The sequence below is a fragment of the Benincasa hispida genome, chromosome 2 (assembly GCF_027475165.1).
Source record: "Benincasa hispida cultivar pf3 chromosome 2, pf3_genome.v1.1, whole genome shotgun sequence".
In the NCBI taxonomy this organism is placed as follows: domain Eukaryota; kingdom Viridiplantae; phylum Streptophyta; class Magnoliopsida; order Cucurbitales; family Cucurbitaceae; genus Benincasa; species Benincasa hispida.
The window spans coordinates 27,873,092-27,945,180 of record NC_143479.1 but is presented as its reverse complement, the minus strand read 5'-3'; the positions used below and the strand labels follow the sequence as shown (position 1 = coordinate 27,945,180).

At 35.6% G+C, this 72,089-nt stretch overlaps 3 protein-coding genes and 1 long non-coding RNA gene across 4 annotated transcripts; all 4 read left to right on the top strand.

Annotated features, from left to right (window-relative positions):
• Positions 1-37,037: 37,037 nt before the first annotated feature.
• Positions 37,038-39,905, top strand: LOC120071334 (uncharacterized). The gene is made up of 2 exons (XM_039023544.2): positions 37,038-37,550; positions 39,439-39,905. The coding sequence occupies exons 1-2, from the start codon at positions 37,308-37,310 to the stop codon at positions 39,622-39,624; spliced, it is 429 nt and encodes a 142-aa protein (XP_038879472.1). The 5' UTR covers positions 37,038-37,307; the 3' UTR covers positions 39,625-39,905.
• A 538-nt stretch (positions 39,906-40,443) lies between these two features.
• On the top strand, positions 40,444-41,351 carry LOC150037782 (uncharacterized). The gene is made up of 3 exons (XR_016527764.1): positions 40,444-40,607; positions 40,765-40,794; positions 40,860-41,351. It is a non-coding gene; the product is annotated as an uncharacterized LOC150037782 (long non-coding RNA).
• Positions 41,352-48,650: 7,299 nt separating this feature from the next.
• LOC120071123 (Regulator of Vps4 activity in the MVB pathway protein) lies at positions 48,651-53,098 on the top strand. Its single transcript, XM_039023192.2, has 6 exons — positions 48,651-49,098; positions 49,211-49,343; positions 49,587-49,690; positions 50,392-50,536; positions 50,614-50,754; positions 50,971-53,098. The coding sequence occupies exons 1-6, from the start codon at positions 49,058-49,060 to the stop codon at positions 52,654-52,656; spliced, it is 2,250 nt and encodes a 749-aa protein (XP_038879120.1). The 5' UTR covers positions 48,651-49,057; the 3' UTR covers positions 52,657-53,098.
• A 141-nt stretch (positions 53,099-53,239) lies between these two features.
• LOC120071124 (uncharacterized) lies at positions 53,240-54,887 on the top strand. Its single transcript, XM_090311157.1, has one exon. The coding sequence runs from the start codon at positions 53,759-53,761 to the stop codon at positions 54,668-54,670; it is 912 nt and encodes a 303-aa protein (XP_090167283.1). The 5' UTR covers positions 53,240-53,758; the 3' UTR covers positions 54,671-54,887.
• The last annotated feature ends 17,202 nt before the right edge of the window (positions 54,888-72,089 follow it).

Below are 72,089 nucleotides of genomic sequence, written 5' to 3'. Positions count from 1 at the left end.
CAAATATTCGGTGCATCAAACAGAGAATTAATGTCATCCCATCAGTACAATCATAAAAGAGAATAAGCCTTTCACCCAAAAGCTCTATAAATACCGAAGGCAACCTTAAGTGAAGAAGGTCGGCTGTTCGTCTAGTTCGACAAATAGATAATTTTCTCCATAGTTAGAAGTAGCCTTGTTCTTAGTTTTTCTTTTATCTTAAAAGGCGGAAGCGAGAGAAGTGAGATTGTACCGAGAGATCGTTCCGGTGAACTTGGAAGAGTGTCGGAAGCGTTGGGATCAGAGAGAGTGCCAACTCCTGCGGAAGCAGGAATATCTTTTGAACAAAATAGAGTTAACAGTGTAAAAGCCTTGGGAAGCAAGGGATTGCTACCAGGCTCTCTATCCTTATCTTCCATTGTCATTTTGTACTTTGAACTTATCTATAGAAATGGAATTTACTTCTTTATATCTGTCCACTCTCTGTTTATTATGCATGAGTGGCTAAATCTGCCGAATGGGTTGAGAAGCACTTAGCTAGCATAACTGGGGATCTTCATTCTATACGATTATCTTGTATTATGTATGCGTCATTCGTCCTTTAGAGATACTCGGGAGGGTAGTCTAAGGATAGAATCTAGGCTTGGAAAAGTCAGGTTAGAATCTAGGCTCGGGAGTGTCGAATTAGAACGCATAATCAAGAGATAGAAACTTAGGAATAAGCACTGTTTGCTATTAACGCATCACATGCATCCTAGAGATAGGTTATGATTGTATGCGGTCACTTTATCTTTGTATGCATCTTGCATCATCGCATAGGCAAAAAGTAGAAACTTAAGAATAAGCTCTATGGATATTTCGCAATCATCGCATGCATCCTAGAATTAGGAGTTACTGCATTTACATTGGAAAATGATTTGCTGTCACATGAGAATAGCATGATCGCATAGTTGAACGCATTCTCAGGAAACGCTAGCTAAAGACCTTCTCAACCTGTTCCTCTACATACTTAGTGTATCTACCGCATAATCAATCTTTTTCTCAAATCCGTCACATACTTTTTATACCGCAATCAACAAACCAACCAATCATTGATTTACTGGTTACCGCAAAGTCTTCTTAAAAAAATTATTACCACATAGTGTTTTCCTTAGTCCCTGAGTTCGACCCTAGACTTACTAGGAAACTCAGTAGGATTTATACCTGGATTCTGCTGAGAAAACTTGTTGCACAACACATTTCTATCACCACAATTTCTTTCATTTTATCACCGCATAAAATAACGCATCAGTTATCACTCAAGACATGATCCGCTTGTATGTCACTACATACATACTTAAGTTACATACAGATAACTATAGATTTTATGTTTATTGGTTTGTGGTAAAGCAAATAAAACATACAACTGAGCAAAAATAAGATGTGAAGTAAAATATCATATATTGTACAACACAAGCGTTCATACAAACTGTTTACAAACTACAAGACAGGAGACTTTAGGGCATCAACCCCAAGAGTTCTATCTTTAAGTTAGAGGTTGGAAACATGGCATGTTTTTGGCATTCTTTGATTAACTTTGTAAAAAAGTGAGCCTTACTGAAAATTTTTGCTCCATAACGATCTATATAGAATCATATAAGTGTATGTCTGGAACCCTTGAGCATCAAAGCTCGGGTTAATAGATTGTTGACTAGTTAGATTGACTACATAGATTTTGTGACTCTGATTTGACATATCTTGATATATTTGAGGCTCTAATTTATTTTGATAGCATAATTTCGGTTCTTTGAAAACATGACCATTGAATTTTTTTTATGCTCCAAAAGACCATTTTACTATATGAATAAATGCATGAAAACACACAATAAAATAAACTCATTCACTTTGTTTTATGCATCATTTGATTTACACAATCATTTCATTCTTATCAATGAAATTTTGACGACGCACTCTTTCAAGTAAAGATACAAACAAAATTTTAGACATTTTAAAATTTTCAAACAAAATTTTAAAACCATTTTTCAAAAGAAAAATTATTTTTCTTTTAATTTCATAAAAAATTGAATACATAGCTTTTTAGATTTATTTAGAATCTTAAAACTTTTCGAAATTTCATATCTACTCAATTTTCTTTGTTACCCCGTTAGAACAACTTTTGGTTTAAGAACAACCATCTTGTTAGTTTGGCAAGTCTAGACAAAGAGGATAACATAGAGCCTTAAAAAAAAAAAACTAAGAAAGCTTGCAAAAATAACATAACTTTCACTAACTTGTGTGTGTATGGATAGAGGTTAAAGGAGCTACCTTCATCGTAATTCTATTAGGGCTTGCGAGAAAAGAGCGATAGGTTCCCAACAGTGTGAGTGTGAAAATTATCCCTATCGGTAAAAGAAATACCAATTAAGTTTAGTGTCTGTGAGTTTAAAAAGGCACACTTGCCTTAGAATTGCCTCTCTCCAATGCAATTTAGGTATATCTTAAGCCGAAAATTGAGCCAGTGTAGAGCGAAGAGGAATTGAGAGATAAATGTCACCTTTCCACTAGTTTTGGCCTTTAAATAAACTAAAACTTAGTAGTTTTTTCTTTTTATGACTTTCCAAGAAAAAGACCTTTTCTTTTAAAAAATGAGTTCAACTCTCTGTTAGCCAAAATTTAAACTTCTAATTAGATGTTTGTATCATTACCTCCTTCATTGTTGAGAAAAGAGATGAGATTCAAATGAATGTGTGAATCAATTGAATGAATAAACCATTTGAATGAGTGAATGAAAAGTCACAATAAACAAATCCATATTTTACTTGATTGAATGCATATTTCTACTTTTTAACTTTCTCGAGACGACCAAGAGCTAAGTTGGGGGTATTTTGTTAGGTCTTAAAAAGAATCATGATTTATATGTTAATTTCCTCTATTTTACTTCAATTCTTTGCTTAAAATGTATTGTTTATAGGTAAAATCCGATCCTGATATCAATGGAGTCAACATGAAGAATTTGGAGCTAAATCAAGCGAAAATAAACCAAAAGAATCACTTAAGAAGAAGATCAAAGCCAAATTACCATTATATCCCTCCACAAAGCAAATTAACACATTTCAGCAATACTCGGAGCGTTGCAACGCTTCCAAAACAACATAGGCCAACGTCGTCTCAACGCTACAAGACAGAAAGCACCATTTTGCTACAAAACAGGGTAGTATTGCAATAATATGTACAACGTTGCAATGCTCCAGGGAATGACGGAAAAATAAAAAGCGTGCGTGCGCCTGCACAAGGCAGCGTCAGCCTCCAATTTCATACTGCGACTCTCTTCAGTATAACTCGATTCATGAATTGAGTTAGAACACCACTACAAGTGTTACCTTGGTATTCTCGATGTGAGAATTCAGGAGTTGTGGACTCTGTATGATCTTGGCTTACAGAAGACAGGAAGTATACGATTGAGTAAGTGGGAGGTATGAACACTGTCTATCGTTTAGACGATGTACTCGATCGTTTAGAAAATGAAGCCTATCGCATAGACTTTGCTACTCGATCCTATAGCAACGATCAACGAGTAACTATTGTATAGTCAACTCTTAACGATCGTGTATGCTCTCAACAACTGTCGTTTAGTAAAAACTATTTTTACTTTTAGCCTTTTTCCTTGAGTTTTTCCAAATCAACCAACTAATAATTTTGGAAAACAATTTTCCTTTTATCTCACGGTTACCATAAAACTTCCAATAACCTCCCACTCAAATCGATTATTAGAGAAAAAGAATTAATTATCATATAATTAATATATTGTAAATAACTATGATAACCAACTTATCATATTATATTTATAACCTATAGTTTTAATATTTCATCATATGAAACACATAAACCATAGTTTTTTTTTTCTATTTTATGGTACATAATATAAATCATATTTATATTAATTCCTCCAATTAATGTATCTAATACATCATATCAATTATATCACATATAATTGAATTTCCTCTTGTTAATTTGAACACTTCAAACTAACCCAAAATTTAATTCTCAATTTGAACCCATTGAGCTACCAAGGGGACCTCATGGACCTGTAGCTTGAAGCTCCAATAGTAGGTGAGTAATTGACTAAACTCTTTAGTCACGAGATCCACCATCCGTTAACTATTGGTTACCCCACTAATGATCGACAGCTACACTCTTCTCACTACAGATATATTTCTGTATCTATATAACCAATCAACAATGTGATAACCCTATATAAATCGCTCGTAAGTATAGTTGAGCCCATTTACCATTTTGCCTCTGTAGTTACATCTAACTCCTTAAGTACCACTGATTCCTCTAGTAAACAACAAGTCATAGTCCTACTATAACTGAATCCTCTCTTCCAAAGAGAGAGTGTGGCCACTATGTTCAAGATCTAAAATAAGCCCTTAAGGGAGTAATTTATCTACTTACCCCTGCTTCGAGGAATGAGTGAATTCTGTCTTGTGTAGCTGAGTTCCCAGCTCCTCAATCAGACGAATCCCCAAAATGGTAGGTTTGTTGAGCTGGCAATCTGGCCACTCTCACCCATACTAATCAAAAGACCGCCCTCATAGGCAGGATTTTCCAACTCATTCAAGATTAAGGTCATGTCACCTATGGTCATTTTAGTGAAATGTAAGTCTTAATTATCAACAGCGTTATATAAATAGACTAATCGTCTCGTGGTCCGGTCTTTGTATAGGAAACTCCAGCTCGCATGTCTCCACATGAATGGTCAGGATCAGACCATTTGTAGCACTTTACAATACTTGTAAACATCTATAAAGCGGGCCATATCCGTAGTGTCACCAGGATAAGGTATCCATCTTTTATTCTTATACTACAAACTATTTAGGTTATTACTTAAGGCATGAGCATGATCCACTTGTATGTCTCACATACATGCTTAAGTTTACATGAAATAACCACGGATCTTAGTCTATTGAATATGAGTAAATGCAAATAAAATAATATTTATTTTATTATGCATAAAAAGTTTACAAACTATGAGACCACCGGGAGAATTAGGACACCAATCCCAACAATCTCCCACTTGTCCTAATGCCTCGGGAAATTAATGTACAATACATAAAAACAGTACAATATATAATAAACTAGGACATACTCTATACCCTAGTATCATCTCCCACTTGCCCTAGACAAGGTGCCACATGTCCCGTAGACCCAGACTCTCTAGATGATCCTTGAACACTTGAGCCATGAGAGCCTTTGTAAATGGATCAACAATGTTGTGCTCCGATGTGATCTTCTAAGCCAAACAACCTCTTTAGCAACTTCACAAGCGGCTACGTATTCGACTTCTAGAGTGGAGTCCGCGATGCATCCCTGCAATCGTTTAGTGCGCGGGGTGTGCGATCGTTTAGGCAATAAGGTACTATCGTATAGGCTTTAGACTAAGCGATCGTGATGTTTTCACACTTGAGCGATTTTTTCAAACTCTGTGTAAAATGAAACCAATTTTCATTTTATTCTTCAGTTACAATAACCAAAATTGATCTTCCCACTTACGCACAATTTTGGAGAAATTTTCGGTCAATTATTATATAACCGACTAATTAAATAATAATTAAATATAATCATATTATATTCTTAACCTATAGTTTGATATCATATATCTACTATAGTAATTTCTCCTCTACTTGATATAAATTATATTTATATCTAATTTCTTCCAAAATAATGTATCTCATACATTTAGTCAATTATATCATATATAATTAACCAGTTCAATTATATTATATATAATCGAACTCCCCCTTGTCAACTTGAACATTTCAAACTGATCCAAAAACTGATTCTCGACTTTATCCAAGCTACCTAGGAGACTTTATGGACCTGTGGCTCGAAGCTCCAACGGTACGTGAATAGCTAACCAAACTCTTTAGCCAGGAGATCCACTATCCATTAACTGTCAGGCATTCAACTAAAGATCAACTACTGAACTCTTCTTACCACAGATATATTTCTATGTCCATCGGATATAACCAATCATGAGTACAACGACTCTTTACAGATGCTCGTAAGTACAGTTGGGCCAATTTACCGTTTTTCCCCTGTAGTTACATCTCACTTCTTAAGTACCACTGATTTCTTTAATGAAAAATACAACATAGTCCAACTATGTGTGAACAGCTCTCGAGCTAAGAGAAGGTGTGTGGTGCCTCATCGTTCAAACCCTAGAATCAGCCCTTAAGGGAGCTATCTATCTACTTTCTCCTGCTTTGGGGAAGGAGTGAATTCTATCTTGTGTAGCTAAGTTTCCAGCTCCCAAATCAGATGAATCCCCAAAATGGTAGCTTTGAGTCGGCGACCTGGCCACTCGCACCCATACAAATCAAAGGACCCTCCTCAATGGCAAGAGTTCCCAACTCACTCAAGATTGAGGTCATGTTACTTATGATCATCCTAGTGAAGTGAAGTCTCTGTCATGAACGGTGTTATATAACAAGACGTTAACAGTTCGTGGTCAGGTCTTATACAAACTCTTTGTATAGGACACCCCCGCTCGCATGTCCCCTACACGAATGATCAGGATCAGACCATCTGTGATAAGTCACAACACTTGTGACCATTCCACAAAGTGGGCTGCATCCTTAGTGTTACCAGGATAAGGTTTCCCTCCTATATCCATATACTGCAGACCATTTTGGTTATCACTTAAGACATGATCCACTTGTATGTCACCACATACATACTTAAGTTACATACAGATAACCGGGGATTTTATGTTTATTGGTTTGTGGTAAAGTAAATAAAACAAACTGAGCAACATCAAGAAGTGAAGTAAAATATCATATATTATACAACAAAAGCGTTCGTACAAACTACAGGACACGAGACTTTAGGGCATCAACCCCAACAAAATGGACCTATTATGCTTGCAAACCTGTTGCTCTTGATCTAGAACAATGAATCCCTTTGGTTGAGCCATGTAGATGGTCTCCTCAAGATTACCATTCAAAAAGGCATTCTTGACGTCCATTTGCCATATCTCATAATTATAAAATGTGGCTATGAACAGGAGTATCCTGATAGACTTCAACATGACAACAGATGAAAAAGTTTCCTAATAGTCCACTCCCTCAACCTGGGTATAACCCTTTACCACGAGTCTAGCCTTAAAGGTTTGCACCTTTCCATCTACACTTCGTTTTCTCTTGTAGATCCATTTACACCCTATGGGTTTTATCCCATCAGGCTGATCCACAAGTTCCCAGATAGAATTGAAGTACATAGACTCCATTTCCTGATTCATGGCTTTAATCTACTCATCTTTGTCAATATTCCCCATTGCTTGCTTATAAGACAATGGATCCCCAACTCCATCATCAGACATGATGTTTAGCGTTTCGGTGGGTTCGTAACCCTCCTACTACGTCGAGGCATTATCAATTCTTGAGATGGTTGACTAGATGAACCGACATCAACAACGTTTGTTGATCTATTAGTCTGTTCAACAACTCTTGTTGAACTCTCAGTAGTCTCACTAGAAATCTCATGTAAAACAAGTTTGCTTCATGGTTTATAATCCATGATGTGGTCTTCTTCCAAGAACTTAGCATTTGTCGACACAAACACCTTATTCTCACTCGGATCATAGAAGTATCCACTCCTCGTTTCCTTGGGGTAGCCTACAAAGAGGCAAACTTTTGAACGTAGTTCCAACTTTTTAGGATTAGCCACAAGCACGTGGGTCGGACATCCTCAAATCTTGAAGTGGCATAAACTACCTTTATGGCCTCTCCACAGCTCAAAAAATATTTTAGAAATACTCTTTGAGAGAACGTTGTTCAAACTATAACATGCAGTCTCTACTGCAAATCCCCAAAACGAGTCTGGAAGATGAGTATAACTCATCATAGACCAAACCATGTCCAACAAGGTTCTGCTTCTCCTTTCTGATACACCATTCTGCTGAGGTGTACTTGGGATCGAGAGTTGGGATGTGATTCCATGTTCTATCATATAGTTTTGGAATTCGAGGTCCATATACTCTCCACCACGATCAGATCGTAGTGTTTTTATCTTCTTACCTAACAAGTATTCAACTTTAGCCTTATACTCTTTAAACTTTTCAAGAGCATCAAACTTATGTTGCATTAGGTATAGATACTTATACTCCTTGAACTTTTCAAGAGCGTCAGACTTATGTTGCATTAGGTATAGATACCCATATCTTGAATAATCATCTATGAAAGAGATGAAATATTCATACCTACCTCAAGCTCTAACACTCATCGAACCACAGAGGTCTGAATGTATAAGCTCCAAGGTTTCCTTGGCTTTATGACCTTTTCCAGTAAAAGGTCTTTTGGTCATCTTGCCTTCAAGGCATGATTCACATACCGACAATGAGTTTTCTTCTAAACCTTTTAGAAGTCCATATTTCATCAACTTCTCAATCCTATTGAGGTTGATGTGACCTAACCTTAGATGCCAAAGATGGGTGTTTTTCTTAGGAGAAACCTTTAGTCTTTTTGCAGTTGTCGTTATTCTGAACATTTCAATATTAAGCAAGACTTTTATGACTAACAACCTTAGTACATATAAGTTATTTTTTATTGAACCAAAACCAGTCTCCATACCATTCTTGAATAAACAGTTTATTCTTAGTAAAGAAGACTGTATAATCTTGTTCAATCAGACAAGAAACCGAGATTACAATTATCAATTGCAATTACCTTTATTTCTATGTTAAATGTCATTCTTTTTTTGTAAAATTTTGTTCTGTAAAATTTTGGAATTGGGATGATCCATAGCTTCCACTTATGGGCCCTTCATTGGGATCCTTCAAAGTCCATATCCTATTTATACTCGTTCTTCACATGCCCTTTGATAGTAGTAGAGGGAAAGTAAGGAGATGAGATAAACGTGCCTTGGTTTGGTTTTTACATAGTTGATAGCCATCCTAATCAAAGAAGGAAGAGTAAAAGGCTTGAAGGAGCATCAGTGGTTGAGTCTGTTATGGAGGTTAAGGACCGCAACTGAAATAGCTTTCAATTCTGTTCGAAAGTTGATCGTTTAAAGGATGGAAGAAATAGAAAGGGGAGGCACAGAAGTTTTGCATATTTGGAGTTGGGAAGGTGAGCTCTCGAGAGTGGGAGTTCAGGTGTACCATCTTGTAGTCTCTATCTTCGTGTGCCGATTATCATTTAGTTTTTCTAAGTGATTGAGTAGCAGAGCCCAGCGATCGTGTAGTAGTTGGTAAGCGGTGTTGTAATCTGTAAGTGATCGTGTAATAGTTTGTAAGCAATCGTATAGAAGTTTGTAAGCGATCGCGGAGTATTTTGTAAGTGACTCTAGTATTACTTAGCGATCGTGTAGAATTTGTAAACGATCATTTAGCCTTTGGTAAGCAATCGAGTAGCAAATGTAATCGATCGTCTAGTATTACTTAGCGATCGAGTAGAAACTATAAGTGATCGTTTAGTCTTGTTTGACTATTATCATTTAATGAAGAACTCATTCATCGTTTAACTATTGTGTTGACCGGTTATGTTAATCAAAGTCCTTTAAAGGATCAGTTTCCTAACAAATTAGTATTAGAGCAAATCACCTGGCTAGCATGGCTCAGAAATATTTTGAAGAGAAACTAGAGTTGCTTGATCAAGAGATCTCTAGGCTCAAGAGTCGAAATGCAGAAGTTGCTAACCATAAAGGAGAATTTGGTGTCGTTAGCGAAGAGCATCGAGCGATTGGGAATGCAGGCAGAGAAACATCAACATATGCTCATTTCCTATGTTATGGAAATGGCCAAGGGCAAGGTAAAGGTGGCGAAAGAGGCGGAAGGATCGAATACCAATAATGTTTGTGGAACAAATAGTTCAGTGAAAGCAGCCAAGGAAAAAGCGATGTACAACCGTAGTAAATTCAAGAAAGTTGAAATGTCGGTGTTTAGCAAAAGTGATCCAGACGCATGGTTATTCAGAGTAGACCGCTATTTTCAAATTCATAAGTTAACTGAATCTGAGAAGATGACGGTGGTGGTTGTGAGCTTCGACAGCACTGCATTAGACTGGTACCAGTCAAAGGAGGGCAGAGAGTCGTTCGAAGATTGGGAAGACTTGAAGAAAAGAATGTTAGTTTGATTCCGATCTTTAAGAGGGATCGATTTATGGAAGATTCTTGGCTATTAAACAAGAAATGATTGTGGAGGCATATCAAAATCTGTTCGATAAGTTGGTAGCGTCGTTGCCTCATCTACCAAATGAAGTTTTAGACGAGATATTCATGAATGAATTAGCACCATGGATAAAGGCGGATGTTGAATGCTGGGATCCCACCAGATTAGCACAAATGATGTCTTGGCACAGCGTGTTGAAGATAGAGAGAATGTGCGGGTTGAAGCGAGATGAACGCGAACATACGGAGGTAAGTTCCAAAATTCAAACTCTTCGAAATTCAATATTGAAAATGTGAGTAAGTCAGTAGACAGAAGTGGATCGAAATAGGAAGGGAAGACCGGAGAGTGATATTATATGAGTATCATCACCTTACGAGGAACATCGAATAACGATAACCGGAGAGAAAATCCGATAAGAAGATTACATATGCTGAGTTTCAGTAGAAGAGAGAAAAATGGCTCTGTTTCCGATGCGATGAAAATACACTATTAGGCATCGGTGCAAAGGGCGGGAGTTGAGAGAACTGAGATTACTTGTAGTGCAGGCGTCCGGTGAGGAATGAGAGTTGTGAGAAGACGACGAAGATAGAAAAGAGACGTTAGAACTGAATATGTTGACGCTGAGCGAAGAAATTTTGCCTATTGTTGAACTATCTGTGAACTCAGCAGTGGGATTGATGAATCCGCGAACAATGAAGATTAAAAGAGACATCAGAGGAGAATCGATAGTGGTGTTGATAGATTGTGGCGCTATATATAACTTCATAACAGAAGGTTTGGTGAATCGTCTGCTGTTGAATATCACAGACACGACAAATTATGGAGTAGTTTTGGGATCAGGAACTGTTGTGCGGGGAAATGGAGTCTGCAAAAATGTGAAAATGAGGCTGGTGTTGGGGTTGATGCCCTAAAGTCTCGTGTCCTGTAGTTTGTAAACAGTATATACGAACACCTGTGATTGTTAATATATGATATTTACTTAACATTTTGTTGTTTTGCTCGGTTATTTGTTTTATTTTTTTTTACCACAAACCAATAAACATAAAATCCCTGGTTATCTGTATATGACTCAAGCATGTATGTGGTGACATACAAGTGGATCATGTCTTGAGTGATAACCAAAATGGTCTGTTGTAAATGGATAAAGAAGGGAAACCTTATCCTAGTAACGCTATGGACGCGACCCGCTTTGTGGAATGGTCACAAATGTTGTGACTTGTCACAGATGGTCTGGTCCTGATCATTCGTGTTGGGGACATGCGAGCGGAGGCATCCTATACAAAGAGTTTGTATAAAACCTGACCACAAAGTGTTAATGTGTCGTTATATAACACCGTTCATGACAGAGGCTTCACTTCACTAGAATGACCATAGGTAACATGACCTCAATCTTGAGTGAGTTGGGAACTCCTGCCATTGAGGGCGGTCCTTTGATTTGTATGGGTGCGAGTGGCCAGGTCACCGATTCAAACCTACCATTTTGGGGATTCGTCTGATTTGAGAGTTGGGAACTCAACTACACAAGATGGAATTCACTCTTTCCCCGAGGCAAGGGTAAGTAGATAGATGGCTCCCTTAAGGGTTGATTTCGGGGTTTGAACGATGTGGCGCCACATACCTTCTCTTGGCTTGAGAGGTGTTCACACATAGTTGGACTACGTTGATTTGTTCATTAGAGGAATCAGTGGTACTTAAGGAGTGAGATGTAACTACAGGAGCAAAATGGTAAATTGACCAACCTGTACTTACGAGCATCTGTGAAGGGTCATCGTACTCATGATTGGTTATATCCGATGGACACAGAAATATATCTGTGGTAAGAAGAGTTCAGCTGTTGGTCTTTAGTGGAATCACTGACAGTTAACGGATAGCGTGGCTAAAAAGTTTAGTCAGCTATTTATATACCATTGGAGCTTCAAGCCACAGGTCCATTAGGTCACCTGGGTAGCTTGGATAAAGTCGAGAACCAGTGTTTGGGTTAATTTGAAATGTTCAAATTGATAAGAGGAAGTTCAATTATATATGATATAATTGGATTAGTTAATTATATATGATATAATTGGCTAAATGTATGAGATACATTATTTTGGAGGAAATTAGATATAAATATGATTTATATCAAGTAGAGGAAAAAAAATACTATACTAGATATATAATATCAAACTATAAGATATGAATATAATATGATTATAATTATGAATTAAATTAATCGATTAATTATTTGATAATTAACGGATTAATCCACGGTGGGACGTGGGAAGTGGGCTGTGATAATTATGGTAACCGGCGGATTAAAACAATGAAAATCGTTTTCATTGTGATCATTCGTGCATTCGTATTATCGCGCGCCCAAAAGAATCTGTGAAAGCGATCACGAGAGCCTATACGATAGAAGCTCACCCGTCTAAATGATCGTCTGCCTGACGTTTTCTTTAAACGATCATATACATTTTTCCTAAACGATCGTTCAGTCTTTCATACACGATCGTGTAGCTCTACTATACGATAAGCATTTCTGCTATGTGATAGCAGAGTTTCATTTCCCATTTGCTTATCGCCTATACAACGCGTTCTCCTCCGTCCTCTACCAAACTCACCAAAGCCCCCTCTTTGGGTTTTTGACTCCGAGGATACCAGGTTTCTCTTGTGGTGGTGTCGTCCCCACTACATTGTTTGTGCACGTCTTGATCGTGCTGTTGCAGTCGACATACTCGACAGGTGTTGGTAGATCTGTGGGAGGTTTTCCACTGCTTAGGGCTCAGACATTCGAAGAGAGTCTTCATCTGGTATGAACCCTTTCCTTGTTAATTATTGTATTCTGAGTATGCCGATAATGAGGTTTATATGCATAATTGTATGTGTTGAATGTATATCGTTTGTGTTTCGATCACTATGAAATCGGAGCGATCTAAACCTGCTCATGGAACTCTCGGTATGAGATCCTTCAATTGGTATCAGAGCCAGGTTTCTAATACTCTGATTTCTTCTATTGCAATGAAATAACGTATACATTCAAGGTAGGTGCATTTCTACGCTGTTTTGAATGTAAATTCTACTGTGGATGTGTCGGATTAATGGATGTTTTCGGGATGAATTGCCTCGGTTTGTTTAATTCCTTTTACATTTGTGATTTTTTGTAAAGGCCCCTGAGTTTTTTAGCATAAATAATCGTAATCGAGTCTGTGTTAAAAAATGTTTGAAGTCTTGAGTCGTTCGTCGAAGTTCTGGGCAAAGGTTGTCGTTCTTTGAGGAAGGAGATGATATAAGGTTGATCGCATCGGGCAGAAGAGGTTCTATGCGATCGCTGTCCATCGTGAAGATGAAAGAATATGCAATCGCGGTTGAACGCATCGATTAAACGATGGGGTATGCGATCAACAGTTGATCGTATCAGGTTGATGACTGGCACGCGATCGCTGAGCATAGGTTAATGTGCGCGCTAGACGATCGTTTAGGTTAGCAAGCTTCATCGCTTAGTAACTGACTAAACGATCGCTTAACATCACAAGGTAAATTATTTACCAAGTTGCGCACATCGGTTAGATGATGAGACGCTCGCATATCGTCTAAAGCGCGCTAGACGATCGTTTAGGTCAGCAAGCTTTATCGCTTAGTAACTGACTAAACGATCGCTTAACATCGCAAGGTAAATTGTTTACCAAGTTATACGCATCGATTAGATGATGAGATGCTCGCATATCATCTAAAGCGCGCTAGACGATCGTTTAGGTCAGCAAGCTTCATCGCTTAGTAACTGACTAAACGATCGCTTAATAACTCAAGGTAAATCGTTTACCTATCGTCACGCTACACGATCGCTTGGACGATCAGGTTTCACAGCCTTGTCGTCATCTACGCGATCATTTGCTAATGTTCCTATCATCTAGTGCGCGCTGAACGATCGTCTACCTACTAGAGTTTGCTACACAATGAAGACCTCCTGGCGGTTCAAGACCTGGTCCCCTGTGAACCGGTTTACTCGATGAAAAATGTAATAGATAGGGTTTTTCATTCCGATTTTTTGGTTTAAAGGTTCATCCCGATCCATTGATCTCTTTGTTTAATACATGCGATGCACGTTTTATATGTCATATGGCATGCATATATAGTAAATCCCACCTTAGGTTATACAATAATCAATCCCACCTTAGGTTATGCAATGATCATGCATCATCTCTTTATTGTAATTGTTATAATTTAGAGAAGCATGATTTTTAATTATGTAAGTGCATGCTCATGCATCATATAATATAAGAGTTATATTTATGTATGCATAAAAAGCATTGACATGCATCATCTTTATATTATAATTGTTATAGTATAAGGGTGAATGATAGCATGTTTGCTTGGTTATTACGCGTAATATAAAAGTTATATAGTAATGATCGGACACTTCATGAAGCATGACACATAAGTTACTTTACAAATGTTATAAATGCCACGTTATGCGTAATATTTTTTAGTTGTTTCTTTTTAAGAGTTAAAGATAAATTAGAACTAAAAGAAATAAGAAAGACATGCATGCTCACTCACTTAGGTTTAATTCATGGTTTTAAAATGTTTAAAACTTGGATCACATAGACCTAAGATCACGGTTCTAATATGATTAGCAACCCTAAGGCTTCAATCTTTTAATCAGTTTAATAGGATTAAATTGGCTAATAAAAGGTTAAAGTGTAGCAAATCTATCTATAAGAGACCTTTTGTCTAAGGCGAGTTCTGACTTGGCTGGGGTATTTAAGTTGACGGAAACGTAACACCCCTACCTGGGAACTTACCTGAAAAGGTGAATTAGATAGATTTGATGCATGCATGCAAGTTAAGGACAGTCCATTAAAGTGTTTAAATGTGACTACTTTAACTTGTTCATATTTTATAAACAAACGTTTTTTATGAGCAGAGTTTAAAAAGATCGCTTAGACTAAAATCAGTAGCCGGATTGTCTAGGTTAATGGATCCCTAGGTAGAACATTCAGTAGGAGATACTTGGGACATAAGATGCTTCACTTAAACCCTTCATTTTTCTCCTAAAGTCTACACCGTGAGATCTATCCTCGGCTTTGCGGCACCTTTGGCGCATCCACCCAATGGATGGTGTTTGGGTAGGTCAATATCAAGGTGGATGGAGAGAATGTTCATAGAAAGTGGGAGCAGGAAGTGCGACAACATATCCCTCAGTCTCCCTTGTTAGGTTGAATAAAGTTTCTGCACATCGCCTCGAGGCACCCTGGGAGTGTCCCCCCTAAAGGATGGCAGTTTTGCGCATTTCTTTACTTGATCTCCTGTAAGAGGATAAGGTAACTTAGTCTCTTATCCTAATCTGTCTTTTTTCTACGGTAAGCGCATTAGGGCGGGACTTTGGCACCGAAAACGAGGGTTTACACTTACACAGAATAGTTAAAGGTTAACGATTCTAGACAGAAAAATGGTGGCTGTTAGGTTCAGTTCCAAGAGTTGGTTAGGCCTAATGGTTGAGAATGTCTCATCCTAGTGAAGGGGCAACTGATCACCCCACCAGTGGCGTTTGACCTGACTCACTGGGGCATCATTGCAAAATAGAAGTCTATAACTTAGGGTACTTGAAACTGTTTGGCAAAACAAATTGGTTTAAAAGTGGTTTAGCAAAATCTAATAAAGATTTGTTCGTATTTTCAGCAACTTTTTCCAATGGCTACAACCACCTTATCGTTGTTAAGCGCTGAAAAATTAACTGGCGACAATTTTTTAACATGGAAACACATGATCATGGTGATCCTAATCATTGAGGATCTCATGTTCGCTCTCACGGAGGGTTGTCCTTCTATTCCAGCTCCTAATGTCACTCGAAATGTTCAGGAGGCATACGAGCGATGGACAAGGGCGAATGAGAAGGCCTGAGCCTATATCTTGGCAAGTCTTTCTGACGTCTTAGCCAAGAAGCATGAGCCTATGGTTTCAGCCCATGAGATCATGGAGTCCCTGCGAGGGATGTTTAAACAACCGTCTAAACAGCTTATGCATGAGGCTCTTAAATACATATTCAACTTCAAAATGCAAGAAGGCACCTCTGTTCGTGAACATATGCTAAACATGATGGTCCACTTAAATGTGGTGGAGTTGAATAGGTCTACCATCGATGAGGGCAACAAGATTCGCATAATCCTGCATTCTTTACCGAAGAGCTTCCTGCAATTTGTCAGCAATGTGATTCTTAACAAAGTGAAATATAACCTTACAACTCTCCCCAATGAGTTGCAGACATACCAATCTTTACTGAAAAGTAAGGAGAGGCAGAAGGGTGAGGCTAATGTTGTTTCATCCTCAAGGACGTTCCATAAAGGTTCAACCTCAGGAACGAAGTCTGCACCTTCTACTTCTGACTCTGCAAAGGGGAAGAAGAAGAAGGGTGGTAAGGGAAAAGGGAAGGCACCTGCTAATCCACCACCTGTCACAGAAGGCGTCCACCAGTTGCTAAGGGAAAGTGTTTCCATTGCAACCAAGATGGACATTGGAAGAGGAACTATCCTTGGTATCTGAAGGAGAAGAAAGAAGCCAAGGCTAAGGCCAAGGCGGATAAAGGTAAATGTGATTTACTTGTGCACGAAACTTGTTTAGTGGAGAATGATGATTCTTCCGGGATAATTGATTCAGGCGCCACTAACCATGTTTGTTCTTCTTTTTAGAGGATTAGATCTTGGCGACAGCTGGAGGCTAGTGAGATGACGATGCGAGTAGGCATCGGGCACATCGTCTCAACTGTGGCAGTGGGAGGACTCCAGTTAGCTTTAAAGAATAGGTTTCTAATTTAAAATGATGTATATATTGTTCCTGAACTAACAAGGAACTTTATTTCTGTAAAGTATTTATTGCAATGTAAATACATTGTTTCTTTCAATTTGAGTAAAGCATTTATTCATAAAGATGGTGCCTTTATTTGCACAGCAAATCTAGAATCGAATTTATATGTGCTAAGGTCGTTAGCCATTAATTCCCTCATAATATTGAAATGTTCAGAATTGTCGTAACTCAATCAAAACGTCGACGAATTTCTCCAAAAAAAAAAGCCCAACTTTGGCATCTACGTTTAGGGCACATCAATTTCACTAGGATTGAGAGATTGATGAAGAATGGATTTTTACGTGAGTTAGAGGAAAATTCTTTTCCAATGTGCGAATCTTGCCTTGAGGGTAAGATGACTAAACGACCTTTTACTGGAAAAGGTTCTAGAGCCAAGGAGCCTCTTGAGTTAGTACATTCTGACCTTTGTGGTCCTATGAATGTGCGAGCCTGAGGTGGCTATGAGTATTTTATCAGTTTTACTAATGATTACTCTAGGTACAGGTATGTTTATCTTTTGCAACGAAAGTCTGAATCCTTTGAAAAGTTCAAAAAGTTCAAGGCTGAAGTTGAAAACGCATTAGATAGATGGATTAAAACACTTTGATCAGATCAAGGTGGAGAGTTTTTGGACTCCGCATTCCAGGACTATTTGATAGAACATGGAATCGTTTCCCAACTCTCAGCGTCGAGTACACTTCAACAGAATGGTGTAGCGGAGAGGAGAAATAGGACCTTGTTAGACATGATTCGCTCGATGATGAGTTACGCTTCCTTATCGGACTCGTTTTGGGGTTTCGCAATGGAGACTGCGATGTACATACTCAACTTTGTTCCCTCCAAGAGTATTACAAGAACACCTTTGGATTTGTGGAACGGGCATAAAGCTAGTTTACGTCATTTCCGCATTTGAGGTTGCCCTGCACATGTGCTTGAGGCTAATCCCAAGAAGTTGGAACCACGGTCAAGTTTATGCCTCTTTGTAGGCTACCCCAAAGGTACACGAGGGGGTTGTTTTTATGATCCAACAAAAAATAGGGTGTTTGTTTCAATAAACGCTACTTTCCTTGAGGAGGATCATATAAGGGAGCACAGTCCATAAAGCAAAGTCGTGTTGCGTGAGCTTTCCAATGAAAATATTGAAACTTCAACAAGAGTTGTTGAAGAGCCTGCTACATCAACAAGAGTTGTTGATGGGAGTTCATCCAGTAGGTTGGTTCCACCTCAAGAGTTGAGGGAATGTCGACGTAGTGGAAGGGTTGCAAACCCACCCATTCGCTATCTGGGTTCACGAAAATCCTTGCTATGGTAGTAGATGGCGACATTGAAGATCCGTTGTCTTATAAGAAGCCAATGAAGGATGTTGATCGGGATGAATGGGTTAAGGCCATGGATCTCGAGATGGAGTCGATGTACTTCAACTCAGTATGGGCTCTTGTAGATCTGCCTGATGGGGTTCGCCCTATAGGTTGTAAATGGATCTACAAGCACAAACGAGGTGCTGATGGGAAAGTATTAACCTTCAAGGCTCGACTTTCTCACCTGTTGCCGTGTTAAAGTCGATCCGCATGCTCCTGACCATTGCAGCTTATTATAATTATGAGATCTAGCAAATGGACGTCAAAACGGCCTTTCTAAACGGCAATCTTGAGAAGACCATTTATATGGTGCAGCTCGAGGGATTCATAGCCCAAGGTCAAGAGTAAAAGGTTTGAACACTGAATCGGTCCATTTATGGACTGAAATAGGCATCTCGATCTTGGAACATACGATTTGATGTTGCGATCAAGTCGTATGGCTTTGACCAAAACGTTGATGAACCTTGTGTCTATAAGAAGATCATCAACACTTCAGTAGTCTTCTTAGTGTTGTATATAGATGATATCTACTCATTGGGAATGATGTAGGTCTACTGACTACAGTTAAAAACTAGCTAGCGACCCAATTCCAAATGAAAGATTTGGGAGAGGCTCAGTTTCTTCTAGGTATACAGATCTTTCGGGATCGCAAGAAAAAAGTGCTAGCACTTTCTCAGGCATCGTACATTGACAAGATGTTGCTCAAGTACTCAATGCAGGACTCCAAGAAGGGCCTACTGTCATTCCGTCATGGAGTCACTTTGTCTAAGGAAATGTGTCTTAAGACGCCTCAAGAAGTTGAGGAGATGAGACGGGTGATAACTTATAGAAATACAAGTTATTTATGCTACTTTATCTAGATATTGCGGCCAAAAGAAAAGGAATATGCGTTGATTGTATGAAAATTTGCTCATAAATACAATAATTATGAATTAACGCAATTACACCCACTAACATCGTCAATATGGTAGAAAAGGATATTTTTACTCTGTTTTGAAGGAAGCCAAGTCACCACTTGCGATCAAGGCTCAACGAGAAACTGAACAATACATCTCTGTTACATTACGCCCATCAATCACCAATGAAGAGACAATTAACGCAATGACGGCGCAATGCGACAATCGATCCTGAGCTAAATTTCAACCGCATGCGGTAATAAATACAATACCGCATGCGAGCAATCGATCGAAAGATGCAGCTGAGAAATGCGAAGGCGGAGGATTGCAACACGTGTACAACTAACCGTTGTGCAGATTTGACGGTCTGATTGCATAACAGAAAGAATATTTATTCCTCCATCTTTGGAATTTCTCTAATAAAAAGTGAGGTCCACAAGCCAAAAGTCAAAGCTTTTCACCTATAAATACCCCCATAGAATTCAGAGAAGAGATACTGGATACGGGTATAATTGATACGAGGGCTAATTGCTACTAAATTATTGAGAGAGAGGCTGAGTTGAGTACTGATCGAAAGAAATCTTGGAAGAGAAGAGACACGGCCTAGAGGTGAGTCTCAGTGCGATTCTACCAGATCCCCACCGTGAAGCTCTGTGCTTAGATCCTTACTACCGATTGAGTAAATATGAGAGGGAAGCTCATCCTTCCACACGATCCATCCATACCGGCAAGCAAATCTCTATCCAGATCGGTGCTAAGACGTTGCCGCTCATTTGTATTTGTTTCTAACTCTATTTTCATCAAGTGTATTTCATCTTCTTAATATCTTCATTCACAAATCATGTATCAGACGCTAAATAGTTTTATTGAATGTCTCGATCGTTTCCATTTCCACTTCTCTGTCTATTTTCGCTCCTCCATTTATCAATTTCTCCATGAAGTTTTCTTAAAACCTTGGTAATTAATATAGATTAAACGAGTAACTTAATCTGTGATAAAGAGATAAATGCGTTTAGCTAAAGCATGCTAGACGACATCTTCACCTGCGAGAGCAGAAGTAAAGATGTCATTCCGATCTGTCGAGAGAAGGTTAGAAGAATGCGTTAACTAAAGTGAGTAGTACTTCCAGAGATGGAAGCAACCTTTCTTTCATTACGTTCGTCCCTGTTTCACCACAGAGATGTGGGAACGTGGCCGATCACCGAGAGGTGTACGCTAAGGAAAAAGTGGAACCGTACTTATATCTTTAATGCAATTAAGAAACTTGCGATGTTTGTATTAATTATCTTTTCTGTTTCCGCTTCGTACATAAGACTTGTCACCGCATCAAATGATCTTTGCATAATCTTCACAGCCAGCCTTGACCTCAGTATCTTGTACCATGAAACCTGTATCTTGTATCATCTTAGCTTAGATTTACTTTAATGTAATTTATGTTATTATCACATTTTTACCGCTTTACTTTACTTTATCTCATGTTTAATTTCTTGTACATAAATTCTTTTATATATTGAAAAACCCCTGGTCGCATGTATCAAAGCATAACGCAATAACCTAAAACAGTCCCTGTGTTCGACCTCGGATCACACTGAGAAACTTGTGGTGAAATTATACTTGGTTTCAACACAAGGAAACTTGTGACAACGCACAACATACTACAAGAACATTCGTTAATAACGAATATCTAGAAGTAGTATGACATATCATCATGTATCGCTATGCGTATGCCTACGATAGAAACATTCATAAAATTCGCGTTACAAGTTTATGGCACCGTTGCCAGGGACTGGTTAACGATTTATTATTTGAGTATGTTGGTGGTATTTTACAGGAAAGATCTCTTTGTACTGGCTGTTCAACTCGAAGAGTAGTCTGACAGCTTATGAGTGCTGGAGTGATCCAGAAATTCTAAGTGGACCCAGAGATCAAGCGTATTATTCGCGCAAGAGTTCATCAGGGCCAAATTAAGTGGTGAAGAAGCATGGCTAATAATAATGAGGCTCCCGCAGGGAATCAAAAGGAAAATGGGCCAGTGCAACGCTCCATATTTCTTGCTACTGATCATGACGTCCCAATGAGAAATTATGCGGCGTTGGATTTTTACAACTTCTCGCCAGAAATCTCAAGACCAACGGTTGAAGAGAATGTAAGCTTTGAAATCAGACCAATCATGCTGCAAATGATTCAAATATGGGTCAATTTGGAGGATTACAAGGAGAAGACCCACATGCGCATTTGACAAATTTTGTAGACATGTGCAACGCATTCTCCATGCCTGATGTGACTCAAGAAAGACTTAGGTTATATCTTTTCCCGTACACACTGCGGGATGAGGTGGGCTAAGTCATTAGAGCCAAATGAGATTAAAGCATGGGAACAGTTGGTTGATAGGTTCATGAACAGATTCTTCCCTCCATCTGTCAACACAAGAAAACGGAAGGATGTTTTGAATTTTGAGCAAAAGGGTTATGAAACCTTGAGCACCGCCTGGGTGCGATTCCTACAGTTAGTGAAGAGCTGTTGGTATATCTGGATTCTCGATAGTATTCTGATGGAAACCTTTCACAATGGCTTAGACCAATCAATGCAAGCAGTTGTCGATGCCTCCGCAGAAGGAGGATTAATGAACAGGTCATATACGGAAGCAAAGAATATCTTGGATCGCATCTTGCGACATTCTGATGAGTGGGTTGATACCAGGCTTGAGGTAAGAGGTCTAGAACAAGAAAGAGTAGAAAGTGTCGAGGTGTCAACTGATGCGATAAGCGCACTGGTTGATCAAATGACCACAGTGACTTCACTCCTCCAGACGGTGGCTAATCAACAGAGAACTCTCTCCCAAGGATCAGCGCAAGTTAATGCGGTGACTCATGTGGCCGCAATGAATTGCGTCCAATGTGAGGAGGAACATCCAGTAGAAGTCTGCTCATGGAATCAACAACCCGTATATTTTGTCTATAATGAATCATTTGGCAACATCTATAACCCCGGTTAGTGGAATCATTCAACTTCAAGTTGGGACAGGAATCACAACCAGGAGAGCCATAGTTTCTATCAGAATAGTTATCAAGGGGATAAAGGCAACCCTCTGGTCTTCATTACTCCAGACTGTAACCCAAGTAATCCTCAAGGTATACCACCCTGTGATCAACCGTTCTTATATGATACCTCTTGCAGCACCTCGTCTCTGGAATCATCGTTAAAACATCACATTGAAAAGAGCGAGGGAATGAGACAATCGCAAGCTGACTCCCTTAAAAGATTGGAAGAGCAGATAGATCAACTTACAAGGGAGTTAAAGAAGAATGCATCTGGTATGTGGCACAGCAACTCAGAAGCATCGGGGCAACGAGGTAAAGAACAATGTCATGCAATAACATTGAGAAGTGGCAGAACAACAGTTCCTATGCCATCAGTACCAGATGTGACAACAACACCAGTAGATTTAACTGTTGATGATGATCAATCAACTAATAATGGAAAAATTACCAGTTCAGAAGCAAGTTCACCTACAAAAGATGAAGCTCCTCAAGACGTGAATTCTCAATCAACGCAACCTTCAAATAATGAAACACAGAAAGAATAGGGCCTCAACAAGCAGCCAACTAAACAAAGAGAAAAGCAGGATCCTCCACCCTTCCTGTCCAGGCTGAAGAAGAAAGATGATAGCAAACAATTTCAGAGGTTTCTTGATGTTCTTCAACAGCTACACATTAACATTCCCTTAATAGAGGCACTAGAGCAGCTGCCGAGTTATGTAAAATTTCTCAAGGATATCCTAGCCAATAAAAGAAAGATTGGGGAAAATGAAACAGTTGTGTTAATGTATGAATGCAGCGCGTTGTTTCAAAATAATATCCCCACTAAAATGAAGGACCTTGGGAGTTTTACATTGCCCTACATGATAGGAGGGAAGATGGTTGGGAACGCGCTGTGCGATTTAGGGGCAAGCATAAATCTAATACCCTTGTCGATTTTTAAGAAGCTGAATATCGGCAATGCAAGACCAACCACGATCACATTACAGTTGGCCGATAGATCAATAAAGCACCCTGAGGGCAAGATAGAGGATGTACTCGTGCAAGTGGACAAGTTTATATTGCCGGCAGATTTTGTCATATTGGATTACGAAGCTGACAGAGAAGTCCCTATCATTTTGGGTCGACCATTTCTCGCAACAGGAAGAGCATTGATCAATGTGCAGAAAGGGGAATTGACCATCAGGGTCGACGATCAGGAAGTGAAATTCAATGTGTTTAATGCATTGAAGTACCCAGGTGACATGGAAAACTGCCAATATATTGAGGAACTGCAGGAAGAACGTTGGCACGAACCCCTAAAGGAACTGGAGGAAGATGATCTTGGAATTGGCGCCATATTGGAGGAGGACTGCGCTGTGATTCTTGTGGAATCAAATTTTGAACCGCTCAAGTTATCTGAATGAACATCACAATGCATTAAGCCATCTTTGGAAGAGCCACCTGTGCTAGAGTTAAAGTCGTTCCTCGTGCACCTTAAGTATGCTTACTTAGGAAGTAACAACACATTACCAATTATCATTTCCGCATCACTGAGTAAGGAGAAAGAAGATTCGCTCATACAGATCCTAAGAAATAACACAAAGGCGTTAGGATGAACCTTGGCAGACATTCAAGGAATCATCCCCTCATATTGTATGCACAAGATTCGTCTGGAAGAAGGAAAGACAGGATCGGTAGAAAGGCAACGCCGCTTGAACCCGGCTATGAGGGAGGTCGTAAAGAAGAAAATAGTGAAGTGGTCGGACGCAGAAGTTATTTACCCGATATCTGATAGTAGCTGGGTGAGTCCAATGCAGTGTGTTCCAAAGAAAGGGGGGATGATAGTTGTCACTAATGACAAGAATGAATTAATTCCCACAAGAACGACTACGGGGTGGAGAATTTGCATGGATTATCGTAAGTTAAACTTGGCCACTAAAAAGGACCATTTTCCACTCCCGTTCATTGATCAGATAGTAGACAGACCTGTGGTACGTTTGCATTTTGACGCATGCCATTTGGACTCTGCAATGTGCCAGGCACTTTTCAATGATGCATGATGGCAATATTCTCAGATTACTTGGAGAAGTCAGTCGAGGTATACATGGATGATTTTTCAGTCTTCGGTAATAATTATGACTCCTATCTATCTAACCTTGAAAAGGTCTTGAAGAGATGCGTGGCAATAAATCTTGTTTTGAACTGAGAAAAATGCCATTTTATGGTGGAAGAAGGAATAGTTCTGGGTCACAAAATCTCTAAACCAGAATTGGAAGTTGATCACGCAAAAATTGACGCAATTTCCAAATTACCCCCACCAATGAACGTGAAAACACTTAGGAGCTTTATGGGACACGCTGGGTTTTATAGAAGATTTATTCACAATTTCTCCCAGATCGCAAGGCCCATAAGTGCGCTCCTTAAAACTGACTGAGAATATAATTTTGATGATGTACCAAAGCATTCAACACATTGAAAGATGCGCTCATCACTGCACCCAGTCTGGTGGTGCCAGACTGGATGCAACCATTTGGTTAATGTGTGACGCAAGCGGATATACTATGGGCGCAGTGTTAAGTCAGCACAAGGACAAAGTATTGCATCCTATTTATTATGCGAGTAAAACGTTGAATGATGCGCAGGAGAACTATACAACCACAGAGAAAGAAATGCTTGCAGTGGTATTTGCACTGGAGAAATTCCGACAATACTTAATCGAAACAAGCATTGTGGTGTATACGAATCATTCTGTAATCAAGTACTTGATGACAAAGAAGGATGTAAAACCAAGGCTTATACGGTGGGTGTTGCTACTACAAGAGTTTGACCTAGAGATCAAAGACCGGAAGGGCACCGAGAACCAAGTCGCGGATCATTTATCAAGATTGGACGAGGTTCAAGGTAAAGAAAAAGATATTGAAGAAAGATTCCCCGATGAGCTGCTGATGGCAGTAGGCATTAATGTTCCCTGGTATGCGGACATCGTGAATTTCATTGTTTGCGGTCAAATACCAGAGGACTATACTTACCAGTAGAAGAAAAAGCTAAGATATGATGTCAATTTTATTTTTGGGACGACCTATTCCTATATCGACTTGGTTCTGATCATATATTACGTCGATGCATTTCTGAGCACGAAGTCAAGCACATCCTCGAGCTTTGTCATGAGTCTCCATATGGAGGACACTTTGGGGGGAAGCAGACTGCCGCAAAGGTTCTACAGTGTGGCTATTTCTGGCCTACACTATTCAAGGATGCCCAAGCCCACGTTGTGCAATGCGACAAATGTCAGAGAATGGGGAATATGTCAAAGAGAAATGAAATGCCATTGACATCAATCTTAGAAGTGGAATTATTTGATTGTTTGGGGAATTGACTTCATGGGCCCATTTCTACCATCAGAAGGTCATCACTATATTTTGGTTGCGGTTGATTACGTATCAAAATGGGTTGAGGTTATCGCATGTGCCAAGAATGATGCGACCACAGTGGCGAAGTTTCTTAAGAAGAATATTTTTGCTCGATATAGGACACCACGGGCCTTGATCAGCGATGAGGGCTCTCATTTTATTAACCGGATAATTGCCAACCTGCTGACTAAATTTAACGTCAACCATCGAGTTGTGACTGCTTATCACCCATAGACTAATGGGCAGGCAAAGATTTCTAACCGAGAGATCAAAACTATCTTGGAGAAGGTAGTCAATACTTCTAGGAAGGATTGGTCACCCAAGCTTGATGAAGCACTGTGAGCATACAAGAGTGCCTGTAAAACACCAATTGGCATGTCCCCGTTTGCCCTTGTCTTTGGAAAGGCTTGTGATCTGCCACTCGAGTTGGAACATAAAGCGATATGGGCATGCAAGAAGCTGCAGTTTGAGTTAGCAAGTGCGGGGAAAGTTCAGAAGCTACAATTGAATCAGTTGGTCGAATGGCGAAGGGACGTCTATGAAAATGCTAAGATCTATAAGGAGAAAACCAAGAAGTGGCATGATGACTGCATAAATGATCGGATATTCACCAAAGGTCAATAGGTATTACTATTTAACGCTCGTTTGTGATTGTTCCTAGGAAAGTTGAAATCTCGCTGGTCGAGGCCGTTCAAAATCAAGACTATCTTTCCTTACAGAGCAGTGGAACTAACAACTTTAGACAGGAACAATGCGTTTAAAGTCAATGGTTAACGGATTAAGCCATACTACGGCGGTAACTTCGAGCGATGCATGGACACCATTGACTTGGGCAAGCAGGATTAAACTGCTTACATGGGAAGTGATTGCGGTAATTCTGAGAACTTCTTTCAATCAGCATCCCTATCTATGTTTACTTGCTTTCTTTACAGTTTTCTTTTACTGCTTTCTAAATCATGTTATTTATTGCTTTATAGAAGTAGCATTTGATGTTTTCGGTAATTCTCTTCAACTTCATCTTTCATGTCATGCTTAATTCTCTTAATTTGTATACATTAGTATCGTTGTTCTTTAATTTTTGTGAATGATTGGATGAAACATTAGACACCGCAAAGTCTTTTCGACTTGCGTTTTTGATAACATAAAAAGAAGAGAAATTAGTATGTAATGCGATGATGGGTACATTGTGAATTAACAAGAGACACCTTGTGTCGAGTACACCTAAACACATTGCGTTAAGGAGTGTGTTACGCGCGTATGTGTCCTTTGCCCTTCCTTAGCTAAATGCACTATGTTGAGGTATCCTCCAGAAATGTGTTAGTTAAGGGGTATGTTATGGGGGTGCATGCGTTGTTGCCCATCCTTAGCCAAGATGTATTTGCGTTATTAGAAGCGGGGTGTCAAATTTTAGCATGCACCCATCTGAATCAAATTTAAAAAGTTAACGAAATTCTTTGATTCTTTGCATAGGCAGAAATGTTTGTATTGCGTTAATTTTTAATTCTTTGTATACTTTGTTAATATTCAATATAATTGAGTACATATTCACTCCTTTCTGCCTGTGCCTTTTTCTTTATCATCCTTTGTCAATACTTGCAATGTTCTGATCTTTTATTGTTGCGTTATTCATTGTGTTGTCATGATGTAATATATGTTTATACTTAGAAACATTTCCCATACTTTGTAAATTCTGACCAACACTTAGTTAATTCTTAGTTTAGCAGTACTGTACCTTTTATCTCTCAAAGTTCTACTCAAACCTTCTTTTTGAAATTTTTATTCTAAGTGACGTCTAGTCTATCCAAACAACGTAATGAGGACCTTGCTTAGCTTTAAATTTGGGGGTGAGGAAGGTCTGAAAAGATAAGATCAAGAATATGCGATGATTAAGAAAACACATTCATTTTCCATTTCGATATTTATTTATTTATTTATTTATTTATTTATTTGCCAAACTCCAATGTCAGCGTAAGGGAAAACCTCAAAAATGTTCCCAACCTGATAAGAGCTTATTTGTGAAAGAAGTCTGCTCGTAGTTGGATGTTCGTATGACACCCGTAGGAGCAAGCCAAAACGAACGTGGGTTTCCAAGAACAACGCAATAAAAGAGAAAATAAAAGAATGTAAAAGACAACTCCTCTAAATATCATGAGTTAAAGTTGAAATTGGCATATAACCGTAGTTAGATGTTTGCATGACACCCGTGGGAACAAACCAAAACGAAGAGTGTAACCATGACCAACATTCTTTATTAAATAACACAAAGTTTGACCATTGCATATAGACATAGAAAGTTGTTTTGACAAAAAAGAGATAAACATCCTATTTTGAAAACTAGAAAAGCATCTTTGAGCAGAATTTTATTATATAGAAGAATAAAGTAGGGCTTTTTTCAGAATTAGCAAGGATATAAGGAAATTCTGTTGTTAAGAAATGTGCCTGAGTGTAACATTCGGAGCAGCCAATCGACGCAAAAATATAGGAGAGGAATTTAGCATTATTGTCTTAGTAGAAGATATGCTTGAGGACAAGCATATATCTAAATTTGGGGGTGTGATAACTTGTAGAAGTAAAAGTTATTTATGCTGCCTTATCTAGATATTGCGGCCAAAAGAGAAGGAATATGCCTTGATTGTATGAAAATTAGGTCAGAAATATAATAATAATGAATTAACGCAATTACACCCACTAACATCCTCAAGATGGTAGAAGAAGATATTTTTACTCTGTTTTGCAGGAAATCAAGTCACCGCTTGCGATTAAGGCTCAACGAGAAACTGAACAATGCATCTCTGTTACATTGCGCCCGTTAATCAACAATGAAGAAACGATTAACGCAATGACGGCGCAATGCGACAGTCGATCCTAAGCTGAATTTCAACCGCATGCGGTAATAAATACAACACCGCATGCGAGCAACAGATCGAAAGATGCAGTTGAGCAACGCAAAGGCGGAGGATTGCAACACGTGTACAACTAACCGTTGTACAGATTTGACGATCTGATTGCATAACAAAAAGAATATTTATTCCACCATCTTCAGAATTTCCATAACAAGAAGTGGGGTCCACAAGCCAAGAGTCAAAGCTTTTCACCTATAAATACCCCCATAGAATTCAGAGAAGAGATACTGGATACGGGTATAATTGATACGAGGGCTAATTGCTGCTGAATTATTGAGAGAGAGGCTGAGCTGAGTACTGATCGGAACAAATCCGGGAAGAGAAGAGACACGGCCGAGAGGTGAGTCTCAGTGCGATTCTGCCAGATCCCCACCGTAAAGCTCTGTGCTTAGATCCCTACTGCCGATTGAGCAAGCCTGAAAGGGAAGCTCATCCTTCCGCACGATCCATCCATACCGACAAGCAAATCTCTATCCAAATCGGTGCTAAGACGTTGGCACTCATTTGTATTTGTTTCTAACTCTATTTTCATCAAGTGTATTTCATCTTCTTAATCTCTTCATTCATAAATCATGTATTAAACGCTAAATAGTTTTATTGAATGTCTTGATCGTTTCCATTTCCACTTTTCTATTTATTTCCGCTCCTCCGTTTATCAATTTCTCCATGAAGTTTCTTTAAACCTTGGTAATTAATATAGATTAAACGAGTAATTTAATCTGTGATAAAGAGATAAATGCGTTTAGCTAAAGCATGCTAGACGACATCTTCACCTGTGAGAGCAGAAGTGAAGATGTCATTCTGATCTGTCGAGAGAAGGTTAGAAGAATGCGTTAACTAAAGCGAGTAGTACTTCCAGAGATGGAAACAACCTTACGTTCATTACGTTCATCCCTGTTTCACTACAGAAATGTGGAAACGTGGCCGATCACCGAGAGGTGTACCCCAAGGGAAAAGTGGAACCGTATTTATATCTTTAACGCAATTAAGAAACTTGCGATGTTTGTATTAATTATTTTTTCTGTTTCTGCTTCGTACATAAGACTTGTCACCGCATCACACGATTTTTTACATAATCTTCACAGCCAGCCTTGACCTCAATATCTTGTATCATGAAACCTGTATCTTGTATCATCTTAGCTTAGATTTACTTTAACGTAATTTACTTTAATGCAATTTATGTTATTATCGCATTTTTACCGCTTTACTTTACTTTATCGTATGTTTCTTGTACACAAATTCTTTTATAAATTGAAAAACCCCTGGTCGCATGTATCACAAGCATAACGCAATAACCTAAAACGGTCCCTATGTTCGACCTCAGATCACATCGAGAAACTTGTGGTGAAATTATACTTGTTTTCAATGCAAGGAAACTTGTGACAATGCACGACATTCTACAAGAACATTCGTTAATAACGCATATCTAGAAGTAGTATCACATATCATCATATATCGCTATGTGTATGCCTACGATAGAAACATTCATAAAATTTGCATTACAACGGGTCCCATATGCATTTGTCGTTGGTAGTTTGATGTATGCGATGCTCTGTACTCGTCTAGACATCTGCTACGCTGTGAGCATAGTCAGTAGATATCATTCTAACCCAGGCCAGGGTCACTGGATCGCAGTGAAGAACATCCTCAAGTATCTTCGAAGAACGAGGGACTACATGCTCATGCATGGTTCAAGGGATTTGATCCTTACAGGATACACGGATTATGACTTTCAGACTGATAAGGACTCTCGCAAGTCCACATCAGGGTCAGTCTTTACTCTTAACGGAGGAGCTATAGTGTGACGAAGCACTAAGTAGGGGTGCATCACCGACTCCACTATGGAGGCAGAGTACGTAGCGGCTTGCAAAGCTGCTAAGGAGGCCATCTGGCTCAAGAAGTTCTTGACAGACCTGGAAGTTGTTCCAGATATGTCTAGGCCCATTACCCTCTATTGTGATAATAGTGGGGCAATGGCAAACTCCAAGTAGCCAAGGAGTCACCGGCGCGACAAACACATAGAGCGGAAGTATCATCTGATCCGCGAGATAGTGTATCGAGGGGACGTGATCGTCACACAGATCGCTTCGGAGCACAATGTTGCTGATTCGTTTACGAAGGCTCTCATAGTTATAGTGTTTGAGGGTCACCTACGGAGCATGAGTTTATAGGATCGCCCGCGGTTGAACTAGGGCAAGTGGGAGATTTTATTGTACTGGGCTTTTATGCCCTAGTTTATTATTTTGTACTAAGTTTTTTGTACACCTCACTTCGCTTTAGGACAAGTGGGATATTGTTGGGATTGATGCCCTAAAGTTTCGTGTCTTGTAGTTTGTAAACAGTATATACGAACACCTGTGATTGTTAATATATGATATTTACTTCACATCTTGTTGTTTTGCTTGATTATTTGTTTTATTTGTTTTACCACAAACCAATAAACATAAAATCCCTAGTTATCTGTATGTGACTCAAGCATGTATATGGTGACATACAAGTGGATCATGTCTTGAATGATAACTAAAATGGTTTGTAGTAAATGGATAAAGGAGGGAAACCTTATCCTGGAACGTTATGGACGCGACCCGCTTTGTGGAATGGTCACAAGTGTTGTGACTTGTCACAGATGGTCTGGTCCTGATCATTCGTGTTGGGGACATGCGAGCGAGGGCATCCTATATAAAGAGTTTATATAAAACCTAACCACGAAGTGTTAATGTCTCGTTATATAACACCGTTCATGACAGAGGCTTCACTTCACTAGGATGACCATAGGTAACATGACCTCAATCCTAAGTGAGTTGGGAACTCCTGCCATTGAGGGCGGTCCTTTGATTTGTATGGGTGTTAATGGCCAGGTCGCCGATTGAAACCTACCATTTTGAAGATTCGTCTTATTTGGGAGCTGGGAACTCAGCTACACAAGATGGAATTCACTCCTTCCCCGAGGCAGGGGTAAGTAGATAGATGGCTCCCTTAAGGGCTGATTCCAGGGCTTGAACGATGTGGCGCCACATACCTTCTTTTGGCCCGAGAGGTGTTCATACATAGTTGGACTATGTTGTATTGTTCATTAGAGGAATCAGTGGTACTTAAGGAGTGAGATGTAACTACAGGGGCAAAACGGTAAATTGGCCCAACTGTACTTACGAGCATCTGTGAAGAGTCATCGTACTCATGATTGGTTATATCCTATGAACACAGAAATATATATGTGGTAAGAAAAGTTCAGCTGTTTGTCTTTAGTGGAATTACTGACAATTAATGGATGGTGGATCTCGTGGCTAAAGAGTTTAGTCAGCTATTCACGTACCGTTGGAGCTTCGAGCCACAGGTCCATTAGGTTACCTGGGTAGCTTGGATAAAGCCGAGAACCAGTGTTTGGGTTAATTTGAAATGTTCAAATTGACAAGAGGAAGTTCAATTATATATGATATAATTGGACTGGTTAATTATATATGATATAATTGGCTAGATGTATGAGATACATTATTTTGGAGGAAATTACATATAAATATGATTTATATCAAGTAGAGGAGAAAATACTATAGTAGATATATGATATCAAACTATAGAATATAAATATAATATGATTATATTTATTAATTAAATTAATTAATTAATTATTTGATAATTAACGGATTTATCCACGTTCGGACGTGGGAAGTGGGCTGCGATGGTTATGGTAACTGGCGAATTAAAACAATGACAATTGTTTTCATTTTGATCATTCGTGCATTCGTATTATCGCACGCCCAAAAGAATCCGTGAAAGCGATCACGAGAGCCTATACGATAGAAGCTCGTCCGTCTAAACGATCATCTGCCTCACGTTTTCTCTAAACGATCGTATACATTTTTCCTAAACGATCGTTCAGTCTTTCATACACGATCGTGTAGCTCTACTATACGATAAGCATTTTCGCTATGCGATAGCAGAGTTTCATCTCCCACTTACTTATCGTCTACACGATGCGTTCTCCTCCGTCCTCTACCAAACTCACCAAAGCTCACTCTTTGGGTTTTTTACGCCGAAGATACCCGGGTTTCTCTTGTGGTGGTGTCGTCCCCGCTGCATTGTTCGTGTACGTCCTGATCGTGCTGTTACAGTTGACATACTCGCTGGGTGCTGGTAGATCTGTGGGAGGTTTTCCGCTGCTTAGGGTTCAGACATTCGAAGAGAGTCTTCATCTGGTATGAATCCTTTCCTTGTTAATTATTGTATTCTGAGTATGTCGATAATGAGGTATATGTGCATAACTGTATATGTTGAATGTATATCGTTTGTGTTTCGATCACTGTGAAATCGGAGCGATCTAAACCCCCTCATGGAACTCTCGGTATGAGATCCTTTAGTTGGGAGATTGGAGAGTGTGTGATAGTTTCTTACATTGGAGTTGGGGAATGTTGACGTGATTTTAGGAATGCAGAGGTTACATTCCTTGGGGAAAACAGTGGTTGACTGGCGAAACCTCACAATGATGATTACTCATGAGGGTCGAAAGATAACTTTGCAGAGGGATCCAAAATTGACGAAGGTGAGGATCAGTCTAAAATATATGGTGAAAAATTGGGAGACAGAAGATCAGGGATTCCTGGTTGAATGTAGACTGTTAAATGGGGACATAATAGCGGATGAGCATGGGGAATACAGAGTAGTCAAATCAATTGTTTTGAGCTCTCGACCTAGGCTGTCACAGTGGAGACGTGAAGTTTTAGTGAAGTGGAAAGGTTTTCCAGAGCATAAGGCGACATGGGAGGTGCTCAATGATTTCCATAATCAGTTTCCAGAATTTTACCTTAAAGACAAGGTAAAAGTGGAGGGAGGAGGTAATGATAGGCATCCTAATCAAAGAAGGAAGAGTAAAAGGCTTGAAGAAGCATCGACAATTGAGTTCGTTATGGAGGTTAAGGACCGCAACTAAAATAACTTTCAATTCTATTCGAAAGTTGATCGTTTAAAGGAAGGAAGAAACAAAAAGGAAGGCACGAAAGTTTTGTATATCTTGAGTTGGGAAGGTGAGCTCTCAAGAGTGGGAGTTCGGGTGTACCATCGTATAGTCTCTATCCTCGTGTGCCGATTATCGTTTACTTCTTCTAAGCGATCGAGTAGCAAAGCCCTACTATCGTGTAGTTGTTGGTAAGCGATCGTGTTGTAATCTGTAAGCGATCGTGTAATAGTTTGTAAGCAATCGTATAGGAGTTTGTAAGCGATCGTGGAGTATTTTGTAAGCGACCATCTAGTATTACTTAGCGATTGTGTAGAATTTATATACAATCGTTTAGCCTTTGGTAAGCTATCGAGTAGCAACTGTAAGCGATTGTTTAGTCTTATTTGACTATTATCGTTTAATGAAGAACTCATTCATCGTTTAGCTGTTGTGTTGATCGGTTATGTTAATCAAATTCCTTTTAAGGATCAATTTCCTAACAATAGTTTAGTTGTTCCTCCCTTCGATAATTCGAGCCTCCTTCTCATTGGTTTCTCATAAATCTTTTGTGTGAATTCTTTATTTGGCTAATCATTTGTACTTTTATTTATTACTATAACAAAAATGAAAACAAGTCAATTTATACTCACTTTGGAGTATATAAATTAAAACTCTAAATGAATAACTATATTAACTTAAATCCTCAAACTTTTATTAGTATCAATTTAAATTCTTTGTTGACGATTTCTAGTTATTTTTATTTGATTTTGTTGGAGTTAATGTCCTAAATCGAGTGTATTTTGTAGTTTATAAAGACAAATTATATATCTAATAAAATAAGAGGTATTTTATTAATGTTTAAATTGCGTTAAATCAATCTAATAAACTAAGATCTAAGGTTATTTTATGAAACTTAAACATGTATATGGAGACATATAGGTGAATCACATTAAAGTGATAACCTAAACGATCTGTAGTAGATGGATAAGCTGGGTACCTTATCTTGGTGACACTACGAATACAATCTGCTTTATAGATGTTACAATTATTGTAAAATGCTACAAATGATCTGATCCTGATCGTTCATGTGGAGTCATGCAAGCGGGGATATTCTATACAAAGAGTTTGTATAAGATTGAACTGCAAAATGAATAGTCTCTCTATATACCACCGTTGCTAGAAGAGACTTACATTTCTCTAGATGACCATAGGTGGCTTGACCTTAATCCTGAGTGAGTCGTGAACTCCTGTCTATGAGGGCAATCCTTTGATGTATGGGTGAGAGTGGTCTTGTTAACCAACTTAACAAGCCTACTATTTTGGGGACTTGTCCGAGTAGGGAGCTGGGAACACAACTATACAAGATAGAATTCACTATTTTCTCGACCTAAGGAAAGTAGATAAATTGCTCCCCTAATAGCTGGTTTTGGGTCTTGAACATTGAGGCATCAACCTCTCACTGGCCTGAGAGGTGTTGGTTTATAGTTGGATTATAAATTGTTTGTTCATTAAAGGGATCAATGGTATTTAAGGAGTTAAATGTAACTACAGGGATAAAACGGTATTTTGACCCAACTATAGTTATGACTAATTTGTGAAGGGATGACTCACTGTTGATTGGTTATATCCATTGACACAGAAATAAATCTACAGTGCGAAAAGTGCAGCTATCAATTTTTAGTGGAGCGAGCAGTAGTTAATGAAAATTGATTAATTTAATTAAAGAGTTTAGTTAATTAATCTTATATCATTGGAGCTTCTAATCTGTAGGTCCATAAGGTCCTCTTGTTAGCTCACTAAAGGATATATAAGAGGAATGGTTTGAATTATTCAAATCAATTGCATATTTATCCAGATAAATATAATATGGTTAATTATAGATGTGATTTATAATTAAGAGAGAAAAATAATTGAATAAGATTCAAATACTAAAGAGATGTATACATATAAATATGTGATAATTATATGTTGATTAATTTTATATTAAATATGATTTATTATAGCCCTTAATTGATTAATTAATTAATTACTTTTTGAGAAGTAAAGATAAATAAACATGTGATGTTTATTTATTTAATTAATTATATATTAAATTGGATTTAATATATATGATTTTTTAATTATTGGACTAATTAATTAAATAAAAGTTATTTAATTAAATTAGAACTAGAGTAGGAAGAGGAAAGACTAGGGGAAGGGGGTCGCTCATTCTCTCTATAAATAGGTCTTCATGGTCCATGTTTGTGACAGTTGAATTGGGAATTCTGAATTCTAGTCTCCTACTACTTCTCTCAAAATCTCTTTTCCTTTTTCTACTTCTTTTTCCTCTTCCAAGTCTTGGATGTCACACATTCAATTCTTGAGATCCTAGAGAATAACAAGGTTTCACTTATGGTGGTGTCCCTTGATCATTGAAGAGACGTTCCGGAGAAGACACGGGGGGAATCGTGACGAATTTGAGAATCTACAAAGGTAAGGTTTAGCTCTTCCCTCTTTTCTTCTCTTAAATGCATCCTGATCTTTATTTTTTATCCATTATGTTAATATTTTTATACCGTATTTTTTTTTTGTAAAATCGAAAACAAAATTGCAAGGCGATCACATGCTTCTGTTTGGGATTCGATCCCTTCAGATTTCATTGAAAAACAACTCAAAATCACTTAAATAAAATTAGCATTTATGTCTAACTTACGTCAATCAATGCATTCAAAGAAGTTTTATTTGTGTGTGAAAGTTCTTATTTGATTCCCTTGAAGGTACAAAATTTTAATAGATATGTTCAGGGTTGGCCAAGGCAATGACTAAAGTTCATAAGCGGGCCCAAGCCCGCAGTCAAGCCCAAGCCCAAATGGTAACAAAAGGAGGTATAGGAGAATGCACATCCCAAAAGGAAAAAGTCAATGCCACATCCCAAAAGAAAAAAAGTCAATGTCTCAAGGTTTGGGTCAACCATCCCAACCAGTAAAGATATACCAATCGAAAAATAATCAAGTTGCGCTCAACCTGACATCCTGCAACCTCGAGTACTGGAAACAATCCTAACATTACCAGGGTTATATGTGACCACAAGTTGATTGTAAGAGGAAAAACATTCTAATAACTTCATTGATGACTCCAAATGAGAAGAGTAAGTAATCTCCAATGAGAGTTTTGACCTTACTTCTTGTATGTTTAACTTAAATATACATTCTCTAGACTCTATACTAATTTATAAATCAGAGTTTGTATGGTAGACTTGACCCCACACTAATGCAGTGATCTCTTATGCAAGTTAGCTCGAAAAATAAGACCAAATCAGAAGAAAGCAATGTGAAGGTCAAGCCCACGGGCCCGCAACATAACAAACAGGCAGCGCCATCAAATACAAATATTTATTTTGGGATTTTAAATTATACTATTAAGTATTAAGTTTAGGGATACAAATGTTAAAATGATGATATTTAAACTTGATTTATAATATATGTTAATGATCAATAGATGAATGATTTAAATTTCCATCGTAATAATACAGAAAGTTTAAGGATATAAATTAGTTTTTATTTTTTAAAACAAAAAGAGAGAACGGTAAACGCGGCAGTAAAATGAAAGGGAAAAAGAAAAACAAAAAAGACGATGCAATTTAATTTTGATGGATAATATAGAGGTGCCGAAGAGAATTCGATTATTTGATAAATTGAAAGGATAATTTAGCGGAGCAAACAGTGACGTTGAGCTGTGGAGAAGAAAATAAGAGGCGGTCCGGTGCCGAGCAACTCTTGTGGCGGCTATTTGATTTTGTTGGAATCTCAAATCAGCCACCAGGAGATTCAGTAAAACCCGACCCGTCACCTCAGGGGAAGAGAAAGTTCATGGCGTCGATATCCTTGTTCAGCTCTAAAACCCTAGTCTTACCGTCGGCGACCTACCTACCAATCTCTTCTTCGTCTACAAACCATACTTGCTGTTTTGGTGGCTGCAGATGCTCTTTCCCAAACAAGCCAATTTCTACTTCTAATTTGATCATTGGCAGAAGGAGAACGGGGAGGCAGGTGGTTCGTATGGCCCCGGAGGAAGAGAAGCTCACTCGTCGCAATCCTCTCGATTTCCCAATTGTATCTTTCTCACTCTTCGCTTCCTTTATTGTCCTTGCGTATTTGATGTTTTTCGCCTCGTAACAGAGTTCTTTTTCGTGGGATTTTGGTGTTTTTGCTTCCCCTTTTTAATTAGTTTTGCTAGTGTATTCCTAGATTAGTTAGGGTGGATAATTGATACAATTATTGTTAAATGTTATCTTTGAAGGTTTTTTTTTAAAGGCATATTCATGAGTTATCATGCCATGTTTTTCCTGCAAATTCTATCTGCCTGTTTGTTGGGCTATGTCTGCTTTTCCCATGGAAAGTTATCCATCCTCGAGTTCTATAGAAAGTGGGCTGTATCTGTCTCTGAACGAGGGGCATCAACCATTATAATGTTTGCCTAATCACATTGTCACTGATTTCGTGAGAATGGGCCATAGTTTTATGGATTCCGCTGGCTGCAAATGTGTTCTTAAATCACATTCAATTTGTAGTCTGAAGATTTCTACTTGATATCTGTGATAATTCTTGTTGTTTGTATTCTTGCACTGGGCAAATGTTTACTGCACTGTAGTTTATCTGAGATTGGAGAAAGATATTGGCAGTCCTCTAGGCGTTTTTGTGTCAGTTTGCAGGGTTTGTGTGGTCTCTTCGATATATTTGGCAACACCTTTGCCACTTCATAGGATTTCGAGAGAAAGAGTTGCTTTCGTGACAAGCTAGGGTGTGTATTATTTTGAGGGATCTGTGGGAGAGAGCGTTCTCGTAGGGATGTTTGAGCCCTAGTTAGATTCTCTGCTTCTCTTTGGACCTCGGTGTTTAGATTTTTTTTTTTGTAATTACTCGTCGAGTAACATCTTAATTGATTGGTGTTCAGATTTTTAGGCGTTCATATTTCATTTTTGGCATATTATTTAGGATGCTTTTGGTTGGTCATTAGTCTGCTCTTACAATATTTTTGATATACTAGCATCTCTTTTGGTGGGCCATCTGTTTCATGGTATAAGGAAGATTGTTTGGTTGGCCACTATTTGCCCCCTTCTCTTGATTTAATGAGGCGAGTGCAATAAACGTCTCTTTCGAGATTCCTTTTCTTGTTTTGATAGTTTCATGGATTTGGTTCTGTCAACTGGATTGTATTGGTGCAAAACAAGGCACCCCTTTCCTATTTAGTTTCCAATTGGAAATCTCTTTTGTAATCACCTAGGAGCTTGGGGTCTCCCCTTATTTCATTTATTCAATGAAATATTTCTTCCCTTAGGAAAAATAAAATAATAAAAAAGAAGAAGATTGGAGTCCCTTCTTTTTTTGTGGGCTTCTCCTTTATGTATGATCATGTATTCTTTTTTTCTTTTTTTTCCTAATGAAAGTTCGTATTTTCCTTAAAAAAGAAATATATATTGGCAGTCCTCATGAATGTTTGTTGGGTAAATAGTTTATATTGGTACGTTGCCTTTTCAGTTTTGGAAGTTTGTGGATTATTAATGGATGTCATGCATTCATTTGACATGTGATGGCTGCGAAAATGAGCTTAGCTCAGTAATATTGACATGCGCTCCAATCCAAGAGATCGGAGGCTCAATCTCCCACCTTGCAATTATTATACTCGAATAAAAAAATCATTTGACATGTGATGTCTGTTTGTTCAATTTATTTCATGTTCTGCTGCTGGGTTTCTACATAATGCTTTTGGAAAACTCACCTGATATCATCAGCTTGTTCATAAATTTGTCATGAATTCATTTGTAAGGGGGTGTTTTTTGGTTCTTAATTCATTTCGTAATATGAAACTGTTGACGTTCTTACCTGCAAACTAAATTTAGTTAGTGACTAGTAAGAAAATTCTATGAAGTGCTTGAGTAGGCTATACCTGGTGTTTTTTTTTTTTTTTTACATTTAAAGCTTCTTGACTATTTGGTTGCAGGAGTGGGAGAGGCCTAAGCCAGGACGTAGACCAGACATCTTTCCGCAATTTAGCCCCATGAAAACACCGTTGCCACCACCATTGCCATGTGATCCCCCAGAAGAAGATGAGGAGGAGGAAGAGAAGAAAGAGGAAGAAGAGGAAAATCCTGACAAGGAAAATCCAGATGAGCCTGAGAAGCAGTAGATGTCCTTGAAGAACTCCTTGAGTTCCTTTCCCTTTTTCCATCTCCACATTGTTTTTTGATAGGCTGAAAGCATTAGATATCCCTAGGGGATGATGAGCTGAGATAGTTTACAATGAACCAAACATATTTGAGAGCTGCCACTGATATTGCAATTCTATATCAAGTTAAAAATCTCTTTAGGATTTCCTATTCTCTTGAGTTTCAACCCCCACTTTAGGCAATGTATTTTACGAATAATTATCATGAATGATATGCCTTCTCTCCCGTTTCCAGTCCTTAATGCCTAGTATGTTTAAATTCTATATCTGTGTGTTGTTTAAGAGCAAATCTCTAGAAGCTGACGCAGGATGGTAGAGAGGGTTTCACATTACTATATTGACACAAATCCCAGAACGATTTGTTACAATTGGTCTTTTTTATTATCATTTTTTAATGCAACTCCTTGTTGTTTTCCAAGAATGTGACTGGATGCAATTATTAACTATTAGAGAAAAGCCTTTCCCTTTCCCTTTCCCTTTCCCCTTTTCAAAGGCCAGTCATTATTAGCTACGGCTAAACGACAGTTGATTGTGTAATATCAGAGTAAGTATAAATTTGTATGGTGCATGCTTACAGAACACAGGCATTTTGATCTACTCTACTTGTACTCTGAATCATTTTTTAACAATTGGGGTTGGATTTATATAGCCTTTGACTTTATAGATGGCCACTTTATGTATAGTATATAGTGGTTCTCAGTTCTCGCTTTGTAGATAGCATTATAGAAGTACTTGAAAATTCCCAACTTTAAAAATTCGTTGGTTGCAAACTAACTTCTTGGATACAAGTCAAACTTGCATTCTTTGCCAAAAATTTTGAAAGTGCGCAGGTCCCAGTGTAAGCAGTTGATCATTTGCAGCTTCTACCATTCTCGCTCTCTCTGTTGCAGAATCATCCATCCACAGGACATCTGCTTTGGCTTCCTCTCTTATTCAAACCCATGGTATGTACTGTCAACTTCAACTAGCCAGCTTTTTCATCTTTCTTGATTCCTCAATTCCTTTTAAACCTGATATTCAATACTTGAGTTAGTTTTTTTATATTCTCAGCCGTCAGGTATTGAACAATTACACTTTTTATTTTTCCTTTTTTGGTCGCAGAATCTTACCCCCTTTCTGTTCAGGTCACTGGTAAGGCTGCTACTATCCCTAATTGTCCAGCCTGTAGCCTCTGTCTCAACCTTGCTTTTTTACAGTGACATTCTTCCTCAGCATATGGTTTCGGAGAGACTTGTTCGACATGAATTGCTCGATCGAGAAAACTACCTATTCCATTTTCTTGTTAACTTTTTGAAGTGCTTTTGGTGAAGAAAGAAGAAAGAAGAAGATGAAGAAAAGGGCACATCTTTTTCAGAGACCCATCTCCATTTTTTCCTCTCGGGTTTATCCGGCTTTTCCGATGACATTGGGAGCTCTATTTTGAAGGTTATTTTTCCTGAAAACTACTTTGATTGTGACCAAAAACTTGCAATAAAATGAAATTGTGCTTGTTGCTTTCGCTGTTGTCTTTAGGTAAATGCATCTCTCTTGTTTGTGATTTCCTAGTGCTGTGTCCACTCTCCCGCATGTCTAATAGGTCATATTCTCAAATTAATCGAAATTAAAAGTCATTTGAAATGACTTTCTGTATGCTTAAAAATAAAAATATTTTTTATTGATCGATAATATTTCTTTAAATCTTTTGATGATGTTTGGGCTTCTTCCTCCACTCACTTTTATTATGTCACGCGCATGTTTAGGCTATGTCCCTTGTATTTATAGACCAGATAAATGTTAAGAAAAAGAAAAAGGGTAAGATGTAAAATCAAAGCCTCTGTTGACTTCTATTGAATCCATTTTCATCAGACCAAGTTGTCTCTTATTTTTTTTCTTTCTTATTTGCTTGTGAGTTTAATTATAGAATCTCCCAAAAAGTTTAAACCATATAATGTGGTAGAGTGACCAAAAAGCTTCATTGGTATACTTTATGATATTGACATTTAACATTAATTTTTAAAATTTCTATTATATTTCTTATTTGTTTGGAAGGGAACAATTTCCTAATCATTTAATGGATAAATTTAGGAGTTGGTCGGTTGTTCTTATGCTGACGCGGACACGCATGCTCCACCCTCTGTCTTCCACTCTTTGTTTTATTTCAGACAACCCATCCATTACCCAATTTTAATATTTAATTTCTTTCGCTATTTTATGAACTTTGCCTCATAGACCTATGAATAAAGCCTTTTCTTTTGTTTTAAACAATTACATTTGTGTCTCATGACTCGAATTAAATGACTCATTCATTGGTTCGATCGGGGTTACGGGCTCAAGTTATTTATGGCTTAAACACTTCTCCCCTTGGGTTGTGTCTAAGTTTTCGCATGGTATTTTTTGTTTAAATATTATTTTGATCTTTCTACTTTTGATTGTTTGTTCATTTTGGTCCCTCGATTTTTAAATTGTTCGTTTTGGTTTCTATACTTTCAAATTTAGTTCATTTTGATCCTTATACTTTAAAAATGTTCATTTTGATCTCTATACTTTTAATTTCGGTTTATTTTGGTCCTTGAATTTTCAAAAAGTTACCATTTTATTTTTTAAAAGTGAAAATAAAGGGACAAAAATGACAACTTTTTAAAAGTATAAAGATCAAAATGAATCTAAGTTAAAAGTACAAGGACTAAAATGAATATTTTTTAAATATATGGATCAAAATGAACTAAAGTTGAAAATATAGAAATCAAAATGAACAATTTAAATGTATAAGGACCAAAATGAATTAAACCTAAACGTATAGGTACTAAATACAAACTTTTTCTTTTCATTGTAGGCCATAGTGCCCTTTAATTTTGGTTTCACTTTTTGTGTTTCCTCTTCCTATAAAAATTAATAAAATAGTTTTATTTGTTCAATTAAATAAGATTAAAAATTACTTTTATAGAAGTAATAATTTAGTCTCTATGTTTTCAATTTTACAACAATTATGTTCCTACATTTTTACTATGTAATAATTTAGTCTTTGTATTTTAAAATTTGTAACAATTTAGTCTCTTTAATGAAAATCAATGCTAAAATTTATTGAGATTTTTTGTATTAATAAATTGTTAAACTAATTAGAGACTCAATATTTTTACAAGATACAAAGTTTACATCATTAAATAAAAGAAATTGACATCTAATTTTAATGAATTTTTACACTATGAATCAAATTATTACAAATTTGAATGTATAAGAACTAGATTGGTGCATACTAAAATACAGAGATTAAATTGTTGCAAAATTGAAAATACAGAGACTAAATCGTTATAAACTAAAATTAAACTAAAATTGAGAGATTAAATTGTTGTTTTTACGAAAGTTTAGGAATCAAAAGTGTTGTTTAAGTTATAATATGTTGGAATAAGAATGTGTAAATTGGAATCAAGTATGGTGAGGTGCTAGTGCAACCATGTGCTAATGTAATATTGTCTTGTTATGACGTAAAAAGCAAGGGAAAAAAAAAAAGATTACGTGTTTGGTAATAAATTAGTATAGACAAATCACAAAAGTAACTGAATTCATTTATTTATATGTAACTATGTTAGTAATAAACTCCATTTTCAAACAAAAAAGGGGGAAAAAGTGAACTCTATATTGCCAAAGAAAACTTAATTATATAAGTTTTCTCTCTCTAATATTCTCTCATTTTCTAAATTTTAAAATTCAATTGTTTTTTTTTTTTTTTTTTAGACGTTCAATTGGTTAGTTTAAATTCTTTGTCTTAGCTTGAAATAATAAATTATCCCGCTCCCAATCGACCAGACGTTTGTTTGAAGAACGTTTTTTAAGTTCATTGAATTATCAAATATGTCTGTATAGAGTTGATAGATTTGTAGAGAATTACATATATCATTGCAATTTTGTTTAAAATTGTAAGTTTTTTAAGATTAATTCAATACTTGATTTGTGTATGGATTGGACTTAACTTAGGAAAGTCAATGATCTGACTTTTATTGAAATAAGGTCACGTTTACGGAAGGTATATTACAATAAATAAAAAATAATCTAGAAAGTGGGACTTTTTTTTTTTTTTTTTACGTTTGTTAGTGTTTCCCGACATCCACATTTATACTGACAGGTGGGCTCAGTTGGAAATCTATAAGGAAGTAATGTAATCTAAATGACGAGCGTGGAGTGATCAATCAAATTGTATTTGAATATTGAGTGGGACCTATACCTTTTTTGCTGATAATTTTGTCCCAGTTTTTAAAATTTGTCCTCACACGTCATCAGTTATTGTTGCACCGCTTGGATTGATCGGTAATGGTGAGTAGCCTAAATGACTGTTACTGTTCATCCAAATTTTAGGGTTTTCGGTCTACCGTAAAATGGAATCGGAAACCATATCGATAAATTTTTACTTTATCATTCTTGTTATTCATCTTCATATTTTGCATGCATTTATTCATTACCACTACGTGAAATGTTCGTTTGTTAAGGAATTTAGCAAGATTGATCATATGCAGACAAACAAAATATATAGGTTTTCATTTTTTTTTCCAAAATATATTTTTTTTCACAGCGGGTGGTGGGTCTCCAAAACACATTAACAAAAAGAGAAGAAGAAAAAGGAGTACACCTACTCCAAATCACTAGAGAGGATCACCAATGCACATCGGGCATTGTTCTTCTTCTTCTTGGCCATTTTCTTCCCACCAGTACGTAGGTGCTTTATTAGCACAACGACATTTCCTCCCTGCTTCTGTTTCACTCTTATTCTCTTTGTTCTCCTCAATCCGTACTCTTTGGTGGAGGGCCGTTGATGAAGCTAAGGGATGCCTCGCGGGGAAAGGCAGGGGTGGGGGGGACTCCTTGTCCAAGCTCCCAATCCCCTCGTGTGTAGTGGAATAACAGAGTCATCCATGGATGACTCTGACGTGGTTGCAGCGATCAGTGAGCTATTTGATTTCGAATTCAACCACTGAGGAGTTGATGGGTACTCATATGAGTTGTGGTTCTTCGCAAAGGACATGTCGTTTCACTAAACACTACGTATTTACCGTTAGCGTTTTCGCTCGTGGTTCGTTGAAGTGAACCCAAACTATAAGTATATATGTGTAACGTCCATATGCGAACATGTAATGTAATAGTTCCATTTGGTCATGACTCACCAAATTGAATGCGTACAGTTAATTTGTGGATTAATGGCATTATGGTTCTCGATGTGTGTTGGCGAAAAATGATTACAAGCCGTCAATCAACATCAAGATCAGCTTTTAAATGATTTGCAATGGAAACGAAAACCGTAATGATAATGGAAACAGTAAATATATGACGTTACAATGGATAGAACGTGTACATGTATAGTGCTATAACGATAAGACTGTCGATAACCCTAACCCTAACCCAAACGGTAACTATATTTAATATGAATAGATGTTTTAAGTGAGTTTGGTGTTTTTTTTTTATATAGTGAGTAAATATTACTGATATTTAAAATGTCGATGTTAACAAAAATAACAAAGTCTTAATTTTACGAAAATTTCGATGGAAATATCCATAAAATTTCTATTTCAGTGGACATTTCTGAAAAAATTTTAAAAACGAAAAATTCAAAAAATAAATTTAAATTGATAAATAATAATTTTATGATTTTTAAGCATTTATCATGTCTATTATTTATGTTATATTTACATAGTAATATTTTGGTGTTTGATTATTATGTTTCATGGATTTTTCTACGATAAAACGGAAATATCGATTGATATCTCATGTCGTTATCGAACCCATAGAAATGTAGAAATATCGACATGTTGATAGAAATCTAATACTATAAATATAATAAAAATTAAACTAAATGATCATTTGGCGGTTTTGGCCCACCAGCTTAACTTATTAAGTTGGTGTAAATAACCCAGCTTAAATAGTAAATGTTACTGAATTTTCATATTTATCGAGTAACTCCATCAAATCTTTTTTTATATACTTTGATCTTTCGCTCTATCTCTATTTTTTGTAATCTACTTTTCATAATTATCAAGAAATTCAATCTTATAATTTTGTACTTCAAACACAAACTTATTAACTTTTAACATATTAATTCAAAACTTTTTAACCATGGGTAAAATTCCCCTCTAAAAATAAGCAAACTTAAAGTTTATTGGCCAATTGAAAATTTATATGGCTGTCTAAATTTATTTCCATGAAAAATAAACATATAAAATTGGATAGCCCCTCTCAATGGGGCTTCTAATGGTGATTCTCTTATGGAGATGATGGCTTTTTCAAACATAGAGTGGGTTGGTACACAACTTTGCCACCATAGAATTAAAGTGCAAAGTAGTGCTCTTTGAAAACTTTCCCCACTAGAGACTTAATTAATTAGATGATGTACAATTTTTTTTCTAAAAAAAGTTGTAGCAAGGACAAGGATCTTTAAAACTCAACCCCTTCTTCCTTTGTAAAATCCCATACATGCTTCCATACCTTATCATTAAATCTTTAAAATCGGTTTCAAATGAGCTTTTAAAACTTCAAAACGTATTTCAAGTATTTAGAAAATTAATCAAAACAAACTCTATTTTGTTCAACTACGTGAGTTTTATTCACAATAATGGAAGATAACTGATTGTGTAATGGAAACACGATCTCATGTATTCAATGTACATCTAAACGTATCTACTATATCTTAATATATGATACATTTACCTTGTAATATCTTTTAATCTCACATAATATACTCCATCATACATATATCAGTCATTTCAAAACACTTTAGGATTCTCATATGATGTATGAAAAGCTTGTTTTAAACAATTACTTATTGTAATTTGGAAATGATACTGCAAGATATATTACGATTATGAATAATTTTGGACCAATAGAATAAATACAAAAAAAAAAGGGGAAATGAAATCTGGATGGGGACCAAGACAAAATATATCGAGCCAATGGAGGGAAGTTGGGCCTTTGACTCAACCTTGGTCTTGGACCCTTGGATCGGTCCAAGACCAAGGAGACTAACTTTTGTATGGGATGTGTTGCACAAGAATCCAACATAGGATCTAATTAGGTCATTGGATGGTTATTCCTAAAGAAAATACCTGGTTATAAGATAATTGCAATCATATACTCTCAAACTTCTTAGTTTCCACACTCTTTTCACTATTTGATTTAAACATCGGAGTGTCTCTGTGACGACTGAGTGAGCACCACACGACTCAATAGGTTTTCTTTTTTGTAGGTCACGTTCTTTTCCATTTCAAGTAAAATTCAAATTCATTGTTGGTATCACATGAAGATGTGGTGCACTTTTCCTATTCAAATTTTAACATCAACCTTACATATACTAGAATTGGACAAAAATAAGGTACCGAATGAGGTTACTTCACTTTTGGGCAAGGGACCATGTCTCTATCTTTTTCAATCTCTAATGAACTTCATTCAATTTAGGAACTTTAAGACAAATCTTACTGTTTTTTTTTCTTTCAACAATATTCTAATACTTTTACTATAAAAAGAGAAATCCATAAAGAAAAAAAAATTGAAATATTTTGGATGACATCTATGTCAGAGTTGTTTTATTTCCTTTTCACTGCATCCTTCAATCAATCCATAGATTATTTTATATCTAATTAATAATAATCAGGCCCATGTAAATAAGAAAGAAACCAACATGCATGTGATAATATCAAATTCAAACTTTTATCTAAAAATACCGCTGGAAAATGCATTTTTAGACTTCAAAATTTAAGGAAAAGTGTAATAATTATTACTTTCAATTGAGATTGGTATCACTCATCCATCAATATTCAAAGAGATTTATTTGAGACAAACGTGTAAGAAATGATCACAAGGAGCTTTAAATTGCATAAATATATAGATTATTGGGTGATTAGTTTGTCCATAAATTTAAAAAATTGTACTTTTAACCTTGAGTTTCCAATTTGATTTTTTTTTGTCTCTAAATTTTTTTATCCTTGAATTTTGAATTTTTTTTCTACTTCTTCTCTAAAATTTTAAGATTAACACATTCTTAACTTTGATTGTTTTTTTTATCGAATACTGATATTTAATCCTTAGTGTTAATGTTTATTAATGAAATGAAAAGATATAATATTTATAAATGATTAATTATAAAATAATTATAACCGATTAATTTTTACTATTTTTCCATCATTATTAAAATTAATTTAAAATTTTCATTTCATAGTTATTTTGAATTTATTAACTAAAAGTTAATGTTAAAAGTCGAAATAGGCATTAGGAAAAAGTTCAAGGGTAAAAATGTAAAATATTAAAATATAAAAACCGAATAAAAATTAAGTTCAAAATTTAAAAACATATGATTTTAAAATTTTAAAAATAAAAAATTAAACTCAAAACAATCTTAGAGTAAAAATGTAATATTCTAATCATTATGGGTTAATCTAGTGGTAAATAAATGATAAAGAATTAAGAAGTCATGGATTCAATTTATTGTAGTCAACTACTTAGGATTTAATGTCTTACGAGTTTCATTGACATACAAAATATTGTAGAATCAAATGAGTTGTCCTGTGAGATTAATCGAAGTACGTACAAATTGATAGCTTAGACACTCTCATATATATATATATATAAGAAAAGGTGAAAGTGTAACATTTTGTAATCTAAGGAAGCGAGAAAGTATTTTTTTTTTTTAAAGAAAAAAAAAAACATAGATAGATAGCCTCTTCAAATTCCTTCCAGAGCTGTTTTGTAGTGTAGTTTGATTCAAAACGACGCCAAAAAAAGAAAAAAAAAAGACCATGTGCAGCTGACATGTCGTCGATGAACAACCGTTATAACGGTCGTTAAATTCTATGGTGGCTGACCTAACGCTTAAAACAAGGCCAGAATTCCAAACTCTTATTTCCAGTTTTGTCCCTAATCAAAATCATCAAAATTACACCAAAAGCACCTGCGATCCAGCTCGGCACAAAACGCAGCCGTTTCCGTAACCCAGCTTTTAAGCATAAATACCCCACTAAGTCATCTCATCCAACGGCCACGATCGCTCTCTCGCTTTCATCTTCACTCGCCGATTCTTACGGTAGGTCCAAAGACGATAATTTCACTTCCGAAAATACCCATCCAACGTTCAAATCCAGGTTAGTGAAAGTTTGTGTCTTTTGAGCAAAAGACGAGGGTAGTTTAGTAAATGGGTACTTTGTATTTGAGAGAGATTTTTGAAAAGTGAACGGCACACTCGAGTGCTGTTTGTGATAGCTTCGTCGTCTTCCTCGTCTTTCCCCAGCTCTGTTATTTCCAATTTTACTCCACTTCCTTCTTTCTCTCTCTAAAACTCCCCTCTTTCTCTCTCTTCCTTCAAGCTTTTGCTCATGACTCGTCTGGTTTTTGGGGGCTGAGGTATTTAGCTTTGAAGAGTGGAAGGGAAGTTCAAGATCTAAAGATGTTGGATGGGATTCTCGGTCGAGGATTTACTTCCAAGTGGTATTTACTCCGATCTATTTTTCCTGTCTTCAATTTGATTTTTCTTTTTCTAATTTTTTAGTTCCTCGAGTGTTGAAATGAGGGATGTTTTGTTTTCTCTTCATATTTGTAGCAAATCCTTGATTAAATTGACCAAAAGTCGGATCGATGTGATTCGGAGGAAGAAGAAAGCAACTCTGAAATTTCTTAAGAAAGATATTGCTGATCTACTCGCTAATGGGCTGGACATTAATGCTTATGGAAGGGTAATTTTTATTTTATTTTATTTTTTCTTTTTCTTTTTGTGTCTGTGAAAGAATTGCTTCCTTCCTTCTGATCCGTTTGTTGAATTGTAAAATGTTTTAATGTTCATAGGGTGTAACCACAAAATAAGCAGTGTATGAAGGCCACGATTTTTTTTTTTTTTTGAGAATGATTTACTATTTATGTGGTTTTGTCCATGTGTGGTGTAAAGAAACTGTTGCTTTTGATTCTGTGGTGTAAAACAGGCTGAGGGTCTTCTTGTTGAATTATCAATTTCGTCCTGTTATGATTTCGTGGAGCAATCATGTGATACTGTGTTGCAGCATCTTCCGGTCATGCAAAAGCAGAGGTATGGGATCATGCTTATGTGTTGTGAATTGTGAATTGTGAGTAGAGTTCCACATGGATAAGCTTATTTTTTTTCTTCTTTTTACTCATTTTCTTTATTGTGCTAATATGCATTTTAATATCTAAGCTTGAAATTATAACTGTGGGCGTCCGCTTCCAATATAAGAAAATTGTTAATACAGAAGAGTTGGCCGATGAGGGTTGACAATTCGATTGAATTTTCAGTGCACCATATTGTTGTATGCTATTCTATCTTTACTCTTCAAATTACAGAACTGGCTCTTCGATTTTTCCCTTAGATTTTCTGGACCTAGGATATTAGTATAGTATGCACCATTCTTTTATACATTCTGTATTCCGATGTTGTGCTTTGCCATCCAACAGAAATTTATTGTGTTTTAATGGTTATGAGATGACATATTCATTTGAGGTGTCTAGCTTGCATGATGAAATTGAGCAATGGATGGATGGTAGATTGTTTATTGGTTGTTTTCTGGAGTTGGATAATTTTTTTGGATATCGTATTAGCTGGGAGGATATAATATGTTTATATCATTCAAAAGCACTTAGATAACTTCTAGCCATCTTACCATTGTTATATAGTTCCTGGTTTAGCGAGATTATATCATTGTAAAAATTTGGTTTCTGACTTTATATTGGATAATTTATGTGTCTGATTTCCTCTATTTGTCACCTTCACAGGGAATGCCCTGAGGAATGTTGTGAGGCTATTGCATCTCTAATGTTTGCCGCTGCTAGATTTTCGGATTTGCCAGAATTGCGTGAGCTCAGGCAAATTTTTCAAGAGAGGTTTGGGACTTCTTTGGAACATCTGGAGAACCGAAAGGTAATATCCAATTAACCAACTTTAGGTTTCCTGGATCTTTCTTAATGAGAGACTAATCATTAATTCTATTTCTGTAGTTTGTTGAGAATTTAGCTTCCAAGCCTTCCACATTGGAGAAGAAAGTTCAGTTATTGCAAGACATAGCATTGGAGTTTTCAATTAAGTGGGATTCTGTGGGCTTTGAGAAGAGAATGTCTACTCCCCCAGCCTATGCTCAGGTGCACTCTATTTCCTTATTTTACTGCTTTATAACATGCAAGAAACGAGATTGAGCCCTTGAAACTTGAAAGCATCAAATTTTGAACTTTGTAAAATTTACAGTTGAGCAAGTCTTTGGTGCTCCTTAGTTTAGTTGTCATTTATAATTCTCAAGCTGTACTGGGAAATTGTTAGGTCTTCTCAACATTTGAACCTCCTGTCTCCGAATTCTGCAGGGCCTACCTAAGGATCAAGGGTCTTACAATGCTGCAGTAGAAAAAAGTCCTCATGCTAAGGAAATTGATCCAAGAGTGGGTAAGGATGGTGGTGTGTTATACAAAGAAAATTTTGAGCATGCAAATGGTAGGCACAGATTTGTCAATCCCAGTGATAGTACCATTTCTGGAGGAAAAGAACTCAAGTTTCAGGCTAGGCAAGAATTATCCGGACACGAACACGAGAATAGACTACATGACAAACAAGAGACGCTCATGAAATTTGATGGCCGTATAAATGATTATGGGGAGAAGAAAGGTTCCACAGTTGGTAAGCATGAAGCTAGAAATGGAAGAGTGGGTTCTAGCCCCACAATTGGTAGAATGGGCAGCTCTTCTTCGAGTGAAGTACCAGGAGATGGGGATAATGGACTGGTTGTGCATAATGCCAAAGAACGGATAGTTCCGGATTACTTGAAGTCACCTTACAATATTCCAGGTCCTCTTATTAGTAAGCATGAAGCTGGAAATAGGATGATGGGCTCTGTCTTCAGAACTAGTAGAATGGGTAGTTCTTCTTCCAGTGAAGTATTGGGAGATGCAGATGATCAACCAGTTGTGCATAATGGTAGAGAGAGGACAGTTCCAAATTACTTGAAGTCTTCACCTTACAATAATCCAGGTCTTGCTCCTCGTAATGATGCAGGATTGCAGTTAAAAAGTGACATTAAAGAGCCATCATCCGGTAATACTCATTCTGGGCATAATGGAGGAGGTTTGATATTTAAGAGTGATTTAAAAGAATCATTTGGCAATACTCATACTGGGCATGGATATGCAGTCCTCCAGGGGAAGGCCGAGGAGGATAAACAGAATTTGAAACCCAGCTACAACAGTATCCTCCCTCCTCCATATGTAAAAGCCAACTCTAGAAGGAAGGATCACAAGGATAGGAGCCATATGGAACTATCACGTTCAGGCCATGACAACAATTGCATCTCAACAGATCCTCAGAAGCCTGTCAAGTCAGAAATGACTGCCGCTGTCCTCCAATTAGAACCCCACCATTCTGACCATGACAGGCAGGTTACTGGTCCTATGAGGGCAAATAGTCGTGGTGGTGAGATGGATCATGTCTTTGGTGCTCGAATACCTCCTGATGCTCTGCCGAAACCAAGATCGGTACGGAGAAGGCACCATAAGCCACGTTCTAGTCATTCAGTTGATGACAATTCTGAGGACATTCAAATGGTGAGAAAAAAGTCGAGAAGTAGTAGGAGAAGGGATGATAAACGAGGCTTGCAGCTATTAGTAGACGAACAAGAGAATGAAAGGGATGAAGAAGAAAGGATAATAGACAAGCTTTTGATACATTACAGTAAGAAATCTTCATCCTTCGAACCAGGAAAGATGAGAAGGAAACCGAAAAATCATATTGCTCTTGAAAATGGTACTGATGGTGTCAAGTCCCCTTTGAATCTAATTAGCAGAGATGGGGCTGATAAGCAGGCAGATACAGTTTCTCCACCAGCTCGATCAGTTTCCCTACCTCGTGAACATCATCTGGGTCCATCAGAAGCAACCAAAGTATTTGGTCGGGCTGCTTCCTTTCAACCAGACCGATCAAATGCAGCTAAACATGTTCATCCTAAATTACCTGACTACGATGATTTGGCTGCCCGATTTGCAGCCTTGAGAGGAAGGTAAACCGTTTCATTATATCTCCTTTCCATGGATCTTGATCACCTGGGAGCCGGTGATGCACCCGTAATTCAAGCCTTCCAAGTGTGTCTCTCTTTCGGTTGCTTCTCACACGAACTTTTACCCAATCTCATTGTATAGCCCTTGTGTGTATGTGGGCTGCATCTCGTCATTTCTCCCATCGATAAAGTCCCCATTGCTTTTTGAAGATTTATACTGGTTAACCTGTAATAGCGAGTGTGACTTCAAATTTCAAATGATACAGATGTTGATAGCTAAATGTAAGATCAACCCAACCCCAATCCTGAGTTGAGATCGCTAGTCTTGTGCTTCATACATACTTTTTAGGTTGCCTTGTTTACACCATTCATCCAGAAGGAACATTTTTCCCCCCCATATATTTTTTTTAGTTTAATTAATTTGTATAAAAAATCGTCTTGCTCCTGAATTTTCCATCCCCATATACTCGCTATCGCATCTTTCAAGTCTTAGACATTATGGGACGAAACTTGGTATTCTTGCAGACATTTTGGTTTTCTTTTATGGGACAAAATTTTCCATCCCCATATACTCGCTATCGCATCTTTCAAGTCTTAGACATTATGGGACGAAACTTGGTATTCTTGCAGACATTTTGGTTTTCTTTTATGGGACAAAATTTTCCATCCCCATATACTCGCTATCGCATCTTTCAAGTCTTAGACATTATGGGACGAAACTTGGTATTCTTGCAGACATTTTGGTTTTCTTTTAAAGGTTTAATATCATTGACATTTGACCATTCTTCAGCCAAGGTTTTTTCTTGGTTGAAATCTGTGTTAGTTAAAAGACCTTTTTGACCTCAAAATGTAACTGTGGATTCTCCATCTCGTATACAGGACATAAAAAGCCTTCTCATTCGTCAGTCCTACTTCCCCACAGCATAAGATTCCCTCTGACCTCTCTCTCTCTCTATTTGTTATCAATTGTAAATGACTAGTTCCCGCCAAAAATTACCACCCCCCACCCCCCCCCTTTTAGTACTCCTTCATATTTACAGCCTTCCCTTCAAGATTCAACTACTTCATAGTAGAGATTCAGAAAGTGAGAAAGCTTGAGAGAGAGAGAGATGCAGGGAACTTCCAAGGTGATACTGGGAGCTACACTGATAATGGTGGTTAGCCTTGCCATTGTGTTGGGCCTCATTCTTGTGTTGCTTGCTGAGCTCTACTGCTCTCTGTTACTCCGTCGTCGTAGGCTTCGAGTTGCACCGCCCACCACTACCTCCAACACCTCTGCTGACCCCGTTGTAGCCGCCACGGACATTTCCCGGTCTCTTCCTTCAGCTCCTCGCAGGGATAACAATCGATCGGCCATTTCTCTTAGCAGCTTGTATGCTCATGGGGTTCTTAGTGCTCCCAGAAACTTTCTTTTCCCCACCGTCCCCTGTGTTAAAGACAACAATGTAACTGATGTAGCTGAACCTGAAGCAAAGAGCCAAAGCTCTCAACTTCATCGGGTTATTGACATTGACACCCATGAATCATCCCTTAGTCCTCATCGAATCGGTCGCATTTCCACTCCATCCCACCCTCCATCGCCCATTATCTCAGCCTCGGCTGATCTGTACATTTCGAAAGCTTGTGCTCTGAGTAAATTAAACCCTTCCATTGCCTGTAATGACAGTTCTTCCAATGGCAGTGACCATTTTATGTACATATCAAACCCTATTTATGACAATGATGCAATCAGGCCAAGCAGAGGAGACACCCCATTTGAAACACCAAATTCCTCTCCCTCAGGATTGGAAAGATGTAGTAGTTCTTCTGAGGAAGATGAGATTGTAGCATCTCCTTCAAGTACTATCCATTCACTCCCTACTACGCCTCCTTTAACCCCAATGAAGAAGCTCCCAGCTGAGGCTTGTTCCGTCACATTGAGAGATGCCAGGTCCTTGGGGAATTCTGGGAGTGATTCTAACACCAACAATGGTCTGTCATCTTCTTCCTCTGGTTCTCCCTGTACCTCACCTTCATGGTGAATGCAATTCAATGACAAGTTTAGATTTAGTGTCATGTCAGAGCTATCTTTACAGCTTTGTTGTTAACTTTCTATGGTGGGTATGTATTGAATGTGGTGATGAAGAAGAAAGTAGTAAGTTTCTCAAAGCATTGGCCTGAGCATTGCAGACATCTAAGCCACGCCTCTGTACTAACCCATAAAGTTATCTAGATTTTGCAAATTTTGTTCTTTTTCCACTTGTTTGTATTGTTAATGGAAAGTAGTTGAATTTCTAGCCGACTAAGAAATCATAAATAAATCACAAGCAATCCCATTTCATATATAGGCTTGTTGAATCAACGAAAGGGAACAGAGAGACAAAACTTTGATGTTGATGTTTCACCTGAGGTTTCTCCCTTGTGTTTCTTGTGAGTTGTGATTAAGTAGATTAATGAACAAAAGAATCCAAAAAGAAAAGAAAGTATTGAAAGAGAAAAAGAAAGAATCGCTGTTTTTGAGGGACCTCGAATACAGGTCTCAATGCAATGATGCTTAGAAAATGGAAAAAAAACAAACAAAAAAGAAAAAAATAACTGTTTCTCTTCGGCCGTTTTGTGGCCATTTCGATAAGGACGACTCCTCTGTTGAGGTGCAGACAAGAGACGAGAAGCTTCAGTTTCTACACCCACCAAATTTATTAGGGCAAACAAATTGAAGATTTTTTTTTTAGGTGAGATTGATTCTAAAAATGATCGAATTAATTTTGATGAAATGAAAATTAGATTTATGGATAAAATCAAATATTAAACTTAGTATATTTGAGTGATTAAAGTTATATTTTTAAGTGATTTTAACAATTTTAAAATCACTATCACACGTTCACTTTATCTAACATCTTTTTATAAAATTCTAAAGAATCACCATCATGAAAATAAATATAAGGTTAAAAATACTATTTTGTGTTCTTATATTTCAACAATTATTCAATTTTAGTTCCATTTCAAATGTTCAATTATATTAGGTAGAAATTAAAATAAATGTGATAAACTAATAATCATATAGATTAAATTGATTCTTTGTTATAAAATAAAAAACAATACTAACCATCGAGAGTAAGGATTTAGAAGTGTCCTATTAGGCTTGTTTTAGGTTCAAGGAATTATAGAGAATTTCTTTAGATAAAGTTAATTCAAGAAATATCTAGAATATTTGTAGAATTCAAGAATAATCTAGAGAGATCTTTTTACTGGTTCCTAAGAATCTCATGCCTATATGCATGACCCCATATGTGAGCTAAGAAAAAGAAGAGAGTTAGATAAGCTTAGAGCGAAAAAAAGTAAGTGGGTGAGTTCTGAGAGTAAAAATGTATTCTTTCAAAAGTGTCGATCCCAATTCTTAATAAAAGTTTATTTCTTTCAAAGCTATTGTTTCTCTTTCTTTTGTATCAATTTCTTCAATATTCTTTAGTATTTTGTCAATGTGAGTATAGCTCCATAATAATTAGCATATAGTCTTAGTCCAAATCTCCCATCTCTTTTCTCTCTTTTTGTATATTATACGTTCAACAACATTAGGATTGGAAAATTCGATCCTATAATCTCTTTCACCATAATACATGCCTTAAACTCTATGTGGGTAAAAGTTCAATAACAGTGACTTAATCGTCTATTTTTTTTTTAGTGAAAATTACTTTTTTAGTTCACAAGTTTGGAAGAATATGTATGTTTGATCATTGAGTTTTCAAAATATACCTTTTTAGTCCCCGAATTTTTTAGAATAAGTTCATTTGGTTCCTAAATTTTCAAAATGCACATTTTTAGCCCATGGATTTTTTAAAATAGGTTTAAAAGGTCCCTACAATAATTTATTATTATTATTTTAAATTGGAAAATTATGTTTTAAACACCACTTCTTATCTCTAAACTTATTTTTTAATCATATTTTTGTAATTCAAAATTTCATATAATTATAAAATATAAAAATAAAAAATAGTTAGGAGACCTTTTAAACCTGTTCATGAAAACTTGGAGACTGATACATTTTGAAAACTCATGATCAAATACACCTATTTTAAAAAAAAAAAAACTTATGGACTAAAAATGTATATTATGAAAATTCAAGAATCAAGCACACTTATTCTTAAAAAATTAGAGACTAAAAAGGCAGTTTGCACTTTTTTTATTACAATTGGGGATAGGAGGATTCAAACTATAGATCTGATGGTTTCTAATATACTCGTATGTCAATTGAATTATGCTCGGTTTAACGTTTGTACTTTTTTTTTTAATGAATTACTTTTATAGAAAATTATTAAATGAAGATACATGTGTACATATACAGATAAAATTATATAGTTCAAATGAAATTTTATAAAAACCATAAACCATCTAATTTGCGTAAATTATTAATGTATTTTGAAGCTAACCTGATCTAGATAAAATTGTAATCCAATCCATCCAACCGATCATCAACACAACTTCGATTATAATATATTATCCGTGTCAAAGTGAAAAAGAAAAATACCATAAACTTTAGGGGTGTTTGAAGAAATTTAAAAAACTTGGAGGATCTTAATTAAATAAAATATTAAATGTGGGCATGGCCTTACGTTATCCCTGTAATGATTTCTGTTTGCTACGAACTCACCCACTATAGTTGGGAGTTCGGACCACATTCCCACCTCACATAATTTCATACAATTTTGTCCTCAAATTTTTAGAAATCTTTGATATGTTACCCATCTTTAATTCGAAAAAAAAAAAAAAAAAAACATTTTTGTCTCTAAATTAGGTATAGTTTTTATTTGATCAATTAGTTTTAAAATGATATACATTTAGTTCTTAAATTTTGATTTTGATTTCAATTTAATCTCATAAATTAAAAAATATTACAATTTTATCTTTGAAATTTAAATTTTATTTCAATTTGATCTCTAAATTTCAAAAAATTTATACTTTTAACCTTGATGGTAGATTAATTAATTTAAAATATGTATGAAGTGAAAATTTAAATTTAATATTAATAATGATGAAAAATAGTAAAACTCAATTACCTATAATTATTTTAAATTAATTAATAAATATTAACACTAAAAATGAAAAAGTGAGCATTTACTGAAAATTTGACGTTAAAAATGTAAATGTTGAAATCTAAAAATCAAATTGAAACAGGAATGAAATCTCGAGGGATAAAATTGAGGATTAAATTGAAACCAAACTCAAAACTTAATCAACATTTTGAAACTTAGAAACCAAATAGAAACTAGATCCAAAACCTATAAATGAAAGGGAAATTTTTTTCCCTTGTCTTTTATTTAGAATGTATAAAATTCTAACCGTAATATGTTTGAAAAGGTATTTTCACTAGCTTCATTAATTGTATAGCCATTTCTTCTTTCAATCACATCAATTCAATAAGGATATTTTCTTAGATCATATATATTCTCCTTGTAGAAGAAGAAAGAATTTAATGGACTAAAGTTTATATATATGAGATGACTTTTGTCACATTTTGGGTCTCTTTAAAATGACTTTATGAATGTGTAAAAAAAAAGTCTCTTTTGAGTGGGGAAAATGTTTTTAAACACTTATAAAATCAATCCAATAAATTTTCATTTCTATGTTCTATTATTTCTTTCAAGTAAATCTATTTTTGTTAGTGTATAGTATAATGTCGGTTCTTCTGTCAAGATTATTATAATTTAATATCAAATTTTAGTCATGTTAGAGAGAGCAATTATCAATGGTGGTTGCCAAATTGACAAGCAAACGCCCATAGTTACAACTTACAATCTTTTCATCCCGTTTTCCATTTTTTTATTGATTGTATTTGTTTTTCTTTTTGCAACAAAACCAGCCAAAAACAAAATCGGATTTCTCTTCTTTTAAAAAAGAAAAAAAAACGAAAGATTTCATTCCAATCATTGGAAATTTACGTTCATACAACTAATTAGAACGAATTTGAATTAGTTTTCTGAATGTTTAAACTGTATATTTATATTTTATACTTTTTACATAGTTACAAGGTTATTTTTACTTTCTTTAATTCTATAGGTTTGTGTTTAAAAGCGTTAAAATGATTAAAAAGAATGGTATTCTAAAATACAAAATTTTCAGAAATAATGTAATGTTTTTTTTTTAAAGTTTAATATTTAAAAGTTGAATTTTCACCTTTTTTTTTTTTTAAAAAAAAAAAAAGTTAAGCAATATGTGAAGGGAGTTTGATATTCAATTAAACTATACATATATTATAGATCTATGAAATAAACAATGTAATGAGTAAAATTATTGAAAGTTAAAGTATACAAAATGGAGTTTGTTTCAACTTTGAAATTTGTTTTAAAAAAAATACTCTTGAAATATGAAATTGTTTATTTGTTAAAAGGAAAGTTTAAAACATATGTGATGTTTTTTTATAAGAAAAATATATGTGATATTATTTACCATAGTATAGACTATTAAAATAATAAATAACATGAAATAATGTTAGTATAAATTTAGAAGTTTAAGATGAAGATGAAAATTTTCAACAACCAAAGTTTATGGTATTTGCAAATTTGTATAATATTGGATACAAATTTTCACCCAAATGATTGTGATAGAGCAAAATAGCATAGACACGTGGCATGATCATACTGCTTCAGATCCACTCCCGTTTATATAAAACCGCAATCTGTAGTTTCCCCAAATTGCTTTGCAAAAATGGCATCCCACGGCAAAATGCGCATCAGCATCCCTTCCTCCGCCAAAAGCGCCGGCGACGGGGACGGCGTGGCGGCGCACTCCTGTTCATCGAAAGGCCAATGTCTCTGCTCGCCCACCACTCATCCCGGTTCCTTCCGGTGTCGGCTTCACCGTTCGAATTCGATGCCGTGGAGCAGGCAGTCGTCCAAGTCCGCTCCCGCATCGGCCGACGCTTCTCACACTTCAGATCTCTCTCCCAAGTCAGTTGAATCTGCTTGATTTTTCACCTACCGAAATAAATAATGAAATCCTTTGTAAATATTTACGTATTCCTCTCTGTTTCTCAATCTAATCTTATTATTAAATATCAGAGTCGGTTTCTATTTGTCTGTTTGTTTCTATGGTGATGCTTTGATTTTAATTTCAGATAATTTCTCCCTTTTTTGTGGTTTTATTTGTAATTCTTCTCTATCATCGTATGATGTGGAGTGGATTTTGTAAAATTGATTTGAGATTTTATTAGTACTACTCCCTTTCTCCTTGTTTAACCTGTTTGGCTCCTCAGTTTTTTTTTTTTTTTTTTTTTTCAATAAAATAATAATATATATTTTTTTAATTTACATGGGAGAGTTACCAACAGAATCTCTGACCTCGGCATCAATATTTATTATTTTTTATTTTTAAATATAATTGAGAGTAGAGAATTTGATGGTATTAATATCTTTGCATTCTAATTGAGTTATATTCTCTTGACGATATTAGAGTTGATGTAGGCTTTGTAAATTGATGATCAAATTGATGATTCGAGTAGGATTATTAATAACTTCTTATTATTAATTGGACAATAATTTAAGAATTACTTTGTATAATTATTAAATTGAGTAAAATCAAATCCATCTTTCCTTTTTTTAGAACAATAATTGAGCGTGGGAACCACGAAACTCGTAGTTTTTAATATACGATGTCAATTGAACTTTCATTTTGATTAAATTAAATCAATATTTTTTTAATGGAGATATCTGGACAAATAATGATAAAAATAGAGAATCTGTGAACTAGTGGGGAAAAATAGAAAAGAAAGAAAAATCTCGCCTAAAAATAAAAAAGAAAAAGAAAAATCTCAAAGGCGGTTGAATTTCAATTTTAGTATTTAGTTTAGGTCGATATGTTAATTTTTCATGATATTGTTATATACTTGGGTCTAAAAACTCAAAATGAATTAATTTATTAACAATTTGAGTATTTTGAAATGTTTATTACGTTGAGTTCGAAACAACGATTCTAAGACAATTTGAATCACTAAATCGGACATCAAACGACGAACATATGATCGAAATAAGTTTAATGGAAAAATTTCAAGTTGATAAATTTTTTTCCATCAATGTAGACCAATTGAAATGTGCCACTTTGAGTAATGGAGAAATGACATATGGTGGGTTTTTCATTAGAGAAGTTACACATGGTGAGTTTTTTTTTTTTTTTTTTTTTTTTTGGAATAGTAATAAAAAGAAAATAAATTTAATATAATTTCATATTTGTGTATAAAGGCTAATTTTTAGGCACATTATGTACACCTTTTTTTTTTTTTTTGGAGTTTTAAAAGAAATGATTTAAAAATATATATCAGAGTTCAAAATCTCCACCATTGTTTCTTTCTAAGACTCAATGGTCCAAATAAAATGTGGTTTTTAACAATTTTTTTCTTTATTCAAACTCATCTTCTTCTCCAAATCATAATAACAATTTTACATTTCTTTCATAACCCAAAGTCACTATTGTTATTCTCTCTAAGCTTCAATTTTCTTCTTTTTATCTAATTTTTTAGAGAAATAATTGTGAGGATTAATTTGTTGTGAGTTAAAATTTGTAATCCACTCTTATAGAGAGTTGTCAAGTGTGCTCTTCATTTTTACAAACATTTTGTAAGGGTTGACCATGGAACGAATCGGGTTTGTTCTTGCACTCAAAAAAGAACATTATAGCACGTTGGCCGGTTGTGCTGGACTATTATAGAATTTTTGGTGTTAATTTCTCTAACTCTCTCATACTTTAATTCTGCAATTAATTTGTTGTTATATTTTATTGTATGAAATTAATTACAATATTTATCGTTTCTTAAATTAATTACTTAATGTTTATTTAGGTTGATTGAATTGTATTTAGATATCTCATACCAATCTTTTTATTAAAATCAAATTGGATGCTTAAAAGTGTTAGTTTTAATTTTGTCTATTTTGAATTGAATTTATTTGCATAAATTTATTGTTTAAATTGGTTGTTAGCAAAAGGTTTATTAATTTATTTAATTGGATAGAAAAAAATTTTAATTAGTTTGATTAAACATTATTCCGCACTCTAAAATTGCTATACCAATCCAACTTCTAAGGAAAAGATGGATACATTTTTATTACATTCTAAAAAATTAATGAATTATACAAAATAACTTTAATATAAATATGTTATAATTAAGGAATATTTTTAAAGTGTAAAATGTTTATTTATTAATTTATATATTTTTCTTTACATTTTTTTTTTCATTATCCCACTAGAAATTTCTATCCTTTACAAATACTTTATCGATATTTAGATTAAACATTTATGTAAAATTGTATTTCCACATTTTAAACCTTACAAATCTTAGATGAAAGAAGGCTATCATATAAAGGCACTGAGATTAGCATTCAGCGGTGACGTGTAGGGGCCCGATAATGACAGAGGAATGGCATCTTGTGATTGGACTGTCACATACAGCTCTCTACTTTGGTTTAATTAATTCAATTATCATTTTTATACTTTTATTTTACCATTTTTAATTGTTATATTTAGAATTCTGTAGGCAAAACCTACCCCTGGTATTATAAGGAAAGGTCTCATATGGATCATATAAAAGCCTAATTCTATTTCTTTCCATCTATTTAAGGTTGTGTTTGGATAAAAACTATCCTAAAACTATAATAATTATATTTTGATCTGATAAATACTATTTTATATTCTTAAATTAGTTATAGATAATACTATTTCAACATTCCATTTGTTATGATATTTACTATTTGTTACATTTTTTATTATTTTATATTCTATCATTTTTTTATTATTTTCTACTTTGTTTACTATTTCATTTTCAAACTAAAATAGTTTACACCTCAAATATTTATAAAATAATCTATATTTCAAACATAAATTATTATAATAATTTAATAATCAACTTTTTGTCTCAAACATGTTCTTCTAAATCATGTTACATCGACACATCCAAAAAGAATTGAGAGAAATTATTTAAAATAGTAAAATTGTTAAAAATATTTATAAAATATAGTAAATTTTAGAACTATTAATGATAGATATCAATCCGTGAATAAAAATTAAAAGAAAAAAACAAAAAGAGATAAGTATGTTGCATGACACGCGACATGATTAGACATTCAAGAACCGCAAAAATAATTTTGCCACGTGGCACATGACTTTGACATGGACAATGAGGTTGAGTGCAAAAAATGGTTGAAATCAAGTATTTGTTATTCTTTTGAGATCAAAGGAGATTATATTCCTCTTATATACTTTTTTTTTTAATAATATCGAATATGTCAATAATTTCATTAAACACAAAATTGATTGGAAAAAAAAAAGAACACTTGATACATAAGATAGTTTTTCTAATGTTTAGAGATTTATTTGATACGAAATTAGAGGTTTATGGATATAATCTTATAGTTTAATTATCAAAATGAGCATAGTTTAATTGATATAGACTTGTACTATTAACTTCGAAATCTGAAATTTGATTTTACACCTTTTCTATTTTCTATTATAAAAATATATATATATAATTTAACTAAATGTTTCTCATTTATTTTTCATTTAAAACTTTTTTTTTTTTGGAAAAAGTTAAATAAGAGAGAAACCCCAGAACATATTGAATGGATCCATCATCCATGGACTATATCTTGTCTTCCATCAAGTCTACACAATTATGATGGTGAAATTGAAAATGACAAAGTGAACAATAAAGAAAATCTCCCACACAATCTGTTGAAAGTTGAATTCATCTCAACTCAAAAACACCCACCAAAAAAGATTTGCACTCTATTCTATTCTATTCTATTCTATTCTATCTATCCCTGTTCTTAGTACTTTGAACCCACCCACCTCCTATTCTATTATTATGCACATTGCATAAAATATATAATACCAAAAAGACCCCATTCACAAATTATCATTCAAAATAATCACAGCCTCAATAGTAAGGTATGATTTTTTAAAATTTTAATTTTCAATAATGGTGCTGAATCAGCAATTATTTTTAAGCTATTTACTAAATTATACCCATCAGATCTATTTATATATCTTTATCTAATAACTTTAGTAGTGACAGGATTTGATAGAGAGGTTAAGACAGAGGTGGATTTAGTATGGGCCCAAGCGACCCCAACTTTATTTCATATGATATATATATACAAAACTAGAAAAGTATTAAGCCATTAGTTAATTTAGCAGTAGATCTATATTCTAGCCCCCTCAAACTCAAGTTTAAAACTCACTTTTTACCTTTATTTTTATTATATTATATAAAGTTCTCGTCAACAAATTTTTTGGATCAGAGGGATGTATTCTCTTGAATTGAATTTTGAACTTCTATGACTCCATTTTTCTTATTCGTCAAAATATTTAATCAAACAATGATAAATAATTATTTATTAGTATTAAAAAAAGAGCATTTAATACATTGTACAAAAACTCAAGAGAGGACAAGACAAACTAACAAGATAACATCACAAGGGGATATAGGATAAGGAGTATGAATAATAGAAAATTCTTGCTCCTCTAAGGCCCTCGACAAAGTGCATCAGAGCATTTTGACTAGACTAACATGAGAGAAGAAGACAACTCCCAGACCATAGCCACATATCTTAACCTCATCAATAAAGAATACCTTAGTCTCGTCAATAAAGAAAGAGGCTTCAAAGATGTCCACCACCTCATCATTCAACATATGGACAACCTCCAAATAGTCGACTCCAAAAAAAGATTCAAAAGATGAAAATGAGGAAATACTCTAGCTCCTAACAAGTATCCGTCTCTTTAATAATTTTCACTTCATGGTACCAAGGGATTTTTTTAGACCAGCAAGACAGACACAACCTAGATGGTCTCAAAGTTGTAATATAATCTTTCAAAAATTTATAATATTATCTTTCAGCTTTCTTAAATATTTCGTAACTACTATTGGAGTAGAAATCCATTATAACTTTGGATAAAGATTGAAATTTAAAAAGAGTGTGCGCCTATCTAGAATAGTACAATACTATTGAAGTTTCAATTTTCATTTTGGTTTATTATCACACCGTTCCAAGTCTCAATTTTTTTATTCAAAATTCTAACCAAATGATAATTTTGTCATGTCTATGAAATATCAAGGGTTAATTATGAAAATATGGTTATTTTAGATTTTAATTAGATAAAAGGGGAGTTTTCAAATTATTTAAGAAAATGAGTTGTTTTTTTTGTCTCTATCCGAATGCGTCTCATCAAGAGACACATTAATGATTTTTTTTTTACCAGTCTTCACTGAATACGTCTCTTGAAGAGACACATTCATATAAAAAAAATTAAAAAAAAAAAAAAGCTGAATGCGTCTCTTGAAGAGATGCATTCCTAAGGGAAAAAAAGGTTGAATGCGTTAGAAAAGATATTTTTATTTTTATTTTTTTATTCTTTTAACATACCTAAAATCAACCATCTCATTAGTCTCATTTTTTTATAGTGATAATAATATTACTAATTTTTTTAACAATATAAACAATAATGTTATTTTGATTAAGAAATTCTATGATTAATTTGATATACTAAATATTAGTTTTAATAATATTCAATTAATTTAATTCCAAATCATTGTTACCTAAAATCAACCGTCTCATTAATCTCATTTTTTATATTAATAATAATATTACTAATTTTTTAACCATATAAACTATAATGTTACTTTGAGATTAAAAAATTTCTATGATTGATTTGATATACTCAATATTAATATTAATAATATTCAATTCGTTTAATTTCAGATCATTGTTTTTGTTTAAAGTTATTAGAAACTTATGCAAAAATATATATATTAACTTCTGCCTATTGTAAATAATATTCAAATTTCTTTAGGATATGGAAGTGTTTGAGTTGTAGATTGAAAGTGCATTTTTTTTGTTTGAATTTGATTATATGTACAATTTTCTTTATTCATGACTAGAAGAAGATCCTCTATTACGCCTAGATCGATCATGTTAAGTCACATAGTGTCCACGATCACCACGGCCTCTTACACTTGATGGTTGGCTCTCCTCGGTAAATTGTATATCCTCACCATGATGTCTGTATGTCATGTACTGGTCATGGACATCTGGACGAACATGTGAAGTTTATCCTTCTTCCATACTTAGCATACTAAGGGTTGTTGGAAAGAATTCAAATGTCGAGGGAGAGGGCATCATGGACATATGTGTAAAATGATCGAGTGGGGTTGCTGGATACTCATTTTGAACATTAGATTGAATAGAAACATCCTAATATCTTGTTGGATCACCTTGTTCTTCCATTGGAACATCACCATCGAAATATCACACTCGATATATAGAGGTGAGTCTACGCAAGACCCTTATAGCAAATAACATCAAATTTGAAAAATCGGTTTGAAAAAGAATTGAATAACAAGTTAATGACTTTAAAATTTATTTTGGTATGCAATGAAGAAATGAAATTAAATAATCCTAGTAAATAATAAACTCATATCAACAAGTGATAGGATGCTCCTACTTTATTATATATCGTATGCTTACAGTGGAATACCATTCAATATATCCAGACCCAGTATCTTCACCGTTATTAATAGGAGGTCCATTAACAACCAATTTTTGACGATTTTCCCAAATTGAAATTTGAGGAGCCAAATATGCAATTCAGTCTCACTCATGACTACCTCTTAGATCGTGTGAATGGAGTTGAGCATCTATATTGCAAGGTTGAGAAATTTGTTGCAACATCTCAAATTGACGCATCACACGATCTGGGTGATGCCATTCTCCAACAAAAAAAACATATGAGTGGACATCTGGATGTCCATATCTTATTACCATCGAGACAATATGGCGGCCATAGTTGGATGAGATGATTGTATGGCTTTCAAATAATCTGCATGCATATGTGTCAAAATATGAATGAACCGTAAGATTGAAACATTATTAATATATAATATATGAATGGATATAATATTACTTCGCTAGGCACATGTGTATCCAATATGTATCTATGCTACAGTAGAACATGCGTCGGTGCTCTAATTACAAAAAAGTCGTCATTCCATCTACAACAATCACAAGTTGAATATTAGTTATTAATATTTCATAATGAAAACAATAATAATGAGGTAGAAATGCTTACCATACTGCAAGTAGCCTATCATCCAAGTTGTTCTCATATCGGTGGAGTTGTCGAGGCACTAAAGAAGAAACCGATCCCAAGCCCAAATCTGCAGCAATAAATGTGAGCCTGCAATGTTTTTGCCATCTATAACTGCACCCTTGCATAGTTGTCTATATAACCATGTAAGACATCCAGCCCTCCAACTGTACGTCCTAGCAACATTAAAATCTACTAAGAAAGGAAGTTACATTAGGTGCAGTCTACTATTGGATTTGTCGGAAAATACCAATCCTCTAATCAATGTGAGAATATATGCTCGAGCATATCATTGAAGTTCCTCTTCATCTGCATTATCTGGTAGATGGGCAAAGTTGTTGAATTAATCAGCTAATCATAGCAGGCTAATACAACCTCCCTTAAAAATGGCGTCATTCGTTGTTACGCCTAAAAGAACGACTAAAAGTTGTTCCCAATCATAATTTAGTGACCTGATCAATGGTCTTCCATTAATCGGGAGTTCAAATTGGATAGTTACATCTTGTAGTGTAATCGTACACTCTCCATGCAACATGTGAAAAGTGTGTGTCTCATGTCGCCATCGTTCCACTAATGTCGTTATCAGATGCCAGTCTAGTTGTATAAATCTGATACAAGAGACTCTATAGAATCCTGCGGCTTGTACATAATTCAATATATGAGGGCCTGGGTCTTCCTGCCTTCGAATAACAACCTCTCATTGCCGACAATGCATAGCATCAATATGCTCGTCTTCCCAAACAACTTCGGATCTATGGTTGCGGTGTAAGTACAAAATTGAGTTGTTGTATGGCCCGATGGTGACATCCTCGTCCATCTGATCCCCAAAAAATAATATTAAATTGAACCTTAATATTTACTAAAAATCAATGTGATTACAATCAATAAAGACAACTATAAACAATAAGGAATATACCCTTCGTTGTTATAGTTACAAAAAAAAGTTACAAGAACGAGTTAATAAATAAAAAACGAAATCCAATGACTAAGTTGCATTGTGAGCTCGATTGGGACAATTTCGTCTATTATGTCCTTCTTGTCTGCAAATTATGTAACATGTCTTGTAACGTCCCCTCCAATCTATCTTGTTTTGTATGCGAGAAGTACATGGTCTGCCAACTTTTCTGACTCATGATTCGTCCGGATAAATAGTGGGGAAGTTAGGATCAAGCCAATATTTTTTATCAGAGATGGGCTCGAATTGAGGTGAATAACAGGCCAGATAAATGGGAATTTTGTAATAGTCTTCAATGTAGTACAAGTAGTCTAACCCAATGGTCTTACATGCAACCATAGAGTGAGAACATGAAATTCCATAACTCTGCCACTTATTGCACGTATATGTTCTTTCACTTAACTTTATTTGGTGTGTGGTTCCACTCTTCAGTGTTATTGGGTTGATTGATGTGGTGACATCACACAACCCTATTCGATGGTCAAATATGTTAATGGAATGTTTAGTTGCACGTTGTTCCCAACGAGTTATTTTCTTTACTGCATACCTATGACAAATACGATAATTACTTAGAAAACCTCTATAGTTAGTATGAACATGTGGGATAACTAAGATATGAATAATTTACCTTATGAAACACTCTCCAGATTCAAGAATAGTCTCTATTTCTACACGACGAGCAGGAAAATAAGCGATAGTTCGATAGAATGTTGCTTGGACTAGTGCAGTAATGGGTAGCTTTCTGGCTCTTTTCAGAACAACATTTATACTTTCGGCCACGTTCTTGGTTAGTCATCCATAACGATAACCACCATCATGTGACTATGTCCACTTCATAGGATCTATGGAAGTAAAATATCATAAGCAATTAGAGTTTACTGTTTGAAGTTCGGCCGTACAGTCATTAAACTTTCGAACTTGAAATTTTGATCTTGCACTATACACCAAGCTCTTCAATAGACCATTCTTATACTTTTCGTTAAAATTACTTGCAACATATCGGAAGCAGAATCTGTGGTGTACTCCTACCCAGTTGTTGTTAGATTTTCTGAAGATAGATATAATGACTTTGTGTCTATCTAAAATTAGACACATTCCCTCCCTTCCATGCACCACATGATCCCATAAATTTTTCAAAAGCCAGCCCCATGAATCAACATTTTCCTCCGGTATAATAGTATATACAATTGGATAGATATGACCATTTGCATCAACTAAGGTAGCTATCAATAATGTTCCTTCATACTTTCCATACAAATGGGCTCTATCAATTTGAAGTAGCGACAATGCTTGAAACCCTCAATAGTAGGTCCAAATGACCAAAACACTTATTAAACATGACAATTCTATCATCACAATCCACTTCATTTAACCTCTAATGGATAACTGTACCGAGGTTTGTGATTTGTAAGATATTCCTCCATTTAGGCAGCAAATTATACGATTCGACCTAATATTCGAATATCTTAGCAATTGCTTTTCTTCTTCCATCCTACATTTTCTAATAACTAACGGAATTGCCATATTTTTTAAAGATAATATCTTGTAATGTTTTGACATCAACAGGTGAATTTTTTTTAACTACGTTACTTACCTCAAACTCAATTAGATTTGAGTCCAATTGATTGTGATCCTGACTCAGTTTTGCTTACACACAAGAATGAAGGCCATTATATTGGGTAATTTCAAATTTATCGTGTTTTTTACGGTAGACAGCGTGAAGTCTCCACATGCAACCGTTGCCATATCTTTTACACCTAACATCCCATACTGTTTTCTTCAACTCAATGACTTCAAAATTTTGATGTTGAATGATTGAATAGCTCTTCAGTGTATTTTATAAATCCAATTTCGAATTGAATATCATCCCCTTAAGCAAGGAATCAGACCCCATATTACAGTTTCCCTCTGTTGTTGAATCGAGTATAATGTTCATGTCATTCAGGTCTATCTCAGTAAAAGTTTTAGGGACTTCATGAACGCCATAAAATTCACCAGGTAGTTGATCTAGATCGATATCATCATCGTCTATTTCAACTTCTTCGTTATTTGTGGCAATAGTTGGATCACAATGCTCATCCTCCACATTTTGACTTTCCAACTCAATAGTAGTTTCAATTTCTCTCGTTGAGGTTGGACTTGGGACAATGGGTTGGGATATATACAGTTCAACTCTATTTGGAGGGTATAGAGCGTTGCTCATCATGAACCATATATCAGTTTCACTTCGTAATGAGATAAGAATGTAGAAAGTAGATCCTGCTACATAACTACCATATCAAAATATTATCTCCACCCCATCATCTCTATCTATGGATAATGCATCACATAATCCATCTATTAATGTGTTGAAGTCAGTTTGACGATGCATGTTCATACGAAGAGATGGTTGTCTATCATATTCTATACCGTTTGATCCATTAACAATGTTTCCATGCATATAACGTAGAAATCCCACAACATCCATTGTAGTTTGACCAATGTAATATGATATTTATCATAAACTATGTAAGTATATATTAGGCCACCTATATTAAAAAAATATTACACTCAAAATGAAATTTTAATTTGACAATTTAGAACATTTAATAGTTTTTGTTTGAACGTTTAATTAGGCCAACAATATTAAAAAATATTTAACTTTTTGGTTGTATTTATTTCAAATATTTGAACTTAAGTTCACAATCAATTCATTTGTTAAAGAAATGTTTGTGGGTTGAAAATGGAAAGTATGTGTTATTAAATTAGTTTTTAATTCGTAAAAAAATTGCTTAATTAACATATTTGGACGCAGATTGGATGACATTCTCATTTCCTATTTTTTGTTTCAAGTTTCTTATTCTTATAAAGGAATATTTTTTTAAAATAATATCCACCTTAATCAAAGTAATAATAATAAAAATAGGTACAAAATCATGTGAAAATTGATTTTCTATTAAATGATAAAAATATATTAATGATAAATATTTTTACTATAGACATGCGTCCTCATTTTGGAAATCAATGATAAATATTCTTTTATATAGACATGCATATTTTTTTTTAATCATCATAAAACTTACAATATGAGGGTGAATAATACAACTTAAGCTAATGTAAGAGTGCCTATAACACAAAATATATGTAACAAAAAAATCCAAAATAAATTGTAAACATAATAATAATGATAATGATAGAATAAACCAATGACTAAATAAACTATAAACATAACAACAACAAAAATAAACCAATGACTAAATAAACTATAAACATAACAACAGCAACAACAATAATAACAATAACAATAACATTCAAACATTCAATATTTAATAATCAATACATCATTTCAAATAAAAGTAAATAACTATATACATAACCTTTGAATGATCGATTGTAGAATTTTTCTCAGAAATAATATCTACGGTAAACAAAATAAAAAAAAAAAAATCAATACAAGATTATGGATGTTTTAGACACTTATATTTTTGTTTAATTGGAGAAATAAAATATCCAATTAACCCACTATGAAATAAATTTTCCAATTAATTCACTATCAAATAAAGCATCCATATTTCTCCAATTAATCCACTATAAAATAAATAAATAATATCCACTATTAAAAAAAACTTACATTTTCTTTTTTTTGTAGTTTATATAGAATTGCTTTAGATTTTAAAAGTAATAAATCTCTAAGTTTTTTTTTTATAGTTCATCTACCCACACTCAAAAAATAGATGATCCCACGACTCCACACCTCCCCACACAGAAGGTCCCATCTGACAACACACCCCAACTCCTCAACCAATCTTGTGTACCCAACCTGTCCCTCACAGCTAACCACGCACAGAAGAAGTGACGCAGAATACCACCCCCAGACCACAAAAGACTTGCCCAAGACACCCTAGGACGACGAGGGCGCAAACTTTCACACGCACTAACAATAGAAAATCGACCACTAGCACCTGACACCCAAACCCAATAATCCTCTCTCCTCACTCTAAGCCCCATTGCCTAAATAAGACCCCAGATCTCAACCAACTCCCATGACACTGTGAGCCACCTTCAACCTCCCTCACTATCCATAAACTCTGAAAACCGCGCCTCCATACTACTCTCTGCATCATAGACCACCGTAGGCCCATATGAATCCATAATCGCACCCCCTGACAACCAAGGATCCCACCAAACAAAACATGACCTTCCATCACCCACCATCAAACGAACTAGATGCTTGAATCTATCTTTACAACGCAAGATAACCCTCAAGCACAAAACCTCCCAACCTCACACCAAACAACCCACAAAAATCGCCCACGCAAAACATACGCCTTCATCCATGCCACCCATAAAGAGCCCGGTTGAATTAAAAGAAGCCAGAGCAGCTTCATAATAGCAGCTTG

What these genes read in the sequence shown, in the direction of transcription:
- LOC120071334 (XM_039023544.2), top strand. Translation starts at nt 37,308, where the DNA reads ATGGCGTCGATATCCTTGTTCAGCTCTAAAACCCTAGTCTTACCGTCG. An exon ending in ATCCTCTCGATTTCCCAATT is followed by an intron (nt 37,551 to 39,438) that starts GTATCTTTCTCA and finishes ATTTGGTTGCAG; the next exon opens with GAGTGGGAGAGGCCTAAGCC.
- LOC120071123 (XM_039023192.2), top strand. Translation starts at nt 49,058, where the DNA reads ATGTTGGATGGGATTCTCGGTCGAGGATTTACTTCCAAGTG. An exon ending in CGAGGATTTACTTCCAAGTG is followed by an intron (nt 49,099 to 49,210) that starts GTATTTACTCCG and finishes TCATATTTGTAG; the next exon opens with CAAATCCTTGATTAAATTGA. An exon ending in ACATTAATGCTTATGGAAGG is followed by an intron (nt 49,344 to 49,586) that starts GTAATTTTTATT and finishes GGTGTAAAACAG; the next exon opens with GCTGAGGGTCTTCTTGTTGA.
- LOC120071124 (XM_090311157.1), top strand. Translation starts at nt 53,759, where the DNA reads ATGCAGGGAACTTCCAAGGTGATACTGGGAGCTACACTGATAATGGTG.